Consider the following 72,089-nt stretch of genomic DNA (forward strand, 5'->3'; position numbering starts at 1 on the left):
ACACTACAACTGTGAACAAATGTAATTACATCTTTTAAAAGAATAAAACTAGGTGATTATTGTGCAATTTGTATACCAAAAAAAGTAACATGTTAAAAAAAGCGTGCAGGTTTACTTTTGGCGCACCACTCGAAATAATTGTTCAAAAATTAGAATTCTTTCACTAATTACCTTCTTATTGTTTTCTAAATGATTTATGCTGGCCGACATGAAAATATCTAGTTGGCATAGTTAAAATTCAAGGGGGTATCATAAGCAATTGTTCAAAAATTATAATTCTTTTACGATTTGCATATAAATACAGCGTCCGGATGCATGCATAAAAACTACAGCCCAGAAAGCACAAAACAACCTGCGCTAGGTCGCCACTAAAAAGAACGAATGCTATCTAACGGAGTTATAGCAGAGCAAAGGTGCAGGCCCGAGTGTTAGCGAGGTGGTGCGTCTGAAGGGAACAGGCGCGTCAGTGAAGGTAGGTATTCGCATAATCGAGGGTAGTGAAAACGAGTGGCTTTAGACAATGATACGAGTTTCAATAGCATTTGTCATGGTTTCATACTAGTAGCGTTCCACTTGTAAACAAAATACTACTTCTGTAAACTGTGCAGAAATTCATCGCCGGTGGAAAATAGTTTCTACATAGGGATCTTTCATATCAACTCATTTATTTTATCCATCGTAAAGCACTTGTCATAATTTTAGACTAGTAGTCCTACACGTCTATACATAAAATTCAGATGTGATGCGCGAAAAGTAAACCAGCGCAAAAAACTGAAACAATGAAAGTTAATTGTCATCAGTGTTATGTGGCTTTTGTGAAATTTTAGGGAACAGTTCTACAATGCTGGCACAATACAAAAATTCCAGGTGCAGTGCATGAGAGGAGCTCCCGGTGGGTATAAGTTTACTTTTTGGGCGATGTGGGCATTTTTTGTGGGTGTGCCTCATAACTGCCCTCATTTACATATTTGGACAAGCCATTTGATTTTCAGTTTTACAATCTGGTGGATCCAAGGATGTACAGACCATTTTTCAGCTGATACAGACTCCCTCATGTTCGTATCTTGCTGCTGAATTTTCGAAGTTACTAATTTCAATAGGGTATGGAACTGAGTAATCCATTTTGTAGTTTTTTTTTTTTTTTTTGTAGGAACGATGATTTGTAAGTAGTTCATTATTCACCATTGAAAATACTGTGCTTTCCTGTGCATTATTACGGCGAAGAATTCACTCCCTGGTCCACCAGCTCTTCTTTACTCTCTCTCTCTCTCGTTTTTTTAGGGGGAGGGGAGGGCTGATTTTGTGTCAACAACAGAGCAGATATCGCTCCTATGGCTATTTCATCCTCTTCAGATGAACTTATATCCTGAAATAGAAATACAATAATATTTACGATTTGCGTAACACGTTTTTCGTTTGTTTTAATACAGCGACCACGAGAGGCTCTGCTGGTAAAACCTACTTAGTTTTAAGGATCGTCTGAGACCCCTACATCACCTCAGGATAAAAGAAATTGTATAGAAGTTTGAGTAACACTGTTAAGTTGTAGCCTGGACTGAGGCCTTAGTTCAGATCCGTGTGAGACGGGCTTAACTCTTCCCTCGACTACCACAAACTATTACGCATATGTTGCGTTACACTGATACAAACAATTACAGGATGGAGCCCGGAATAATGCAATATCGCAAACAAATGGTATATTACTAAAGCTGAGCCCTTGACAGATTAAAATATGGATGAGAGTAAGGGCACCGATTTTTCTGTAAATTTGGGGGGTCATTTCAGATGCAAAAGGTATATATATGTGTGGATTTTAAGACAAATTGCACTCAAATTATGCCAAATATTGTATATTCTAAATACAATAGGGGGGCCCACATGAGCTTTGGTGGGGTCCGGGCCCCAGGCCCCCCAGGATTGGCGCCCTTGGATGAGAGTAACATTCCGAACAGTCTTCACAATATTCTGCATAGAGCAACACAATGGGGCGTGGGAATGCGAAAACCCTTTATAACTACTATTCCAATTATCACAAATTTTGCGTTGCGTAGGCACAACCATTACGCAATGATCCCGTGAATTTTCGTGAAGTAAACCTTGGGTATCTTTCAAGACCAACCTGCCCAAAATCCTCCGTACCGAAACGCAACGAACGTAGCCCCTAACTGCTACGCTGATTCTCGCAAAGCAAATCGCAAACTATGCGTTCCTTTGGCGCAAACCATTACGAAATGTGTCCACATGTTAAAAGTACAAACTTCAGAAACTTATAGCTTAAAAATTTAAACAAGTGTATTTCGTTTCACAATGAAATTATAGTATACTTCCAAAATATGGAAAGTCAATACTCAAACTTGAGATAGTGTATCTATAAGTACTGGTTGCATTAGATTAATAAGATCAAAGTTAGGACTTGCTTTTCGGACGATGAATTCATATTTTAAAAAAGAATATTCTCTGTGCCTTACTGTTATTGTTCTATGTCAATACAGATCGAAACCAGAAATCGATAATTTGAACCATTTTCGGATTGAATAGATGGTGAAGGGAGAAGATAAAACGTGCTCTTGGGAAGGTGAATCGATTGCAACAAAACTGCATCTCGATATTTCTTATCATTTGTGCTCTCCTGAAATCAGTATTGAGATCGGAAGTAGTAGTAAACTCCAACCACTTCCGGTTTTGTAGACTGTTGCTGGCTCTGGGGTATGTACTCTCGAGACTCTGAACTGATTGCAGAAAACTGCTTGTCGCTATTTACTACCCCTTCTGGTCTATGGCGATAATGTTGAAACTGGAAATGACTAATTTGAAACTCTTCTGGATTCAATACAATGGAGGAAATAAAATCTACCCACATTTGCAAGAAATTACATCTCGACATCTGGTAATGCCTTTGCTCTACGGAAATCAGTATTGTAACCAGAAGTAGTAGCAAATTTAAACCGCTTCCGGTTTTGGTAGAGTATTGCCGGTTATGATTGTATTTTTCTATGTAGACTTTTGACACCCTCAATCAATTTCGCAAAATCACATATCGATATCATTTTTTTAAAAATCGTGTTTGCTGCTTGGAAAATACCTAGATAGCATTGAAAACAGAAGTAGTAGTAAATTTAAACCACTTTCGGTTGTGGTAGAGAGTTATAGAACCTACTGTTGCGAAGCTGAATCGATTACAAAAAACTTCCTCTTGATATCTTAACTTTTCGCTCTATTGAAATCAGGGGGCCGCGGTGACTCAATGCTAGAGCATTCACCTCTGGTGCTTTGGATTCCGGGTTGAAACCCTGCTCCCGTGAATTTCTGGTGGACAAACACCGTGTGCGTGGGTTTTCTCGGTGTTCTCACGTTTCCTCCCACTTTCTTTATTCCACCATTTCATTCATTTCTCATACTCACCGTCTCCTTTAGCCTAACTGGCATACCCGTGGGACGTAAAACTCAAAGATTTCATTTCATTTTCTATTGAAATCAGTAGGCCTATTGAAATCGTAAGTAGTAGTAAATTTCAACCACATTTACTTTTGGTAGTGTGTTGTGGGTTGTGATGCGATGTTATCTTGAGATCTTAAATCGTTTGTTTAAAACCGCTTGTTGCTATCTAGCACCATTTTGATCCATGGCGATGAACGTTGAAACCGGAAATTGTTAATTTGAATCATTTTTGGTTTGACTAGAGGGTATACAGAGAAGATAGAACCTATTTCTGCGACGCTCTGAATTAATTGAAAGAAAAAAAACTGTATCTCGATATTTCATACCGTTATTGCTCTATGAAAATCAGTATTGAAATAGGAAGTAATAGTAAATTTCAAACACTTTCGGTTTTGGTGGAGTGTTGCAGATTGTGAGGATATTCTCCCTTAAGACACTAAATCAATTGCAGAAAACTGCCTGCCGCTATATATTACCATTATTTGTTATATTATATCAATATTTAAATGTTGTAAGTTATTAAATTCGATATTGGCACTTATTCAAAAATTGGTAATTTTATTTTCTGTATTGTTTCAACTGTAAGCTAAAAGTTGGTGCATTTCAAAGTGTTGACTAATACAATTTAATTTAACAATTTTGTTGATTTCATAGTCATCTAATTCATTCAGTTAAAATCTAATAGGGTTCATCAGTTAATTTTGTCAATTTTGCTTTCAAAGTGTACGTTTAAGTGTACGTATCAAAATGTGCATTTAAAGAGTAGTTCATGTGCTCAAGTGTTGGTTAATATACATTTAATCCATCAATTTTAATCATTTCGTAGTGATATGTATCAGTTGAAATTTGATATGGAATACATTAAATAATTTCGGCAATTTGCTTTCTGTATCGAATTATAGGTTTAAAGGTAGTACTCAAACTCAAGACGTGTTTATACATTTAATCTGCTAGTTTTACACATTTCAAAAGCTTTTGAATCTATCAAAATCTGATAGGGACGAATTCCTTAATTTGACATTTGACATGCAGTGTATCGTGATGTGCTGTAGATTTCACCTTCACCTATTGATAGGTGTTGTAATTAGTAGAGTGCAGACATAGTCTGTTTCACCCATATCCTTGGAATTGTAAGCGGAATACCATTGTGTTTTTGATTAGAAGGTGTGCTTTGACCTTTTCCGGTGGAAATTGAAAAATAAGAAGTGGAATAGTCATTCCCTCTTGTTAGCACTGGCGGATCCACGGAGGGGGCGACCGCCCCCTCAAAGATCTTTCTTTTTTTATATTTCCAGCATTTATCATTGGCAAATATAAATATTGCCTTTTCACGACCGATCCAATTTGTGTAACAAGCCTAGGAGAGTCTAATCAAAATATGTGGTATTAATAATACTTAATACAGACATATTTTAATTATGAATACTTTTGTTCCTAGTTACTTAGGCAGACACCTTAAACCCCAAAAGAGCGATTATATGATTAATTCGTTGGACGAACAGCTGTAGGAAGGAGGGTAAGACAGCTCACTCTTTGAATTAAAGACGTATATTTTAAAATTATGTCCTAGGAAAAGGATATGAAAATGAAATTCTGGTCCCGAACCTTCAATTACCTTTACCTGAATAAAGAGAAATGTAGGAAAAGAGCTGGGGGTGATTCACTAAAATGCCTTACGAGGTGTTTGAATTTTGTGATAGAGTTTTAGCTCAATTCAATTCTATATGAAAGATACAGATGGAAGAATGCTAAATATTGAGCCATAGTAACACGTATACGCATTTGCTATATTGGGCGAGCCCGTATTCCAAGCAAATTGGGGGTCTGGAGGCGAAGGCTAGTATAATATAATTTTATTGTTGTTATAGGAATAACTATAATTATACTATGTTTCTAAAAGCTACATTTAACAAATTACTTAATAGAGCCAATTTCTAACCTCCTGTTCTTAGTCTAGTCTATTGCTTTTTTTTTCTTTACATACTCAATTATACCACTGCAATAGCGGTGAACTTGGACAAAATACCCTATACGGTGCTCATGGTCCCCGGTTCGATTCCCGGTTGGAGTACATTTGAACAAAACAAGTGGTTCGGATTCTACTATAATCAGTAAGTGAACGTCTCCTTTAGCCGCCATGTCGTTACCGCTCAAGTAACAAACCAAAAACCCGTTGCATACACTTTTGTAACAGTGTCCTATATTTGTCTTCTCGCTCTCTTCTGTTTAAGTGAAAAATTCCTGAACGTACCAGCAATTGAATTCCTGATACATTCATCTTTAAATACATCAAATGAATACAGAAGTTTTTTCTTGAGAAATGAACAATTCTATGAATACATAATGCCAAGGTTTATCAGTAACTTCCAACATCTCGTGAATCCTGGGTTTTATACCGATCATAGAAAAGTTTTCCTCACCTTTGATACATCAGAAGATTTTGGTACGATTTATTGAGCCGCAATCCGAACACACATTTAAGAAAACCTCAACAATGTTGAAAAATTGAAGTCGTGGTGAAATATTGAGATTCACAAAACAAAACGCATCGAAAATCCAAGAACATTTTGCCCATCAGGAAATGTTCTTCGCATAACGCTATAGTTCAAAGATTATGTCCCTCTCAGAGAGGACAATGAAAAAATATAATGGATAGGAGTCGACGATCGGAACATATCCTTGCATTCTATTGGATAGTGAAATCGATAGATTTAAGTCAAGCTTCATGTTTTCCTGCGATCACTTTAGTGCAACAAAGGAAAGCTATATTTATCTACACAGAGGAGATATGGAGGGGGCTTAATGGCAGATAACAGATGACAAGATAACTTTTAACCGTGTGACCCTACTCTGTTACATTGACAACGATAAAATATTTTTTGCGTGACTGTAATTTTAACATATTTCAAATTCAACCCGTTATATATTAATTTACGGTGGTTTTGTTAGTGTGTGTGTTTGTGTTGAAGTTGAGTAAGAAACTAAAGAACGCGACTCTGTTGTCACTTTTGGTGAAGCGACCGAGACTGGAAGAGGCAGTATAAACATGTGAAAATCCTGCAATGAGAAATTCATGCAATTCGGGGAGGCACATGGAAACAGGGTGTATGTGTGGCTTTCAATTATTTCGAAATACATGCTTTGTTTATCATACTTTGGCTAAAATCATGGAATCGAATCAAATCGAAATAAGTAAGCGCTTTACAGGCTTATACCACAACTCACCATGACACCCCTCCCAAATATCAATATCAACAAAATATGAAGAAAGCTTGTTCCTTTTAGCACCGATGTTATATGAAAAGTACATCTGTAGTTTTAGGTGGAATCCGAATCACTGTAATGCGCCCAGAGAACAAACTATATTGCTACTAGTAGAAAGTGCCTACTCTTGAATAAATTTCTAATTGCTATTTTCATACTAATTTGAGGACCCTGAATCCAATTGAACTATTTTAACGCATATCCGTTCATGGAGTCACGAGAATGGAGTATGCATATCCATCCATTGATGTCATTTTTCTCGTCGCTTCATACACCAGTGTTGAAACATCCTTCCATTGGCCTCAGTGTCCTCAAATTAGTATAAAAAAGAGCAATTCGAAACGTATTCAACCATCGAACTTTTACCATTGCATAAATGGAAGTTCAAAAATTTCAGTTTTGAGGTTATTTGGCTAGTGACCCCAGAACGGATTTGTTTAAAAATAGATGCATTGGATTTAGCGATTTAAAAAAAAAAAAAATCAAGCGAGGGCACTTTTAACCAGTGCTATTGGCGTTAGTTAGTCCTTTCAAGGCTGTAACACCAGGACCTCATGAATAAAGAAAACGTAGTGAGTTATACATGTCTTATACCTCGTGATATCGATAAGGGCACGTACGTTGGACTATTTCGGGAGGGAGTCCAAATTTAAAATGAGAATAAATTATATTCAAATTTGTAAAATAACCACCAAAATTAGACGAAATTTACAGAAAAATCGAGATTTTGTGGAAGGAATCCGGACTCCCTGGGTCTATTCCCTGCGTAGTCCCTGCCTTGTGATGTGATACTTCAACATCTCTCCCTCTCTCTCTCTCTCTCTCTCTCTCTCTGTCATTTTTGTAAAGGAATATTTACGAAGTGCAAGAAAGAATTTTATAGAGTTTTAGACGGATCTTTAAGTAGACTGAGAAGAAGAATATAGAGAGTAATCTTATGCAAACAAATTGGTACTTAATTACTTAATTGGTACAGCGCAAGGGAGAATGCACTTGCGTTCTTTTGTTACTGCGGGAATGAATCTACGGGTTCATTAAGCCGTAAGAAAGAACATACTTTCATTTCTAAAAGCACACACACACACACACACAAATTCGGGTCCCAAATTGGAATCTGGGAATCAGGTTTACACCCCCTCCAACCCCGGATTGGTATGCGTCCCATACTTGCTAACTAAAATTTTAGTCACCTTGAAGTTGTCTCATCTTCCAGGAAGCGAACCGCCCCCTCCAAACGATCCTTCTGGATCCGCTAGTGCTTGTTAGAATATATGAGTGGTGTTAATTCCGTTGCCTATGTGGAATATACAGAGCTAATATGTTCTAGTGAAGTATAATATATATATTTTCCACCGAAAGATGAAATTATAAAAGAACAAAATGATATTATTAACAAAGTAATGATTAAAGTAATTCAAAGGTCAAGTCCATTATCTTGAAAAAATTACTAACTATTTCAAGATATCCAAATCATTGTGCGTCAAAATTTGTTTGATGATGAAAGGTCCATAACCATAGCTGTAGACTTTAAAAGACAGTTCATATACTCAATTTTATATATAGTTTGATAGTTTTTTCTGATTCCTGAGTTTTCTGTAGGTAAATTTTCAGTGGAGTAAATTTTATTCTTAATGAAGGTCAATTATTGTAATTTTGCATTCTGAATTTCGGCAAATATCAACGATCATTTTCGTACAAAGCAGAAAAAAAGTTGTAGTGTTTTGTACTTTGCTACAACATGTAACATTCCAAGGTGGCGAGGATACATATATGGAATACCAATGGGGTGATAAATGTGTAATAGTATTCCATAATTGTATCTATCACGATTTTCTCTTATTTTTTTCTTTTTATTTTGTATTATACAGACATGCCTTCATCTAAAAGGAAAGACTGTCATCGTAAACAATGGGCAAGCAGCCATCTTCCAGGTCAGAAGAGGCCAAATATTATTATGTTCCCAGATCTACTCTATTTAGGCTTGCAAATAAAAATCCGCACGTTGCACACTTCAGGAAGCTGCCAAAACAATACTTGGACGCAAAACTTTATTACCTACAGAGTTGGAAAATCAACTAAGTAAAATTAAGGTCTGTGACAAACATCTTGGCATTTCAGCTAAACGAATAAAACGCAATCTCTGGCGCGACGTTGCCAAGTGGTAAAGGGGTGTGGCTATGGCTAAGCAGACAAACTACAGCGCGATCAGGTGACAGGGGATAGACGTGGATGTGTGCAAAATAAACGTGGTAATACCGTTGGCCTCTCATTTGCTAGAAGCATTTAAAGGGAACTTGGAGCGCCGCCTTCAAATGCCAAGATGTTTGTCACGCCGTTTTTAGTGGAATATTTATTCCTAACGGAAAAAAGATATAACGGCTTCACGAAGACTGACGCTAAGAATATGGCAGAAGAGGTCTAAAATTAAATGCCTGATTCATCTGAGAAAATAATACCAGTTCGAAATCCTAGAAAGCAGCAGCAGAGCAAGAAAAACAAAAACAGCTGCAGTTTTGACATCTTCACCATATAAAAATGCTCTTCAGCAGCAGAAGAAAAGAAACCCAACAGACAACAAACAGTAAAAGAAAACTAAGATAATAAACAAGTATAGGACAAGAAAAAAGTATAAATGAGTCCACAGCTACCTCAAGATATCGTGAACGAAGTAACAAACGTTTAAAATGACACAAAGAGAGCTCTTCCAATTCATCAAAAGAATGTGATATCAATTTCGAAAACTCGTCTTTACTTTTCTCAGCCAGACGATGAAGTTATCCCAATAGTTCTGATGCAGAAGTCTCTTTTGTGGTGGAAAATTCTCACGAGATGATCATGGAGAGCAATGAGTGGTGTCTTATCTGTGAATTATGGTGCCACGTAGAATGTTTTGGATAGGAACGAGGATATTGTGATATTTGTGACTTTTGTAAATAGATTATTACAAGTATTCCATATTTAGACCCATTTACTTAAACAGAAAAAATCGCATGTTATCAGTAAATCAATTATATATATCTTCATCTTACTCATGTGACGATTGTAACTCCTTAGTGCTGTAGTAAACATTCTACTTTCCTTCTGAAGTATATTTTGCTGATATTTTCAGTTTTGGTGACGAGTAATTACTTAATTAGTAAATAAATGGTATTCCATATTTGTATCCTCTTCGCTCTCTCTCTCTCTCTCTCTCTCTCTCTATATATATATATATATATATATATATATATATATATATATATATATATATATATATATATATATATATATATATAATTAACTATCTTATCGAACTGTTTTGATTTTCTTAAAATTTGATAGAGGCACATTTACATAATTAGAAATTTTTTTGCCATATATAACGAATGATAGCCTTAAATATTTTTGATTGTTATGATTCAATGTTTCAACTTTACAAACGTCAAAGTATTTAGATCACTTGAAAATTGATAGGCGTACGTTAATTAATTTTGATAATTTTTACTTTCTATACTAAATGATGAATTTAAATGTAGTACATATACAGGGTGGTCCCGAAGTGTGCGTGCCCCCCTTTAGTTTCAACAGTATAGTGTGAGTTATGGTAGAATGTCTGTACACAGTTACCTTGAAGTCTTAAGAGTCTTAAAGAGTCCTAAACATCCGTATGATCACCGTCCATGTCGTAACACAGCTGAATTCTGCGCCAAGTTATCGCAGATGTTTTGCGGAGATACTCCTGAGTTACGAGGGTGAAGGCGTGTTCCACAGCTGCTCGTAATTCCTGTGTTATGTGATATCGAGTGTTTCTTACTTGTTGTTTTATGAAACCCCAGAGAGCATTGTCTGGTCTCGTCAGATGAGGACTTCTTGGAGGCCAGGAAAAGGGAGCTGGTGAAGATGCACAACCTCTTCCAAGCTAACTTCACTGCAAGTTACCATCCAGAAAACAAATAACATAGATTGCAATGTTGCCAGACAATGTCAAGCAATATTACAAAACGTATGTAGGTAAAATCGTCAGAAAATACCAATTAGAGGTACGCTCACTTCTGAGCCACCTTGTATATTCAAGTTTTGATTGAATTTTATTCAATTTGTCAGGTTTACCAAGTTCGATTTCATTTTTTAGCTCTTGAAACCTAATAGATGTTCATTCCCTGATTTGGCAGTTTAGCTGTCTGCATCGGATATTAGGTTTAATATGCAGTGCATATTCTGAAGGATTATTTGATATAAATGCAATTTGTCACTTTCACCAAGTTCAATTTCAGTTTGACCACTTGAAAGCTGACTGGGTACATTCCTTAATTTGAGTTTTGCTTCCTGCATTAAACATTCAAAATTAAAGTGATTCTTGTCCTAAAATGTTGTTTCATAAAAATACAATTTGCAATATTTTACTCTATAACTATGTTCTGGTTGTTAGTTTTAAAGAAAGAAATATGCGGATGTGACGTAATAACGTTTTCTGTTATAACAGAATGGAAATAATGATGTAATATGTGTTATTTCTTCAAACGTGCATAAAACATTTATTGATTATTCCAGTCAAAATTTCAAATGCATTCGCAATTAAAGTACTTAAAAATATTTTAGAAGAGTCTACTTTAAAAACGATTTACTTTGGATTATTCCAGTCAAATTTAACATAAGGCATTATATTTTGTGGAATACACACAAAGCCAAAGTAATTTTTATAACACAGAAACGAATAATAAGATGGCGGCCGCTAAACCAAAAGATCACTGCAAATCAATATTTAAAAAACTTCGTATATTTCCAGTATCATGTTTGTATATCTTAAATTTACTGATATTTGTAAATAAAATAAAAAAAAACCTGGAGGGTATCCTTACGCGAGTAGAACAACAACATAAATTTAATTATGATACAAGAAACAAACGAAACCTTTCCATTGTAGAACATACAACTGTATTGTATGAGAAAGGGTATAAATATGCGGGTATCATGCTGTACAATAAACTTCCCAAAAATATAAAGATTCAGGACTCATTATTATTGTTCAGGTAGAGGAATACATGAATAGCTAACTGAAAAAAAACCTACATGATCTACTGTAAATCAGTGTCATTATTTGTTTTTAGCATTTGTTATATGTTCAAGGATTTCTAAATACACTGCAAGTAATAATTACTTGATCTAACTTATTTTTAATAATATTATGCAAAATGCAATGTATAATAAGATGTAAGGCTTAATTATTAACCTAGTGTGTGTAATTTTCATTATTATTGTTCTTTTTACTTTTGTGTTTATATATAAATGACGTGTCCACTTCATATGCATTGTAATACAATGCTAAATGTATGAAAAAAGGACGAAATAAATACAATACAATGTATTCAAAACCGATGCCAAATAACTAAATTTGAACTTAAATACCATTTTGAAGTAAAACTTTCAGTGGTCTAATATATCCCTGGCCAAAATGTTGAATAGCAAATGCAATCACAATGTTTAATTACTAAATTTCAAGTTACACACTATTCTGAAGTTGTTTCTGGTGGATCTATCTGCTCGTGTCAATTTTTTAAGATGAACCAACACACTCCCAAATTTTGAGCATAAGAACATCTCAAAATTGACTAACTTTCAAATACACAAGAGTACCTCAGGATTTCGTCTAAGATGATTAAAATCAAGAATAGTATTTCTCAAATTCATATTACATAACCTTGGTTCCTAAATTTTGGGAGGGGGGCATGGTACGTGTGGAGGACTCATACCAAGATGAATTCCAGAGGTTAATTAGGGGCACGAGTTTTTCGCACTAAGAATTTGAAAATTTCGTGTTTCAGTTTTCATATTTCGCGTTTTGTCGCATTTTCCAAATAAAGTTTCGCATTTGGTAACTTTTCTGGAAAAAAATTTCCTGGTATTATTACAATTGTTCCTTTTATTCATAGATCATATAAAAATAAACCATTAATTACTTAAAACCAAAATACACTAAATATTTCAGTTGACAATGTCAATTTCATTTATAGAAAATTGTTTTTTTTTTTTTAAATCAAACTAAGGAAAATCAGTAACTAAACTTACTATGGGTAGGAAAGTTTTCTGTCTTCTGAAAACACATAGGCTCAAGTTACATTTAAGCATTAAACATAAGCATGTTACATGTTTCCACATTTTTCTCATTCATTATTGTACGTTTGTCACTTATCATTAGTCCATACTTTAAAAAATCATAATTGACATTGCTTGTTGCAAGCCACACACATGTAAGTGCATTTAAAACAAACTTCAATCATCACTTCGGAACTCCCCATCTAGCTGCGAGGTGATAGCTAACGGGCAACATGTTCCCTATAGTTGAGTCCTAATCATCCACATGCCACGTTCTACCGTTCTATCAGCGAAAAACTATCGTTTTTAAAATAATGAAAACGCATTTTTTAAATTTCGCGTTATATCGCGTATTGTTAGAAATTTCGCGCAAAACTGTCAGTTTCACGTTTTATCGCGCAACAGAAATCAATGAAAATACAGAAAGAATATAAAACGTCAAGACTGAAAATTTCTTAATTCTGACGCATTTCGTTTTATCGAGCATTGCGGAAAACTCCTGCCTCTACTTATTAGACTTCACCTAAGATATTTGGAACCAGGAAAAGAACCTTCTAAAATCATATCTATCAAATTCGATTCCTAAATTTTGTGAGGGGAACGTTGCACCAGTTGTGAGGGGAACAGATGTTAAATACATCTATCGATCTTTGCATAACATCACCCAAAGTACCATGAAACACATTTTTACATAGTGAAAAACATCCTTTGTTCGTATTATGAAACGTAATGATAAACATATTCTTTCAGAAAATTTCAGGTGTATTGCCTTAGCATGGTCATTGGTAGTACTTCATAAGAGTTAGAATTATAAGACTTTATCTAAAACGATTTCAACCAAGAAAAGTAGCTGCTAAAGTCACATTTTCCTTATTTGGGTCCTAAATTTTGGAAGGATTATCTTTTTTATATATCCAAAGACCTTTATTTTCATAACATCCAAGATACCACAAGTTATTACATATTTTTAACTATATGCTCTCACAAGATTAAAATGTATAGTCCCCCCCCAAAAAAAATAGAAGGGTGAATCATGACATCCACTTCCTGATTTATTATTTTTGAGAATTGTTTTACCAAGCCAAGGTTACAAGATGATACGTGGACCAGGTACATATGATGGTCACCTATATTTCTATTACGTCATGGGACTTATATTTTTACAACATTCAATGTACTACCAACTGATACAGTTGCCATATTAGTAGGCGAATTATCTCTTCTCTTACATGATACTTCTCTCAACTCTCGTTTTAACGAACTAAAAGGGGACAATTATTGTCCAATGTTGCCGATTGTACGTATTTTCAGACATTGTTTGTAAATGCTAATATCCACAATTACGTTATGAAACAAAGAGGAAGAATAGATTATTGTACTTTTAACCAAGTACACTATTCACTCAGATAGTGTAATATACCTGGTACCAGCGCCGTAAAAATTTCTTTCGGGGGGAAGCGTTAATATGCGTATTTGGGCCCCCTAGAAAAATTCTAATCCTTGAGCCCCGCTTCCTTCTTTCTCTTACTCTGTATGGAGCCACTGGAGCCTGTGGGCCCTTGCGCATGGCAAGATCTGGGAACTTTCCATATATGACAAATTAATTAAGGGGACAATATTGACAAATCTCAAAGCCATATGAATAAAAATTATTTCTAGAGCCACAACAGTAGACATTTTTTTACTGAAATGGGCCCACCACTTATTTTTTGTTTTATTTACCTTTTGTGTGCTGTTTTGTTTATGTAATGTAGTGAATCTGTTTGATGTTTCATTTATAATTTCATCTTCATATCTTATATGGAGTAAGAAAATTTTGTTAAAATGGGCCCCCCTCAAACGGTGGGAAGCTTCCCTGGGAGGGCAGTTGCCCCTCCTGCCCTCCACAATTTACGGCCCTGCTTGGTACACTATAAATAAACAGTATTATAAGTAAATTCAACATTTGTAGTTTAAAAGGAGGACCTTCAGACTAAATTAGCTGCTACAGGTTTTGTCTGTTGCTTCCGAAGTCCGTAAAATCGAGCGATGAGTGTATTATTGACAGTTGTGTGTGTGTATGTCAATAATATAAAAGGGGATGAGATGGATATTTGAAATTTACAGAAGTATGTACCCTAGCTCTACACATCTATCAATTTTTATTTTATTTATTTATTTTTTTTGTCAATTTCCAAAATTTAATGTGGGCTAATACGCTCGCACCGACATTCAGATGGATGAGCCATGGCCCTAGAGTGGAGCAATACTTACGGATCCTAACCAACCGCAAGATGAGCTCAACTGCGCAGATAATTCCGGCACCCCTATTCCAGGGATATTGCTCTTCGGAACTCCCTAAGACAAACATATTATTTTCTCTTGACAGGTATTATATCAATTTTAATATAATTATACATCTATCATATATTTTGATAGATAAAATTCTGGGACAAAATAGTAAATTAGTGTTTTGAAAAAAAAGATTGTAAATGAGTAAAAAGCAATTGTAATGTGAAAGAATTTGTAAATTTCTAATCCATAAAAATATATTTATTGATTATACATCTGTAAGTAATGTTGGAGACTGATAAAAGGAACCAACTTGAAATACAAAGTTTACTTTTTCTGATTTTGAAATATTACATACGAAGGAGTATAAAAGAGTTCGTGAATCACCTAGAATAAACCCACTCTGGAGAACTTTGACATCATGATGGTATTAGTCCTTCTCTACGCAGTCATCGTGCCTGGTGACACATTTCTGCCAGCGGTTCTTCACTTTCCGTAAGCCCGTTTTGTAAATGTCTGCAGTTTGGCTTTGAAACCATACATCAACCTCAGAAATGACATCATTACTACTACCAAAATGGCGTCCTCTGAGTGGACGCTTCATTTCTGGGAAGACAAAGAAGTCATTTGATGTTAGATCCGGGGAGTGTGGGGATGGGGCAATATTTCATATCCTAATTTCACTGACTTCATCATGGACGGAATGAGTTTGTGCATTCTCTGCCAACAGCAGCACCACTTTTGTTACCAATACACGACATTTCTTCTTTAGGTCCTCTCGTAACTTAGGACATGGGAATAATAGGTACTAGTAATAGTTTGTCCCTGTGGCAGATAATCTATCATGGTGACCCTTTCACAATCCCAGAAAACGGAGAGCATCACCTTGGCAGCAAACTTCTGCTCTCGTTCCTTTTTAGAGAGGGGAGAAGGGGCATTGCCATTGTTTGCTCATTTCCTATCTTTCTGAGTCATAAAGATACACTCAACTTTCATCCATGGTCTCTACTCTGCCAAAAAGTCTTCTTTAACCACCTCCCAGCGATGCAACATCTCTTTTGCAGGGTCCTCGTGATTTCTCTTTTGGGAAGGTGTGAGTAGTGTTGGCACCTGCCTTACGACACTTTCTGGGAATGCAGCTGGTTGTAAATGATATTCCAGGCAGACCCATAACTCATGCTTATTGCACACATAGTACTTTCCATGGTTATCCTCCTGTCTTCCGCTACTATCTTCTAAACTTTTGCCGTCAAGACGGTATCATCAATGAAAGATGGTCTTCCAAATCTAGAGATGTCCGCGTTCGTTATGTATCCAGTTTGGAATTGCCGTTTCCGCTTGGGTACCATCTCATAGGATGCGATAACATCCCCATAGATTACTTTCATTTCTTCGCAGATGTGCTTTGTTGATTTCCCCTGGAGATGGAGAAACTTAAAGGCACTCCGTGCCTCAAACTTGTCAATCATCGCACCTTCAGTGATTTGCCTGCAAATAGAGAAAGAATTGTTCGAAGGAGTCCAGAATTTGCTTGGTTAAATTACAAGGACCTAACTATAAAAACATGTCCAAGGGGGGTTCGTAATCCGTCACATTCTAGGTGATTGCACGAACGTTTTAATACCTCTTCGTACAATATTCTAAAAACGATAAGTTAAATTTTTGAACTTATCCTGATGCATGATTTCAAAGTTAGACCGAATTAACTTACTGATAGTTAAGGTTGAAATATGAACGGGAGCGTGTTGCAGTTCATTGTCTTTTCATTATTGTATTTCAAGATATGAGTCCTTGCATTTTATTAGTTTTAAGAAAATAATTTCCAAGCGAATATTAGAAAATTGGTTAAAGAAAGCCCATACGTATTGAATATAGTCAGTAGCGTAGCGTGATATTCCGAAAGGGGGATGCCAAAGTTAGTCATTTGTGCGATATAGTACTACTGCAAGCAGCAATACATAGCTATTCCGAATGAAAATATAGGGTTATACAAAATTTAGGAGGAAGCCCCCCTAATCGGAGGTCTAGTGGGGCATAGAGAAGCGAATGCGTGGATTACGTTAGAATTTAAAAACCAATTGTCTCAGCTCCTTCTTGCTACTACCGTTGTGACGAGAAAACTAAGCTCCACTTTTGTATGAACATTGTTTCCAGTATCGTTCCCTTCATTTCTTTCTCGTGGGCGGCTTTTTTCTCCACATACCACACGTCAATCTCGTTCTTTCAAAAAAAAAAAAAAAAAAAAAAGTATCGCCCCTAAAAATTTGTCATCTTGGGTCCGGAACTCAGACGCCCGTTCGTGAATATGGACCTGAGTGTATATATCATTTGAAGATGTAATTACAAAGCACTTAAACCAACTCTGGGGGCCTGGGGCCCAGATACTGGAGTGAAGGGCGCAAATCTGTCTTCAACGTTCGTGGGATGGGTAAGACTGTTCCCATAATCCTTTCCTTTTTTAACGATGTTCAAAATATTTATGAAGTTGAAAAAAATGCTGTGGAGGATTAGGGAAGCAGAGTTGTCTGTAACATCGGCAGGAGGGTACATTTTAAGGCTTATTGTGGGGGAAGGGGAGAAGAGACTCATATTACAGTAGATGAATCAGATTTCTGAGGTAAACCTGTTCTACTCGTATATTATATACCAAATGATGTAGATGAAATAGTGGTACATATCATTATTACAACTCAGTGCCGTGAGCACATTCTGAAATTTGAATATATGCATAATAATAATTGACATGTTTCTACTTACGCATCCACAATGATCCACATAAAAATTTTAGGACATTTGTTTTGTAACAATACAAATAATGACTTCCCCAAAACTATGAAAGAAAATCAATCAGGCCTATATTTGGCGCAACAATACTGTTATCTGAGCAAAATTATGATTACCACAATAGCATTATAGGAATTGTTACAGGAATTAAACAAATAGTTGAAAATAGACTACTAATAATTAGAGATGCAAGGGCTTGGAAAAAAACCGGCTTCTTTGGAAAAAAACTCGGTTTTTTCGGCTTTGCTTTTTTGCTTGGGAAATTTTGGGCTTTTTTCAAAATACTGCTTTAAATTGATAAAACAGACTTTGTATCGCTTCTCTATAACACAAAAAATCATTTAATTAGTGGTTGATGCTGATAATAATATAAAACATCGAAAATAAACTATGAATTTCGAAAAAAATATTTCAAACAATTTTTCTTCAACATATTTACATTATAAATTCCACAGGATTAACCAATGTATATAATAAGAATTTTTTAACCTCCTATATACAAAAGTAAGCAGAGTTGGCAAGAACCGTGGTTGTTTTTGAAAATGCCAAAAACCCGTTTTTTGGGGGATGTTTAAACTAGGCTTTTTTGGTTTAAACCAGGCTTTTTTGACTTAGATTTTTTGCTTTATGTATTTATATTACATATTCACAGAAATAAGTTTGTTTCGCCTGATGTTATTATGCAACAGCGGGGTTATGCCGGAAGAACTCCCATAAGCTTAAAGAAGTGCGGTCAGTAAATTTCTTAAGTTGAGAATCTCCCGCCCTAGCCATTGGGAAAATCCCGTCATTACTTGAAATGTAAGACAATAACGGGAAAATCCTGTTATTGCTTTGCATGTAAAATTTAAAGGTCAACGTACCATAATCAGTACGCTAAAACTGAGGTATTAAATTACAAATTTAGTACCGGTACGTAGATATCATTGAAAGTCCAATCCAAGCTAATGTTGGAAGCTACGTAGGCAATCGATAAATTTTGCCAATTTCTATCAATATATTTAAGCAATATTGGCTTCTTTATAAAACAACACGCATTTAGGCATGCAGAAATATACAATTTGGTTTGTTTCGTATATTTAGGCTTAACATCCTTACGAAATACCGAGGTTATCAAGGAGAAGACTTTCGCTTAAACTGACATCCGAACCGCTACTTGGGTTACGCATGAAAGAAGGTTTGTGGTTCGACCGAGAATTGAACATGGGACACCTTGATTAAAAGGTGAAAGGGAAATGAAACTATTGCAGGTGGTTTGATATCTGGAAACGTTACCATGAAATTCACACGATTCGCATTTTTCATTCTTTTTATTTTTGTGGTTTAAACCAGTTATTAAAAAAAAAGTTGGTGTAAAGCAGCCAACCCTAAAAGTAAACACTTCTTTTTAAATACACAAATAACTAGCAAACTAGTATGTAGTATTTTTACTTCAAAATATCCCATACCCTCTTTTTGAAACAAAATAAAATTAAAATAAAACATAAGAGAAATACTTAGATTTATATGATACACTTAAAGGCTGCACTTCTAGAACTTTTGGTTCTGTATATTCTTGAAATTCTACAGTTAAGTTTTATAGAACCACCATCACAGTTTACCCAATCCTCAAGTTTTCTGAATTTTTAACAAGAGGGATTCAACATATCATTACGGAACTCCCCCCCGCCCAAAAAAAAAAAAGACTACGGAATATATTTAAGTTAAGCTAAATACAACTGCACAACAAACATGACTGAGTGATTAGCTTTTGCGGTTCTATCGGGAAGTCCGGGATTCAACCAGCATTCAACCATTCTGACAAAGCTTTTCTTCATTCCATCTGTGAATGTAGAAATAGTGCGTGTACTGTGAGTTGGGCGACTTCCTTTTTTATTGTTTTTAAATCGTTATTATTACTAATTACCAGCAGTGACGGTTTTGCGAAGGTTAGGGGGCGGTCTTTCGGAATGAAGCCCGTTCCCCAAAGTTACGGAATGTCTGCAACAAACGAAATATCTATTACTTATGCCTTTTTAAGCTCCCGTCAAATAAAAATTACGAATGTTTAAAAAAACTAAACATTAGTAAGAAACCCTTCCCAAAATACTTTTCTAAATCCGCCACTGATTCTCAGTATAAAATGATTTTTAAAGTTGTATCCGGAAGATTATTGCTAAACATATAAACGAAACGAAATATTAGTTATGCCTGTACTCATAAACTTCAAGCACTTCCCAAATAAAATTAGGACTTTTTAGGAAAAGAAAACAATCAGAAAAAAACCTCCTAAAGTACTTTTCTAAATCCGCTACTGATTATTTGTATAAATTGGTATTCAAGGTTGTGTCCGGAAAATTATTGCTAAATCACTTCACAGCTACAGTATAACAGAAATGTGGAAGTACGGTCTGACGGATATATTGAAAAACGTAAGCTTTGACGGATAAATAGAAAAACGGGCAAGTTTAACTTTTACGCTAGAAGCTAGAGTACTAAAAGCTCTTAGAAATGAAACACGGATGACAAACTAGAGAAGAAAAAAGATGTCGATAACTCAAAAGTTAAAATAAAGTTAAATAGCCTCTAAAATTACCCTCAAATACTACATTCTTCATGTTAGCTTTAATTCGTAGAACATGTGCTCCATCCATCTTGATGGTGAATTTCAGAGCGAAATATCACATTCAGGTCATGGAATTCTTATCTAACTATATAATATACTATAAGAAAGCTATTTAGATAGAAAAATCATGAAGTTGAAAAAAGCCAAAATTTCCAAAATTGTCGTTTTTTTCCCAAAAAAGCCGGCTTTTATGTGAAAAAAAACATCGATTCAAAAAAGCCGGCTTTTTTGCATCTCTACTAATAATTAATGACAATTAAATATTAAAGAATACGATTCTTTTTTAAAAATGAAACAAGTCAAAGGACATCAGTTTCGTTTGTGGCAGTCGGATAGAAATCATCATCACAATCTCAAATCGGATTATTGGGGGGGGGGGTGGACAAGATTGTAGGGAACATGTTCCCCTTATGTCCCCGAGATTTGTGCCAGTGACTGAAGGGCCCTGGCACAATCTTTGCGAGTGACGGGGAGTGGTGGCTCTCTTGTCCTACCAGATCGGTGACCGTAATTCTATAGGATGCTTTATATTTATGCCTGTGTCTTTGAGCTCCTTTACGATGAAGATTACAATTACGATGCATTTAGTTGTGATTAAGGCATAACTATTTTAATACTATTATTTACATAACCGGCATGCTTCAAAAATGCGTTGAACTAACCATTTCCGTTTTGTTCTATTTCCTTTATATTAGGGCTCGTACGTTCTGTTCAGAAACTATAGCTTAGTTCAAAATATATACAGTTGGAAATACTTGAATATGCCAGCGTATATCTAAAGCAAATGTTGGGTTGCAAGGGATGAGGAGGAGTGAGAAGGGAAGTATTGCGCATGCGCATTCAACAGAAAGCAGAGGAAAACCCCGATGCTTTCAGTAGGCCTGGAAGCCCGAGGAAAATAGCATACGACAGGAGGAAAGACAGAAAATGTGCATCTGAGCGACGCGCATGCGTAGGTTCCTCTTGTCAAAGTAAGTCGAGAGAGCGCGCCAGAAGATAGCAGTGGAAATAATTGTGATAATTACAAGCAAACAATTTATATATAATGAAATACGTACTTTTCCTTATTAACAGGGGATGCCGGGCATACCGGCGTTCTCTTACGCTACGCCGCTGAATATAGTTGGTAGAATTATATAACCGTAAATGTTTATCTATGTGGAATACAAATCTTTATTATTCTTTATGGTTATTATACATTATTTTAGTCAATAATAATAATATTAACAGCTTAATCCTTACAGGCATTTCAAAACCATTTTTACAGAGATATTGCCATCTTTCTTAAGCCAACTTTTATTACAACCTTTTGACCATCAAATATAATAAATAATTTTGCATATATAAACAATGCATTTCCCTCGGAATATTAACTTAAAATATTTAGTTATTTAAAGATTGTTGTACATCAATTTACACAAATAAGCTTCTGCAATAAGCTATTTATGATCATTAAATGAAGTTGCTCTGCTGTAATTGTATATTGCTACAGGATGAAAAATGAAACGTAGAAATCAAACTTGCTACTAATATGATTTTTATTCTAAGACACATAAAATGTTTAATCCTTATAAGCAAACATGACATTGTGTTTTAGTAAAATCTAAGTATTTACAAACTTCTATTTATTAACACAACATAAGAAGTTTTTTTTAAAAAAAGAAGTCGTTTAATCACATTAACATATCAATTAAACTTGCAAATCAGTAACACATTTATAGTATTGAACGAGAAGGTACTAATTTTGGTACTACTCGTCAAGAAGTACCGGTACCAGTTTGCTCAATAAAATATTTTTTGTATGTTTTATCTTGGTATTTCATATGTATTAAGGAGATAATAAGTCTCTACAGTAGCAGAATTGTCTTAAAACAGGATCAGAAACGCAGTGTGATTGGTTACCGTAACGATTAACTCTATTTATTTCTCCAGTTACCTGATACGACGAAGTGCCCGCATGTTTGAGCAGAAGGCTCTCCAATAACCCCTGACTAGGTGCAACTCTTATAGTGATCAGTAAGTAAATACCTAAAACCTCATTTGAATTCATTTCACTTTCTTGGGTTTGCAAATAAGCGTTTACAATCTCGTGTAACGTTAGAGGAACACATGCATTATTCGTAGACTGTAACAATGCGTTAATATGGTCCATCAAATTATTGGCTGCAGATTTCACTTCCTCGTTATCTATAGAAACAGAGACTGACTGAGTACATATACAATCAACAGTGGGAATACCTATCTCATAGCAGGAGCGAGGTTGAGGGATTGGACGGAAGGGTGACTTTCCGGCCCATCCCCATCTATCTACTTTTGAAGTTGTTCCAAAATTTTGTGTAACAATATCCATCAATAACTCGTGCATATCAAACCAACTCAAAAGGACATTTTCATTTCTTTTAAGGCCAGATAATAAATGAGGATAAAGCACATGCATCAATTTTGGTAATTTAATGCTTAAAAAAGGCATTTTATCCTCTATAGCACCAATCAACGATTCTCTAATATCGTCCAATCGATTTCCTGTATCTCCCATTGCAATCATAATGACATTTTCTAAGCTTCCACTGTCATGCATACGCATAAATAGATCTCTTATATCATCATCGACTACTTTAATAGAATTGATAAAGTCATGACTGAGATCATTCTGGAAAACAAACGCAAAGTATTTATTGTTACGCATTTTTTTGGTAAATTGTTCTATATAATTATACAGGTATATGTGAGTAGGTGTATTACTAAGGCATCGTTCATCTCTAGATCTAAAATGTTCCAGATTTCTCAAAGCCATAAAATATGGTCGCAGATAGTAGTCTGTGGGTTGTACACTAAAACCTTTCGCTAAATAATTAAAAATTGCAAATGTTATTGTATCTTCCATATACATAGTTATATAACCTTTCTGACTGAAGTTTTTCCAAATAATTGACATATTGTCAAAGAATACGTTACTTCGATCGCTACTGTTCAACAAATACGGAATATGCTTATGGCCCGGAACTGAGTTCATTCCAGTTAAAAATGGCACCATATTAGGATGAGTATTATGCCCACTTTTCACTAGACCTTTGAGCACTGTAACATTTAGTGTATTGACTAAATAGTCATACGTTTTAGGAAGCTGTCGAATAAAATTAAGCCGTGACATAGCTTCGAAAACAATAATCAAAACACTTGGTTGAACTACGTCAACAAACCTATTAGAAAATATTTTATCACTTGAAAGAGGACGAACGTATGCATGAACTATTTCGTGGATAAGACGGTTCTTCTTAGTGAAACATTGTGCTCTTACAAATTCTGATAATACTCTCTCTGGATTCTTGAAAACTATCGGTTCCGAGTAGATTACTGCGTCATCATCACCATCAACTCTCTTCACTTCCGAATATACGCAATTTATATCAGTTAGTTCATACCCAGTTTCTCTTAGTGCAGTTTTATTAATATAAATATAACCATCACTGTCCAAGTACGTCAGAAATGGTTGAAGTTTCCCACAGTGTATGGGCTCCCAAGGCGTAATATATTTTAAAATGCTTTTATCAAATGGGTCATAATTAGGTATTTCACAACTTTTAATATGTACTTGGTTGTCCTCGTCGACTGAAAAATAATGCTTCAAATTTATTGTCTCTTTCACCTTTTTCTCTTTGCCTATGAAGAACATAACTGTCACAAGACATATCAGTGCCAGAATAAGTATAAATCTTTTCAATAGCTTGAGTTTAATCGTATCCATCTTTACATTCTGGATGTAACCTAGATAAGTAAAAAAAAAATATACGAAATCAATTTTAACATAAGCAATAAAACTAAATTAGTAAAGTACAGATGTGATAGTAGGTTATACGATTTGTTGTTCTATTTGAAAAAAATTAAAATGCACTGCGTTGTATTATTTAAGTTAAAGCGGATAATTTATATTCAACAGAATACTAGAAACTTTATTTTGTAAAATAAACATATTTAATACTTTTTTCTTTTACAGAAAATAATATATATTTACATGAGAGCTAATATTTAATGATGAGTAGAGCATGCCAGCTTATCTCAAGTTAACATCATATACAATACTGATGTATATACTGATAGAAAGTTTGACAATAAAGTTCCAGGACTCATATTGGTACTCTGTAACTATTAGTGACAGAAAATTTTTATGTGAGATTAATGCTATGATATTTCTTCTTTAGCAGAACATGCGGAGATTTGGTAAAAAGAGCATTTGTGCCATTCTAATCATCGATCATCGAAAACACCGTGGTTCTCTTTTGCTATGGATTTTGAAGTGCAACAAAGGATAAACCTTAAGTTTTCCTGTGCAATTTTGAAAATCAGCAACAAAGACTTATGAGATGAGAAGAACTATTTACTATGAATATCCAATTTCGTGATAAACATGAAGCCGTTTCTGGTTATCCCAAAAGTGAAAGTCCATTAAGCAATCTTTTAGAGGATAATGTGGAGCGAATTCGAGACATGCATCAGTCAGAACATCTGGAGGAGGGAGAATGCGCTGCATATAATCACGAAACGATCCAACTGATCCTGAAAGAGGATATGAGGAAAAGATGATTTATGCAACGTTTGATTCATTGTCTGACTGAAGCGCAAAATAACTCAGAGAATCGAGTGCTGCTCAGAGTTGACTTAGTCCGTGTAGTCGGACCCTTCTTTGCTGGTTGACATCATCAGAACCGACAAAATCCTGTGCTGTCAATATTATAAATCCTTAAAAAGGCACAGCATAGAGTGCAAGGGAAAAAATTACTACGATATGGAGCTTCGCTTTCAGAAATTAAGTATCAAGTCGATGCTAATAATATTTCTTGACACCCAAGACGTCATTCATAAGGAATGAGTTCCTGAGAATACAATAGTCAGTGACTCCTTCTTTAGCGACATTCTTGATTCCTTAATGAAGCGACTTCATCTTGTGATACCATATTTGTGAGAATGCGATAGCTAACTCCTACTAGATGCCAATGCTCGTCTTCACTCAGTAGTAATTGGAGGATAGATCTTAGAGAAGTGTAGGATCCCCAAGCTCACCCATTCTAACTTATTCCCCGATCTTGCTCCATCAGACTTCTTTCTGTTCCCAAACTCAAAATCTCGCTGAAGGGAAAGTACATTACCATTGTTTAGGATATCTAGACATCCGCGACGGCAGAAATCAGCCGCATTCAGAGAATGACATCAAAACCAGTTTTAGAAGAAGAAAATCTGTTCATTGAAAAAGTGAGACTACTTACTGGTTAGAATAATTCTTACAGCAGCTTACTTCAATAACTTCCACTCGTTCCGTACCAGCATCAATTTTGGAATTTCAATGTCAAACTTTGATTTAAAAACTATGATAATTGTCAAACTTAAATGCTGAATTATCCGTATTAAACTCAAATTCTTTTTCATTTAATATAGATCCATTTGAGCTAACAAATAGCAAAGTAAAAATATGCCGGTAAGTCAATAAGTAAGTATATTTTTGTTCTAATCGTCTGTAAGTTGGCTGCACGGCTTCCTGCGCTTGCAAGGCAATAGATGGTAGCATTTGTTAAGTTTCAGCGTTGTCACGTTCGCTTTGCGCTGCTGCGAAGTAAAGATAGCTGCGCCACAGTAGGTTTATACCACAGGAAAACATCCTTTAATAGTGTGGGTGTGTGTGATATGAAATTGTATCAAGAGATGAAAGCCATAGAAAACGTATAGCACAATTCGGGGCAATGTTTTACAAGGGAAAAGTGTTTACCAGTAGTTTTAAAACATAAAAAACGGTGTGCTCTTTCCTCGTCCTTCACGCTTGTTTGACTTATTTTCAACTTTTCAATCCACTGGTAAACACTTTCTATAGTCAAACATTGCCTCCGCATTGTACTGAAAGTCTTCTATAGATTTCGGCTCCTAGTGTACCTTTAGATCACAAAAATCGGATTACGAAACGCTATTTTTCTGTGGTGCAAACGGAAAGTTGCACACCCATGTTTACTTTGCAACATCGCAAAGCAGACTTAAGTGATAACGCTAAAATATGCCACAAGCAAAGATAATGATGCTATTTATCTGCTTGGGAGCCAAGGAAGCAGTACATCCAACCTACAGACGATTGGAAAGAAGTATACATACATACTTACTACATAAATGCATAAACTGCACCAGTAGTATATGAGTCCGTGTATCCTACTTCATAGTGTCGAACAAGGAAGGTAGACCTCTTGAAGCTAACAATGAAGTAAAGGATACTTTGCGCTCTATATTCCAAGTAGGTGATGAATGTCATTCGACATCTCCATGCTCATGCTGGACCCATGGGACATCATATTTGAAATATGCGCCGTTATTTACTTCCATCTACACAACTCTCCTTTCATTACTATAAATCAAGCTGAAGATCTCATGACATTTGTCGCAGTCTCATTCTCAGTGTTCCTTTCATTATCGATAATTGGTACCACAACGCTAGGAGGAGCTTATCAAGTACGCTGGGCTTTTTAACTGTAGAGAACATTTGAGGGGCTTATTTCCATAATTTATAATTTTACAGTAGAAGTGAATGAACGAGTTTGATACATTCGTTTTCGGTAGAAGCAATTAACTTTACATTGTCATTTCTTTCAAAAACCTTCCCATTTGCATGACTTCTGTTCCATATACGACAGAATTAATCCCAATGATTCATAAACAGTTGAAAAGTTAATTTTGAACAAAAATCTAAATGAAAGTGTTTTCGATTTAAAATAAGCTCCTCATTTTGAGTGTCTTGGCCTACACATCTGAGCATGTTGAATACAAGAAGGAGTCGCCCAGTTCTGTCACGTTGCTCTCAATTTTTATGATCTACAAGATCACATAATAATCGCCAAAATATGTTGAAGCTGACGGAAAAGAGGGTTTTCTCTCTCTCTCTCTCTGTCTCTTGCGAACAATTACGTGTTGAAACTAGATCACTATGATGAACATCAATAGCACATACAACTGCCCACCCTGTAGGCCACTGCTGACGCAACGTAACAACACGCACATGGTGAATGGTGCTGTGGTTCTGTTTTGTTCTTGACACTTTTACTTTGATCTGTGGCTTTTACTGCACACTCCACTAAAGTATCTTCTGCCCGTTGCGTTGTCTCTACCTTAATTGTACGTATATACATATAGCTTTAGTTATCAAAGCCTTTATGTACTCAAAAGTGCGTCAGCGAAAGTCCCTACCGATTTTCAACCAAGGTAGAGATTCCTCATTGTGTGTGCACTAGATCAGGAATACAACACTTCTTTTGAATGTGAATAAATTATCAAGTGAAAATTGTCTGCAATAATGATAACATATAAGATAGTTCATTTTTAGAATCCAAAGGGATTTTTTTCTATTCACTTCTGAAACTAATACAAAAATCAATAACGATAAATTGCATTTTATTGGTATTGAATCACACGTTCACGTCCACATACTGTTATTTTTCTAGGTAATCGCTGGTCTTTATGATGCACTTCTCCCATCGTTTGACAAGGATCTGTGTTCAAACAAGTTCGAGGCTATTTGCGAAGCCAAGAATGCATGCTTCCATCTAGGGTTACCCAAGAGACGAGATAAATTTCTCTTGACTACATACAAGAGAGGGAGCACTTCCAAAAGAAATACACATTTTTGAGACATCACTTTCACACACTTCCATGAGAAGAAATAGCCTCAACTCTTGTCTTGTATTAAAGACTATCTCCAACAGTGCTCAGGCTTCAGTGTACGTTCATCAACAAGGCTCTGAATTTGCTGAAGGTAACTTTTTAAAATATGTGGAGAGTCCGATGCATATGCTGTATGAATTTCATTCGTGACACTTAGGTTTAATAATGCATACTTCTACGGTCGTTTTTTCTAATTTTGGACACTAAAAATTTTAAAAATCCATATTTGTAACTAACTAATCTTATAGGATAAGGGATTCGATTGCTTCGATCGCTTCGAAGGTTTTCGTCAAGGGAACAAATTTTATCCATTAAATTACATCCTGCATTAGCTTCAGGACTACAACTCTCTCTTTCTCTCTCTCTCTCTCTCTCTCTCTCTCTCTCTCTCTCTCTCTATATATATATATATATATATATATATATATATATATATATATATATATATTTACAGATGTTGATTAGAAAAATGGAAACACCAGAACGAAAGCGTTATGGTCCCTGATGAGCGGTTTGGCCCGTGCAACACGACCCCGTAAGTTCATGTCATGTAATTCGCGGCGGACTGTGATTGTCGAAACAGGGTGGGGGAGGTGCTGATTGAGTTCTTCCGTCACTTGCTCCGCAGTGGCACGACGGTTCTGCGTGACAATGCGCTTTAATACCCGGCGTGACCTGTCACTCATGATTTTCTTCCGCCCACTGTTCCGCTTCCCCGATGTGTTTTCCCGTGTGTTGTGTAGGCCGTCATCACCTTCGACACTGTCCCACGCGACACACCTAACACAGTAGCCATTGCCGTCACACTCACTCCACATAACCGCGCACCAACAATTTGCCCTCTTTGAAAATCTGAGAGGTCTCCCATTTTACACTACCTCCGTCTGCTGCAGCCACTGGACACTGCTGTTCCCTGCGCCTGACGTAGTATGGAGACCGACCTAACCCACCACCACCAGCGGTCCGGCGCTACGGGCGCCACGACACCACTGCCAACCCATACATCTGACATGTTGCCAAGTACAGGTGTTTCCATTTTTCTGATTACCATCTGTATATATATCGTAGATGTTATCCATACGAGAATATATTTCACGGAATACGTAGGGTTCTCATCATGAAGCCTAAGGATCAGAGATCTGGTAGAATTCGCCAAGAAGATTTTCTCTAATTTCTATTTAAGAATTTATATTCATTTTCCGCTAACAATTTACAGGATATCTATTTAGTTTCTTCATCTTCCTTGCATATGATGATCTAGGAAAGTGCAATCTAATGAAAAGTGAATAACCATGGTATGCGGTCGTCAGCGTAGAAGGACATCGTACAAAGAGGTACTAGAAGATTTCACTCATGTCCAAAAAACCTCCAAAACTAGACAAGCTATTAAGAACATTATCAACATAGTCAAGAGATTTTGCAGCGTGCATGGTAAACAGCGATCTAAAAGGAAATCTGTTTCACAGGATAATATAGATTACGCTGTGGTCCGCACTCCAGGTGCATCAACAACAAAATTCAGCAGGGAGATTGTCCCTTGCAATGTATTATTTTGAGCACCGATGGATAAAAGCGACATTTTGACCTAATTCATAAGCTTTTCTCAAGACAAGATTTTGATCTCACTAATTCATAGTAAAACAATGTTAAGAGCAGGAATGGTTCCATATTTTCCACAAGACACGAATACCAGTCTTGATGAAGACGCGTTTCCTTAAGAAATTTTCAAAACATGATTATTAAAACGAATTGTCTTAAGACGGAAACATTATCAAAGTTTGTTTTACTCAAGGCAAGATCTTGAGTGGGCATCGCCCTTAGCGGTTAACCGTAGATTGTATTTCATTAAAAACATATTGAATATTTGTACACTCCGCATAAAAAATGCGACAACTAACGCCGTGCAGTTAGGCCACCCAATATACAACTTCTTAGCCCATAATTGTGTCATTTAAGGAGACCCCGTCTCCTCCTTTTTTCTCTCCCATACTAAAATTAGCTAACAACATGAGCGCAGTTCTAATTTAAACCTACACAAGTATTAGTTTCGATAAAATGAAATAACAAAACAGAGACGAAACAAGATTCATAGGTTGATATAGGGAGAAACTGAAACACACACAATGAAAAATTGACACCAATGAATGTCTATTACACAGAGATTCAGAAACGAGGCAGACACACAGAGAAAGAGAGAGAGAGAGAGAGAGAGAGAGATAAGAGGAGAGAAGAAGAAAAAGAAAAGGAAGAACAGATATAACTGTGGAATTCAAACGTAGTAAGAAAACAACCTAACATTATAAAGTTCCGTTTCCAGAAATCCAACAGTAATATAGAAATAACGTTTGTTTTACATATTTTTCAGAACTATTGGAATATATAGAGGATGCTTTAAACATATGTTATGTCACATTCATAATGGATAGCATACTCAGTTTCAAGGAGAACTGTAGATCTCCGAGACACATCTAAGATAATGTCAAACGTTTAACGCACATGCTTTGTTTCCGCGACGTTCGATTGCAAATTCGGTAGTGTTCATTGGACGTACTAATCCAAAATACATTCTAATATACCCAGTAGATAGCGTTGGTCATATCCTCCATTTCAGACTACTAATGCACACTGAACAAAGAAAAAACCGAAACGAAAAGAAAAAATAAACAAAATTGAAGAGTGCTATTTTATTGCTAAATTTCTATTAGAAATACCCTATATTAAAATTCCAAACTGTTTCGTAATGAAAAGTTACAAATGTTCGAAAGGAAAAGTTTGTTCCTCATAGATGTAGCATGTTTCAAATTTCAACGCGAATAAAACACATTGAATTATAAGATGGGAACTAATTTTGTGTCGAAGTAGAACAAATAATATTTTGTTTTCAAATAACCAAAGACGTTACCATTTTCTAGTCTTTTCCGAAGATTTACCTGTTACGAACATACAGCATTGATTTAAACTCTTCTTGATATAACGTAATTTGCACAGATAGAATGAACACGCTAAGAGCTCAAAGGGATCATCGTGTCAGTCGGCTGATGTTCGGTACGTTATAGACCACAACTGGGTCGAGGATTCAAATCCGTAGTGACCCAGTAATCACCCAGAGACTCGGTTACCCAGAGGATAAAAAAGAGATTTTACTTATTCCTTTGCGTTTAAACACTATTTCTGTCAGAGATGACCAGGATTGGGGATGTTATCCCCAGAGCAGGAAAAAACACGACGCCGAAGTTCCCAGTTAATTAGATTCTCCAGACCAGGTACATCGGGCTCTTGCTCTGTTTTAACTTTGGAACATGAAGTGCGTATGTATGTGAGAGAGGGAGAGAGGGGAGAAGTGAAAGGTGCAAAAACAGGATAGGGAAACGTTAAGAAAGAGAGAGAGGAGAGGAATATAAATATGAAACACTTATCTTTGCAGTGTGTGATGTAGAACGCACACACTGTTTACTCGAAATATCGCCAGTGATGCCTTGTAAGTTCTCCATCAGAAGATGAATCTCTGTTTGCAGCCATTATTTTATGCGAAAAAATCATACTACCTGGTGGTGATCGAACCAAGATTTTCCATTCGGAAGTCAAGCACGTTACCACTACATCACCGATTGCTGTAGCCAAACTTTGTTTGACAAATGATGTAATTTTTCTTTCTGAGAACGATAACACGAAAAGTGTATACTGCAAATCAGTGACGTCTTTGGAATGTCCTGGTAATTCCCTTGCCCTTTCCAACCAACATTCGTAAATTGTCTCTATCATGATACAGGTGCTTACTTCCACATTCTTATCTATTGCTTGTCCAGTACTATAAGTCGATTCTTCACAATCACTTTGTAGAAAAATAATTTTGGCGTGAACAGGATTTAAACCTATGTTACTGTATTATTCATAAGGCTATTACGTTACCCCTGAACTATCATACCACCTGAAATTACAAGCCAAATATTACTTTAGCCATGATCTTTAGAACGAACCTGCTTCTTCCTGCAACGTTATTTGCACCAAACTGCACAACGAAATTAATTTATTCGACGGCGTAGAGAGAAATTAGTGCCCACTAAGAAAGAAAAAAACAATGGAGGAAAAATAGAGAAATAAAAATTTTGTAGTAGTTTCGACGTGCAAGTTCAAAAGTACGCAAATAATAATAATAATATCCTATATTATAAATTGAAAGTAACTATGTTGTGGCTCCTAATCTCTTTAACCACTCGATCGATTTCGATCACATTTTCAACATTGATAAGTTTCGGGCCTGGGAAGCTTTTCTTCATTTCATTTTAACGGTAAAACCTAGGGATGGAGGAGGGTTGGTATATAAAAATTAATAAACCGTAATAACTCTTGAACCACTAGACCGATCTCTATTAAACTTTCAACATAGCTAAGCTTCGGATCTGGGACGACTTTTATCATTTCAGTTTGACGGTGCAATGTAGGGGCCGGAGAGAGGGAGATGTTTAAAAAAATGAAAATGAAAGTGACTGTCTTTGTAACTTCATCACATTTGAACCACCCGACTCGATTAAATTTTCAACATAGTTGAGGTTCGGGCCTAAGATGGTATTCATCAATTTACTTTGTCGATATAACTTAGGGTTGAGGAGAGGGAGTGAAACAAAGGATCAATCTCGATCAAATTTTTTACATAGGTGAGTTTCGAGCCTGAGATTATTTTTATCATTTCACTTTCACGGGAGAGCTGGAGGAGGAGAATGGGATATATATATATATATATATATATATATATATATATATATATATATATATATATATATAAAACTTAATGACTCTTGAACCACCAAACCAATCTCGATCAAATTTTCAATTTAGATGAAGTCCGAACCTGAGATGGTTTCTGTCATATCACTTTGACGGTGTAACTTAGGAGATGGGAGGTGAAGCGACATTTAAAAAAGAACGAAAAATGTCCGGTATTAGTGGCGAATCTATAATTTTTGGAGCCGCTGAGATTAACAGTGACACATGTGATGCTGTTTAAATGCAAATTGAGCCCCCTAAACTTGGAGGAGGGGAGACATATAAATATGATTGAAATAACCAATATTAGTGTCGAATTCAGTTTTCCGGCTCGCTGGCATGAACAATGACACTGCAGGTGCCGTGCCCCACAACATAGGGTGGGAAAGGGATATATAAAACTCATCGAAAATGACCGATATCAAAGAGCGCTTTAGTAATACTAAAGAGTGACTGAGTAACAGAACATATTACTATTTTTCTCAATTTAACGCAACGAAGCAAATAATTGATGCTAATAATAATAATAATTATAATAGTAATAATAATATACATCTATACTGTAAATTGAACAATTATTATTATTATTAATATTATTCTCATTATTATTCACATACTTTTGAACTTGCACAGCGAAATTACTCCAAAATATGTTATTTCTCTATTTTTCCTCGATTGTATGTTTTTCCTTTATTATTAATGTGCACTAATTTCTCTACGCCGTCGAATAAATGAATTTCGTTATGCATTTTGGTTCGTTCTAAAGATTAGTGCTAAAGTAATATTTGGCTTGTAATTTCAGGTGGCAAGATAGTGTATGTTTAACATAATGGCCTTATGAATAATACAGCTATCTAACATAGGTTTAAATCCCGTTCACACCAAAATTATTTTTTTTTTACAAAATTATTGTGAAGAATCGATTTGTCATACTGGAAAAGCAAGACATAAGAATGTGGAAAAAGCACCTGTATCATGATAGAAACAATTTACAAATGTTAGTTGGGAAAGTGCAAGGGAATTACCAGGACATTCCAAAGACATCATTGATCTGCAGTATACATTTTCGTGTTATCGTTCTCAAAAAGAGAAACATTTGTTAAACAAAGTTTGGCTAAAGCAATCCGTGGTGTAGTGGTAACGTGCTTGACTTCCAAATGGAAAATCTTGGTTCGATTCCCCATCAGGTAGTATGATTTTTCGCATAAAATAATGGCTGCAAACAGAGATTCATCTTCTGATGGAGAACTTACAAGGCATCACTGGCGATATTTCGAGTAAACAGTGTGTGCGTTCTACATCATACACTGCAATGATAAGTATGTTTCATATTTATATTCCTCTCCTCTCTCTCTTTCTTAACGTTTCCCTATCCTGTTTTTGCACCTTTCACTTCTCTCCTCTCTCCCTCTCACACGCATGCGTACATCATGTTCCAAAGTTAAAACAGAGCAAGAGCCCGATATACCTGGTCTGGAGAATCTAATTAACTGGGAACTTCGGCGTCGTGTTTTTCGTGCTTTGAGGATAAACTCCAGTCCTGGTCATCTCTGACAGAAATAGTGTTTAAAGGGAAGGGAATAAGTAAAATCTCCTTTTTATCCTCTGGATAACCAAGTCTCAGTGGGATTACCGGGCCACTACGGATTTGAATCCTCGACCCAGTTGTGGTCTATAACGTACCGAACATCAGCCGACTGACACGATGATCCCTTTGAGCTCTTAGCTTGTTCATTCTATCTGTGCAAATTACGTTATATCAGGGAGAGATTAAATCAATGCTGTATGTCCGTAACAGATAAATCTTCGGAAAAGGCAGAAAATTGTAACCTCTTTGGTTATTTGAAAACAAAATATTATTTATACTAGTTCGACACAAAATTATTTCCCATCTTATAAGTCAATGTGTTTTATTCACGTTTAAATTTGAAACATGCTACATCTATGAGGAACATAAACTTTTCCTTTCGAACATTGTAACTTTTCATTACGATTTAGTTTGGACTTTTAATATAGGGTATTTCTGATAGAAATTCAGCAATAAAATAGCACTCTTCAATTTTGTTTATTTCTTTTTCTTCACTTTGTTTTTTTCCAGTATGCTTAGTAGCCTGAAATGGGGATATGACCAACGCTATCTACTGGGTATATTAGAATGTATTTTGGATTAGTACGTCCAATGAATACTACCGAATTTGCAATCGAACGACGCGGAAACAAAGCATGTGTGTTAAACGTTTGACATTATCCTAGATGTGCCTCGGAGATCTACAGTTCTCCTTGAAACTGAGTATGCTATCCATTATGAATGTGACATAACAAATGTTTAAATCATCTTCTATATTCGAATAGTTCTGGAAAATATGTAAAACAAACGTTATTTCTATATTACTGTTGGATTTCTGGAAACGGAACTTTATAATGTTAGGTCGTTTTCTTACTACGTTTGAATTCCAGTTATATCTGTTCTTCCTTTTCTTTTTCTTCTCTCCTCTTATCTCTCTCTCTCTTTCTCTGTGTGTCTGCCTCGTTTCTGAATCTCTGTGTAATAGACATTCATTGGTTTCAATTTTTCATTGTGTTTCAGTTTCTCCCTATATCAACCTATGAATCTTGTTTCGTCTCTGTTTTGTTATTTCATTTTATCGAAACTAATACTTGTGTAGGTTTAAATTAGAACTGCGCTCATGTTGTTAGCTAATTTTAGTATGAGAGAAAAAAGGAGGAGACGGGGTCTCTTTACCTGACACAATTATTGGATAATAAGGTGTATATTGGGTGGCCTAGCTGCACCGCGTTTGCTGTCGCAACTTTTTGATGCTGAGAGTACGAAATACTTTTCAACCTGTACGTTTTTTAAATTATTACTTAGAAGCAACATTACCATTACTGAGGAGGGAGGCAAAGTTCCGTGTAGTGGGTCATGCCCCTAGGCCTTTCTGTAGCTACGCCATTACTGCAGTTATTGTGCATCCGAGATAAATTATGAAGAGATCTAAAATCAATTAATAACCACAATCATGGCCGCCCGCACCGAGGGGCAAGTGGAATGGGCACTTGCCTAAACTGGATTTTTGAAGGATGTTCAACTCTTGGAAATACATGTCAAGTTAAATTAAATTTAAACATCATACATTTAAAAAAGGCAATCAACTTCATCATTTTAGAGTGAATAATAATGGAGAAAAAGAAATGTTAATTGTAGACTAGATAAACTAACAATAGAGCATAATGTGCCAGTGTTTCAAACCTACTGTTTTGTTAACTAACCTAGAAGTATAGTATATGCTGCCATAATTCAGAATAGTACATATTGCAAATGTAGAGCGGAAGTGAACGAAGCCAAAATTGAATGTTAACCAAATATGGTTAAATTTTACTTTATAGATGCAATTTGATGTCCCTTAAATGGGACAATATCACAATATAATAGCCATCCATTACACGGGACACGACAACTCTTACTAACTTGGAACGTTTTCGACGTTGCCTCCGACCACATGGATTCTACCTGGTACCTTCGGTGCACGATATCACTACTAGTGGGGTCGAAATACGTATCTTTTTGTATGACAATCTAATACAGGTAAGAGGTAGTTTCATAGGCGTTTTGTAATTTTTGACGTCCCTCGATTACCCACTGGATAACCCACATTGCTTTTCCTGGACATCATTTGGACGCCCGTGGAATGTAGATATGTTACATTTAAAGCGAAACGAAATCTAAATAATCAAAACTAACTAAAGCTACAGTTATAAAAGGCAAGCGAACGCATCGTATAGTTAAAATAAGAAAACTTTAATAAGCCCCGCCCCCAATCCCCCATTTAGTAGTGAAAGGTTTTTGTTATAGCTGAATTATCAACGCAGCAAAATGTTGCTTATAATAGTGGTTGGAAAATGGAAAGAAGAAGAAGCGGAGGAGGAGGAGTGATAACGGGCGCGAGAAAAGTTATATCCAGTGATAACGTAAAAGTTCGTTGTTTTCGTTACTTCTGAAGAGTACGGAGCTTGCAACACTTAACAGTATTTGTTTGCCGTAAAACAATACAGAGACATACGTCCGTATTTAGTGAAGAACAAATAAAGTATGAAAATAAAAATATTTCTAAGTAACAATTACAAATGAAGGAGGGCAATGAAATAGACGTGATTGAGGGTAAGATATATTAAAATAACAATTAATTAATAATACAATGTTGAGAACAAGTTCGTGTGGCTGTCATTCGCGACCGTCATCAGCGGAACATTAGCCAGTCGTAATATGTAACTTCGTCTGGTTATTTTCAATCTGGATGACATAGACAAGGAAATTTACTTCCGAGGAGAGGGATGGACAATTATTTACAATTTGTAATCAAGCCCCGTAATCAATTCATTTCACTATTTTTATATGCAAATGTGTGGAAAAGAATAGCAAAATAATTTATTTATATAATTTTCGTTTCGTTGATTGTAAGCCTTTCTCTTGTTTAGAATTAGTTCTGTGTTCATATTGAAAATGCTTTATAGCATAGTTATATTTCAGATAATGCTGGGTAGGCACTGGCGTAAATCCCGGGGTTGAGGGGGACATGTCCTCTATCAATGGGCGACTGTACTTAGTAATGGTCAGTGAGAATATTCCCGGTGGGAACGAAAATAAAAAATGGGAATATTCCCGGTTTTTCCCTGGCATATAAATTCCCGGGAAGGAATTTATTTCCATTTCTTTATTTTTCAAATTATAAGAACAATATGACTAATTATTGTATTTTCATTTAATATCATTAACTTCTAGGCTTTAAATAATTTGGAGATTTAAAAAATTGAAATTCGTTGACTGTACTTTATTTAATTAATTATGTTTTTTTTTGTAATTTCCATTTTCATTTGCACTAGAAAGTAGCAAAGTACTAATTTGATTACTTCCCAGATGCGTACATGTCAAAATCCTTCCCAGATGCGTAAAAGTGCCATGGACGATGACATGACATATTTTGATATTGATAAGAGTTTTCCCACTTCCGTTCATCTTTAATAACCGACACTGTTTCTGTGCATTTTTAATAAAGTTTGAACAGAGGAGGATATGGAATTGCATGCTCAAGGAAATACAAAAAGATGCATACATGCTTTCCATACTGTTGTAAGATTTTTTCCGAGTTAACTCTTCACGTTGAATTCAAATTCGACCATCGTATCCCCGAAATGTGTGTGATATGAATTCACAAATCACATCAAAGGGATACACAGGTCGGACTTTATAAAAAGTCTTCGCCGAACTAATATCTGGATCAGGAACGGTCTGGCATCTCTGGGAACCCTCGGCTGCAGGAAGCTAGAGATGCCCCTTTTAAAAAAAATTCCACTTGCGTATGTTACTAAATTCTATTATTATTGGCCCATTTAAGTAGCTACCTACCGCATTGTTTTATAGGAGCTTTATTTTAATAGCAAACCTCTACAGCATGCTTACATCTTTTAATACATAAATTCTACCATTGTATTCTTTAAAAACAAATTTTCAATACCTTGATCATTGATATAAGGTAAGTAACCAATAAATACTACCAGGAATACTTTACAGTTTTCATACTTTATTACATGAAACTTACAATACGTAGATTACTTCAAACTTCAAAATAGTCACTTTGCATAGGCGTATGAAAATCTACATAAAAATCCTATAAAATCAAATAAATATACACAAATTATGTACGTATTGTACTTATATTCACTCATAAAAAGAAAATGTCGAACTATCAACCCGTAAAATTAAGTTTAAATACATAATATTGTATTCTGTTGATGATGAAGATTATTGTGAATACATTTACTAACAGAGAAAAGAAGTTTCCTTCTACGTAGATCAGGTCTATAGGCTTAATGTCTAAATGCTTCATTAAACTAATAACTTTTTCCTAAACTTCTCATTCGTTATTGATGCTTCATCTATAATCAAATTTTTATCTAAATTTACGAATTATTTAATCAAATTTTTATCTGTCTCGTTCTGCATTTATAAAAAAAGTACAGACAATAAATCTTGGTTTAGCGCACAAATTCTGTTCAAATCTATTCTTAATAATTTTCAGTTTTGAAAAGGTCCTTCCGCAGGTTAGCTGCGTACAAAGCAGAGTTAATATAAACTTGTAAGCTGTATATAGATTTGTACAAATTCCAGATTGTGATAGCACGAAAACAATGTTAAAGGTACATGCTATGCATCTAGAACATTTCTCCTTCACTAAGCAGTTGACATAGTACTCTTCGCCTTCTTCTGACTGACCGTCATTCGTTTTCATTTAAGTTATTCACATCAATTTCATCACTCTGATCCCACTGAGTCTAGCACGTGTAAGATCAACTAAGGTTAGGTGACAAATGGTGCGTAAGACTTCTGTTGGAAATTCGTCAATGTCTGCTATTTCAGGGATTTTTTATGGAGTCATGAACAATCTTTCAAAATATCTGTTTGGATTAAATCTTTTTTCGATACTTTAAGTAGCACAATCGATAATACGGAAATAGATTTGTTTAAATTTCTGAATTGGAGTAACTTCTAAAACTTTATCTTTTGCTTTTTCACTAGGCATTTTTTTCTTCGAAATTCTCTTCTCATCGAAGTCCAGTGAAACTTCTACATCATCCACATCCTCTAAAATGATATTCATGGCAATTGTACACTATTTTGATTTGTCAAGTGAGAAATTCAAAGTGCTCTAAACTAATTTTAGCAGTGATTTGTTGTAAAAAAAAAAATTACACCAATTTCCAAGCTGTACAACAATCCATTTCTTTAAGTATTTTGAAACGGGAGTTGTATCAGAAAAATATCGAGCATGACAAAAGGCATGAGAACATATTCGAATTTGGACTATTGCTTTATCATATTTATGGCCGGAACTTTGATTTGCAATCCAAGCTTCTATCAATATTTTATTTAAAACATTCAACAAATGGGTCAACTTTTCTGAGTTGGTATCACTTATCAAAAACTGTACGTCAATAATTGATAGAAGTGCCGTATGCTCACTCCACCATCTTGTGGCACCAATTTTTTGGAGTCTGCATAGTTTAGTGCTGGCACTGTTTCTTTTTAGTCTCTTTCTCCCAGACAGTCATTCTCTTGTAACAAGAACTTAAGAAAGCAGCCGATTCCTCTACTAAACCAAATAAATTTTCTGCTTGGAGCAAATTTACTGTAGTATTAGCTACAGCCAAATTTAGTACGTGTCCCATGCAGTGTAAATTAAATACGGATTCTCCCTTTTGAAATGCGCTTGAAGACCGTTGTAACAACCGTTCCTATTACTCGCCCCATCCAAAGAACACGCAATAATATTCTAAATTTTAATGCCACATTCAACTAGCTTTGATTTTATACATTCGTACAAAGCAAGTCCACTTGAATCATCAACAACTGCTAAATTTAAGTTTTTAATATACCTTTCCCTGGACTTCGTAGTGGACACAGATTGCCAACTGGTCCATAAAAGCTATACCTTGTAGCTATACTATCCACCATCAAGTTATAAACACCACTGTCTTGAAGGTCTTTCAAAATAATATTTCGTCCAAATTTATTATCTTGATTAACTTTTTGATGAACCTTTTTGATTCAAAAAAGTCAAAGAGAGAGCCTCGTACAGTTTGTTCTTTTGTCGACTTTCCTTTTTTATTTTATTTTCAGTTTGTGCGCTTTGGTGTCTTCAATACACTTTGTAACATGATTTTGCAAAATCACATAACTTGCAACTAACATGACCAATTCAAGGAAATTCCCATGGTCTTTGATAGAATCTAATGAATGCGCCCCTTCTGACTCGCCCACTCTGTAAACAATTCCTTATCTTCCTAAAAATAACACTATGTCGATTAAACGCTGTATAACCAATCTTTTGGTCTGAATTTCTGCTTCTCTATTTTTATCTGATTGGAAGCTAATAATGTTGAAATATCATGTCCGGTTTGGCTTTCGAAAGCTGCCATCGCCACAAGGATGCGAAATCAGTGCAACGGCACCCGAAGTTTTTAATGTCGGCTTTCTAGACCGGAGTCCGCTACCTCTTAATACAGGTAGCTCTCCAATTGTCCTTACGATGCTGGCCAACACTGAAATTTTTGAGTGTCCCCATCGGGAATCGAACTCGAGACCATGAGCATCGTAGGCACGTGCGCTAACCATTTAGCTAAACACAATACTAATAAGCAAAAATATTTTTAATTTCCAACGTCACTAGTATTTTGAGAATTCAAAGGGAGGCCCCAAAACAGAAAAAAACCTATACCAAAATTGCTAGTAATCTAAAATTTCACAATAATTCTTTCTCACATATAAGGAAATAATAATATAAATATTAAGTACGGGATAATAAACGGGTTGAGCGCAGCCACGGTGCGTTCCAATCCTTGCACTGTCGATATTATTTAGTGAATACCACCAAGTTATACAAGTTTCATATTTTAGGTCTAAATTTCAGCAGCCCACCAGGTTTACATTCTTTCAGAATTTCAACCAAATTTGTATACTGCACGGTAAGTTTATATTAATGCTTATTGCAAACATGAGTTAGTGCGAATGAGGCATAGCCCTAAAGCTTTGAAGTGATCTTCACATATCCTATGCTTGAATGCGATGGACTAGTATCTAAATGTATGTAAACGTTTTTAATACCAACCAAAAATTTATGGTTTTGTTCTTGGGAGCCCCACAGCTCCGGGGCCCTCGGTGATTGCCGACCTGGCCAGACCGCCCCTGATCTGGATCTTATATGGTGCATGTGCAGTAGGCTGTTTATCGTTGTTACCACCACCTATAAGTAATGCTTATCAATATATATAAGATATCAATATATATTGATAAGCATTACTTATAGGTGGTGGTATATATATATACGATTTACAGTTTATGAGAACTTATGAATATATAAAGTGCAACCAAATATCATCTAACATGTTTTGAAACATTAAAACTACCCAAAACGTTTTTTTCAAGCTGCATATATACTTTTTTCTTTTACCTTGCAAGCTGAGATACTTTCTGTCGCAAGCGTGGTCACTTCTCCTGGCTTCTAGCTTGAGAAAACAGACTAATTCGATGACATGAGGATTTTACTTGCTTAGTAGAGTATTTAGTCTATTATCCCAATCTTCTGCGGGATTATTTGTTCTATGGCGTTTTTCATGACAGTTCCACATGCTTATTGGGACTGTAGAATTTTCTAGCCACTGGTCAATGAAATAGCCATAGAACTGCTTAAGCTTAGGGGATGTCTTCTTGAATAGACAGTCAACCACTGTCGATCATTTCTAACGGAAGAAAAGCTAATGACGCAAACATTCGAATCTGAAGTCATTGTTTTTGTAGTCTGTAACTAAGACCAAATCCTGTATCTTACACCAAGGACACTGGTTAAAGTGAAAATTACACCCACTTACGGAAGCTGAAGGGAAATTGTCCTAAAAGAATTTATTACTGCTTTTTTGAAATCTACCATTACAACTTCAGGATTCCAATTCAGGACTTCAACCTTTCATATATATGCTTTCTCTTGCTCGGGAGAAGGCTAAAAACTACTGGAATCACATTAGTTTCCTCTATTAAACTTCCAATATCTGCATGAATTACAAAACTTTGGGAGTAAAGTTTGTTGTAGCTCTTAAATGTGCCGTCAATGAAGGTCGTGCTGGCCTGCAAAATGAAACTATTCAGGGACTCTTGTTCGCTGTGGCTGTTACTCGAAACGAAACCTTTAGATTCCATATCCCCCTCTGCTCAGAAACTAACAAAAATTCAGAGAAATAGTACCAGCTATTGAACCTGTACGCAAATGGGAATTCTTATCTCGCTTTTAAATCATGACATTTCATTGCATCTGGCACTTGTACGCAACCGGGAAGGATTTTGACATGTACGCAAATGGGAAGGATTTTGACACGTACGCAAATGGGAATGTACGCAAGTGGGAGGACACCACTAATTTATAAATGATCAAACGGAACCAGTTTGTAAATTAATCTACAAATTCTGTAGAGTACTATCAGTACACCCCGAACCACCGTCAGTAATAGATGTCGGTCTGTCTGCTGTCTTTGATTCGAATTTTGCTCTCTGAGAAAGAATGAGATATTGAATAAAGAAATATCTGCAGTCGTAAATACATATAATTTTAAAATGTAATATTTACATATCAAAATTAGGGTTGCTTCTCACGATGTTTAATTAGTACCGGTGTTTACGGACCTGTGTTAATTAGAATTTGTGTACTTCTTTTACGTGTGTATTCATGTACCAGTGGCGTAGGAAAGGGGGGGCCGGAGGGGCCGCCCCCCCAAAGAGGTCCGACAATGTACTTTGGTGCTTTGATGTTTGTAATTGTTTATATATTTTTATGTTTATATATTTTTTGTTTGTAATTTTTCTATATGTACCTATAACAGCACTTGCCCCCCCCCCAAACACACTTCCTGGCTACGCTACTGTCATGTACCAAGTGCTGTTGGCGAATTTTTGTAACACTTAGCGGTGCAAATCTGTCTTCAACATTGGGGGGGGGGGGGCAAGTAAAACCGCTTCGATTTTTTTAAGCGATGCTCAAAATATTTGTAAAGTTGAAAAACAATCCTGTGGAGGATCAGGGAGCAGACATGTCTTCATTGGGAAGCGAGCAGATTTGAGGCTTATTCTGGAGGACATAAATTTCATCTCACTTTTCTTTGTGACAATCGGACACAGATCATTACACCCCCCCTAAAAAAACACATTTCAAATCGGATTATTGGGGGGACAGTGCCCCCAGTTCCAAGATTGGAAGGGACATGTCCTCCTCATCCCCCGGGTATTTGCGCTAGTGGTAACATTATGTACATTTTTCGAAATAGTCTATATTCCTAAATTAGGGATTTAATAGTACACAATAAGAACATAGTAACAAAGCTCAGTGTAACTAAAATCAATTTCTGTATTTAGGCCTATGTCATCCCATCCACTGGCAATCCTACAAATTTTTCGAGAGATTACATATGTTTCGACAGTTGCCCAGACTAATTTGTTTATAACATTTAAAAATATGATAATAATATTAGTAGTAGGGTCAAGTTTAGAGAATCCACTTACTGTTAGATATAAATTTGAACTGTTTAGCGGTGTAAAAATATGTGCACTTTCTATACCAAATGTTTTTCCTACATATTTACTCGCATAGCATAAAATAATACAGGGGTGCCCACAAGGGGGGGCTATGACGCAAACTGCGTCATTGAAATATTTGGGGGGGGGGTAAAAATCTATATAAATATGTTTGATGGGGGGTAAAATTAATCGAAAAGAAGATTTTTTTCATGGAAGAACACCTACGGATAGACAATTGGGGGGAGGTGCGTCATGGACATAAGGGGGGGTGGGCACCACTGAATAATATAATACCGTTCAGAATAAAGAATCCTCTGGAGAGAACAGTAATAAGTATACAGTAATAAAAACGAATTTTAGTTTGAAATTACAGTAATAGAATGCAATTTTCTTTGTGTTTGTACATAAATTCCCGGAATATTCCTATTTTTGGGAATCTTCCCAGGAATATTCCCGAAAAATATTTTCCCGGGAATTTACCCATCACTAACTGTCTGATTTGAAATGTGATTTTCATCTACATTGTAGATGAGGATCATTGTGGATGCCTAATTAGTATACCAATTATAAATATGCATTTCAAGATGTGTTCACGGCACTGATTTGCAATACTGATATCTACCATTACTTCATCTACATCGCCTGATATAAATATCACCTCAGAAGTCAGATACATATACCGTAGTATGAGTCTCATCTCCCCCTGAATAAGCCTCAAATTTGCCCGCCTTCCAATGATGAAGACAACTCTGTTTCCCTTATCCTCCCCAGCATTGTTTTTCAACTTCATAATATCTTAAACATAGCTTTAAAAGAATAAGATTATGGGAACAGTCTTACCCGTCCCCCCAAATGTTGAAGAGAGATTTGCGCCGCTGTGGATAGGTATTGGTAATTTATCTCGTTAAAATTCTACATTGATACAAGACGTTATTTTTTTTTAAACAATGTCAGATGTATCCATTATTATCCGTGGAGGGTAAACATTTCATTAGACTGCGTAACCACGTATTTCTTCGATTGTTTATAGGTTTTGAATCCATAAAAATGTGCACATTTTTGTACGGATCCGTACATAAATTCATTGTATAGACTTCATTTTCAGTAAATCTACTCTCTGTAGCTTAAACAATCATTTTTAGGATGCACAGGATGCACACTTGGTTTCCTAGGTGGATATTCAGTTTAATGAATTTCAATATACGCGTAGCACAAAAAAAAAAAAAGTATTAACCAACTGTGCTAGGTCTCCACTAAAAAGCACAATGTTATCTAACGAGTCAGAGCAGAAGAGCCAGGTGTGTCATTTAGGTGGGCAGGGAGGGGCAATTTCCCCCCACTGAGTTGAGATTTCTATAGATTCCATCAATAAAATAGTAGTAAATCAGTGAAATATGCGAAATTTTACATATATCAATGTGCCTTGCCCTCCCAAGCAAAATCTGAAATGGCGCTCCTGAGAAGAGCAACAGAGAGGCCTGTGCGGGGTGCGTCCGTAGGGAGAAGGCGCGTCAGCAATGGTGAGTATACATAAATAAGGATAGCGCAAAACACTATATATGGCATAAAACACTTTATCTTCCGTGTTGCATTATGTATTTGTACGTTATTATGGACGTTACAGGTAATACCTTAACGCTGTTTCATTGTTTGTATATTGGTGTTCTAAAATAACACGACTCTTTACTTACGTAAATTTTACAATATGAATTCCTTAAGTCTCGGACACTTCTATGGTTGCACATTATGAGTTAGCACACTTCCTTCAAATACTTCACTTTACTTTACCTCACTGCACGTTGTATTTGTGGTTAATGACTGACTACCTTATGGACTAATCCGCGCTTAACAGGTTATACTTTGAATTTAGGGCGGGGAGCATTTTTTGAGTTAGAATTTCTTGCTTTCTTGGTATAGTTTCTGTATTTTTTGTTGGTTCAGGTCAGATTAGGCCCCCCAAATCTAAAACTATACCGAATAATGTATTTCTAAGTAGATATACATCTCACAGGTAAGAATGCAACATATTTCGATTATTCATATACTGATCTATTAAAATGTTATTGCAAATGTGTTCTATAAATTTTTCAAATATATAGATATGTACAGTAAATCGGCACTAAGTTGAGAGGATCAAGGTAGCGACCAACAACTATGTATAAGAGAGCTTTGCTCTCATTTTTTATTACTATTTTAATTTTAATCAATTTTACTCTAGATCAATTATAGTTTGACACAATTATAGATATTTAGCACATTTTAATTATGTTTGGTGCCGCTTATCATCCTTAAATACATAATAAATAGTGAAAAACTAGTCTATTTTTAACCGGATATTCATTCATCCTGGATAAGCCATTTTGTACAATCAAATTTACATTTTAACAATTTTTAGCGATAAAGTCGACTTGGCTTATAGCTGGGATTTCTATATTATTCCTCACAAGATGAGAGAATACAAAACAAACGGCACCCATAAAAAATACACTATAATCCTAATTCGGTAAAAAGTTAAATTAATATGAGGTAATAAATTCTTAACCTGAAATCTCAAGTATGGAATAGGTTTACAGTTTCATAAGCAATTCAGTTCTACGAAAACAACTTACCAGTAAAGGTCATTTTCCAAGATTATAATCCTTTCATACACACTTTTCTTATTTGCAACACGACTCACATCCTATTGCTTTCCTATTTTTACGCATCTTCTTCTTCTTTGCATATGGACTACAGATCATATACGGACTAAATATTACTTCTTTTCTGATTGCACATCTAATATGAATTACCTGGCGTGAAATTATATTATCATCTTGCCAATAATAACATGCAGTTGAATGGAGTTTACCACCTTTTATTTATTTATTATGAAAGGGGAATAGGTAATTATATATTATTTTCTAGTACTGGTTTACTTTTGGTGCATCACTAGAAAGAATAATTGAAAAATTATACTTTTTCACTGATTTTCTTCTTATTGTCCCTTAAAAGTTTTCTGCTGGGCGACATGAAACTAACTAACTTGGCATAGATAAAATTCAAGGGAGCCATCAGAAGTAATTGTTCAAAATTTACAATTTTACGATTTGCGTATAAATATGCCAGTTGCGGATTTACGTATAAACTAAAGAACCTATAGCTTAGGGCTCATTATGTAGGGGGGGAGGGAAATTCCATTTCCAAAATATAATATAAAAAATGAAATAAAACCTACATATAGCAACAGTGTTTAGAGTTGTGGAGACTCCTATATTTTAAGTATTGGGAACCGTCCTATTAGCCCGCTTTTCAATATATCTCTAGTTTGCTCAATTCTGTATGTTGAGCGCCTACGTTCCGCATACTTATTGGGTCTATAAATTAATATATTTAATACAAAAATAGCAACGATTGGTCATTGACAAAGGACAGCTGTTCATATATAGGACCAATGTTTCTTTCAGAAACAATGTTCCGGGGGGTATACTTAGTATTCCGGGGGCACTGCTGACACTATTCTATTTATTATTACATTATAGACGTATTATTTTGGTCTCTTCCGGGGAGTGGGTACTCTCAGAGCTCCGGGGGGCAGTGCCCCCCAAAAACAGGTCTGGAAGAAACACGATCCAATATATAGGATCTCCTTACATTCAATTGCTTAGGATTTCATCAAACATAACTCCTGCTCTGGATATCGTCCCTTTGTTTGCAAAGTCTCGTTTCAAAAAAAAAAAAAAATTTTTTTGAGTTAAGACCAGCTCTGAATTTCCCTTTAGGAGCTCTATAATCAGGGGCGGTTCTAGACATTTCTTAAGTGTAAGCAAACAGTATTTAGGCGCTACCACCTAAATGATAATAAAAGAGTAGAAAGTTGTAACGGATAAAAATTTTTCAAATAATTGTTACAATCGTAAATTTCTTTAATATCTGTAATCTCACTTTGAATATTAACGAAAAATGGGCGAAATTGGCTGTGGATGAATACTTCGATAATTGTAATTCGGATTCGATATTTGTAATATGAATGAGCTGACCCAATTTTGTGTAATGCGCCACTAAAATATACCTGTACCTAGCGCATTACTAGATGTTCGTGAACTACAATTTGGATTTTAATCCGTATCCCAGAATATTAAATTTGGATTACAATTGGTTTTTGATCTGCATCTCAAGATGTTAAAATTGAAATTACAGAAAATTAATAAATTTTTTCGAAACGAAAAAAAAAAAAGATATATACGTGTATTAACTAAAAGATTTAAAAGTTGGTGTGTATTATTGAAAAATATAAATTTAATTCTTCTGTACACGGAATTTGAGGATTAAAACAACTACACCAGGTAACCTAGAAATAATTAAGGCATTTATTCCGAAGTTGGGCGTCCGCTTTCGCCACGCTTTTTCGCTGTTATCTCCTTTGCACACTTTCTGCAATTTGTTATTAGGTTCATTAATCCGTGCTCTTCACGAACTTTTAAAAGATTTTGCTCGTTATCAACGTATTGCTTCACAAATGTTAAAACTGAAGGATTATTGCCCTTGTACATTCGCCATGTTTATAACATAAATGCTCGTTTCTTTCCCACAATGCAATTGTTCGGTTACCTTGCGCCAAGTAGTTCCCTCCGCTCGCCGTATAGTCCCATGTTTATAAGCGCTTATATATAACAAATAAATAGATTTTTCGAGACTCGTATATATTATCAAGCACTCAAATGATCTAACTATCCATATCTTTACTGTAAATTTTGCTGGAAACGGACGCCCAACTTTGGAACTTAACCCATAATTAATTATAAATTTTGTGGAAAGGGAGAGAAAATAATAAAGAATGGAGTGCTAGAATAAATTTATTCGGGGGAGACTCCCTCTCCCTATCATCATCGTCCACCTAAACTTCTAGAAGAGAAATGAAATAATTAATAATATAAACTGAAGCAATAAAATTCAAAATTGATGGTGGTGTATTCTTATTGAATTTGGCCTATTCTACTTCTAACTGATTATGATAAATTAACCTAACGATAGATCTACAAATGATAATTCTATGATACCGTTTAAATGTTTTACAATGGGATTCGACGAACTCAAGGCTGTATATTCATAATGTTTTCTGATAATATAATATATAGAATTTTGAAAAGTATGATCCTACAGGAAGCATGATCTGAGAATCGTAATAAGATATATATGTTGCATGTTCAGTACGTGTGTCATTAATTGCAGAGATGTTAATAGTAGATCATTGTGGTGGGAGTTTAGTTAACCTGCGATAAAGTGAGTATTATTAAATGTATAGAAGAAACGAAGACAGATAAATATGGTAAATAAGAAATATAATTATGGATAGGATTCAGAATAATGAAAATATAATGGTAATTGGTATATTATTTGTTTCACCACCCAATGAAATACTGTTGAGGATTAAAAAAAAAAGGAATCTGCGCCTAGGATCAGAAAATCAAGGAAACAAGCAAACCTATATATATATATATATATATGATCTACGTATATATACATAATTATATAAACAGAGTTCGTATACGAAGAAGAACCCATCGTTATATGTTGTTGTTAGATTATTATAAAATATGAAATATCTAGTAAAATTATAAACTGATAATAAAATAAATGTTACCATTGAAATTATTTTAATTCTCTGGATTATTTTAATAAATTAATGTCGTAGATATTTTCGTATAATGTTACAAGATTTTCTCTTTAATACTTTTCGTCATGATACTAATTTTCTGGTGTTGCTCTCCACATTGTCCTGAATCTTAATTTTCTTCTGATCTTTCCCGTTTCTAAGCATAAATGGGTGGCGACTCCATTGCGCAGGGCCAAGACTCCTTACTGAGTTCATGTAAGTCAAAATTTAATGGTTTTTCCATCATGTAAATAAGCGTTTAATGTAAATTTTATTACAGTTTGCAATTTAGAACTGTTGCTTGATGTGGATGTATTACCAATGAATTTAAGGTACCTGATGACATCTTTAAGCATCGATGCGCAACATGCATACCACTTAAGTAGCAGATTACTATAAAAGAAAACACTACAATAATATTTTCGTTTCTTATGATCGATATAATAACCTTTTATTCAGATTTCAAATATTTAGGTTTAGTAACGCCATAAGGAGATATTACAGTTATATTTTAGTGACTTTCAGCGACAGGGTTGGAAGTTAATACATTACATCTGTTGAACTCAAATAGAAGTTACAAAAGGTAGTATCACACAAGCGTGATAACTTCTATCCAGGAGTATTACATTTGTTTTAATCCATTCGCTTCTAGGCAAGTTACTCTATCCACTATAGACAAGAAATGGATTCTACTATTTTAGAAATAGATGGATATCATGAGATCTCCGCAATAGGTATATTAAAAATCCCACACAAGCTTATAACAAACCAGAAATTATAAGTGGATCGCTGGCAAGAGGATGTGATAAAATAGGGGTCGTGATAGGAATTAGGTTGAGAAGCACTGCCTTAACCGATACTTAATTTGCCTTAGATCCAGTGGAGAAGTTCAAAATCAGGTCTCCCCCGCAAAATTCGTTTCAGGGCCTCTTAGGACTATAACACACGAACTACCAAGGGAAACATTTTGACCCCCCCCCCCGTCATTCATCATCCTTTAATTTGAACATTAATTAAAATATGCCAAACATGTGTCACCACTTTTCTTCTCTCTAACCAGTGTGATTATATCCTAAATACCATATTTCAATTATTTTTGGTTTTCTTTAAAAATGGTGATTTACCTAGAACTACCACAGGGGTCATTTTGACACCTACGTGTTTACTTTGAAAATGAAATATTTCCGTCTTATGCAGAGTGGTTTTGACGTATGATTAGCGTCATACTAAAGGCCTGACTACTACAGAAAACTTACGTTAGTCGAACTCTTTAGTATGGCACTAATAACGCTTCATAACGACTCTGCATAAGGTCTTTTGAGTTTTACGTTCCACGCTTATGTCGGCTAGGTTAAAGGAGACGGTGATGATGAGAAATGAATGGAATGGTGCAATGAACAAAGTGGGAGAAAACATGTGAATCTCGAGAAAATCCTCGCAGACGGTGTTTGTCCACCACAAAGTTCACTTCCTATTTATTTTACCCTGGATAAAAATTCCTTTTTTGATTCTTGTTTATACTTTTTATCAAGGTATATTATTTACAACCATTGATTTGTGGTAGTTGTTTAGAAGAACGTGTTTCACTGTTTGCAGGTAGTAAACGACGTGCACAGCAGAGTTTCCAGCACAGTTACAGGATATTGACAGTAGTGCTATAACATTCCTCTTTTCAGGAACAAGAGATTAATGAATACATGTCAGGCAAATCCTGGATTGGATTACCAATTATAACAAATCGTTTCGATTCATTGTGTTTTAACGCTCTAGCCAATTTTAAACAACACCATCTTAGGGTATTAAAAAAAAGTCAAGGTTATATTAGACTTAATGTTCAGGTTGCATTAGCTTTAGCAAAATAGAAGGAAGACACAACAACAAAGTTACTATTTATCATCAGAAGATTTCCAAATTCTTGTTTTGTGGCCAAGCAAGAAATAAGAGTCAACATTGTTTAGTTTAATTAGTATATTAAAAAAAATGAGTAATTAGAACTGTATAAGTTCAAGTTTATAGATTGTATTTGAAATCATAAAGTTAAATTTTCATGACTAGTTTATTCGTGCCATTTGTTAACAACTACATTATAACAGATTAAAAAAAAATTGTCATTAAACATTTGCCTCCATCGTGGTATCTCAAAGATACTTTATCAACATTTTATATGGAATTATGTTGTCATAGTGGTTTAACATATTCAGATTATCAAACATGATTCTCAACGTTGATACATATAAGAAATTCTTAATACTAAAACAAAATCTGGCGATCCGTCCTCTCTACTTCTATATTTATAAATAAACGTTTTAATCGGACGTTCATTCTTTATGGTATCCCTGTCATATATCAAATGAAATACAAACATAGGCCATATCATTACTACTACAACGTCATTCTTTTAACTTAAAGTGAATAAGTAGCATCATTACCTTACATTAGCCTATTCATCATTATCATAATACATATAACGAAAAGGGCACTGCTATCAATGGAAAAATGAAATATCTACAAATGTATAGCGAGTGAAAGAAAAGAGAAGAAAAAAAATCACATCTATTCGACAGGTACAAATATTAGAACGCCTTTCAAACTATTACAACTTAACTTATTATAGTTTCTGTTCATAACTAGTTAAGCTCGGAGAGGGATGGATACGCATAAGAAATCATATTCTAATTGGGCGAAGCAAGTTGAGACATATTCCAACGTTATTTGTTTTCAATGAGGCAAAATACATGTTTAGTAAGTAGGCACGTAACTATAATCATGGCACGTTCAAAGTAAACATCTACCTACTAAAAAAAATATCGCACGAAATGGTAATTTTAGAAATAATGATATTAAATCCAGAAGTATGTACAAAAATAAAGTTTTATCGGATGAGCACAGACCGATATCAACATCGAAGAACACACGTTATTTTTTTTTAATTTTCCCTAACTTACAAGACTAAATATACGGTGCAAAACAATGTGACACGACATATGAAAGAGAATTTTAAATTACGAATATATTACGAGACACTATGAAAGAGCACATAACTGAATAATAAAACGCGATCAAAGTACAAATTTTCCCGATTTCACACATATTGCGCATGCAGAAATGTATTACAAATCAATATCGAAGAGTACACGATAAAATATGGAAAGCACACATACAAAATATATTACGAAATAGTATCAAAGGGACACACGGCGAAATATGGAAAACACGTTCAAAGTACAATTATTACCGGCTCTACACGTACAATATACTTTTCCCTAACCTACACAAATGTATTTTAAAAAGACACAGTGATATCTATATTTATATATATGAAGACACTCTCAAAGAAATTTCATCATCATTAACACTTACCAATGACATACGTTACGGAGCATTTAACATTCTAACATAACCGTCAAGTGATCACGAGCGCGTCCAAAGTAAAGTCACCCCGGCAAAACAAATATATCACACGACAAAACAAAAGACACATATTAGATTTGACATCACGGACAAAATTAATTTCTCTAACCTAACCGAAGCACGGACAAAATTAAATTTTCTAACCTAACCGACGTAAATATTATGGTTCACACATTCAAATTTTAAATATATCACACGACAAAACAAAAGACACATATTAGGTTTGACATCACGGACAAAATTAATTTCTCTAACCTAACCGAAGCACGGACAAAATTAAATTTCCTAACCTAACCGACGTAAATATTATGGTTCACACATTCAAATTTTACCTAACCTAAACCTACAGCAAATATTTCACAAAAACAAAACATCATCATGAGACATGTGTTTAACTAAGCCTACCTAACCTAAACATTCAGAAATCTCAAAGTACATTACTATGCTAAAAGGTGCGTACAAAGTAAAGTTTTACCGTATCAACACATAAAATTTTCAAGTTCACGTATCAAGTACATAAAATTTAATACTTCGAGCATACATGCTTATGGCATGCAATTATAAGTACATGAGTGGACAATGACAATGAGCTTAAAGACGCGTAACGCTTTTCGATTTAATTACACATAGTAATCTCGAGGAACTTCATGACTGAACAAGAAAAACAAAGAGAAGATATTACCATTTAGGAAGGTTCCACAGGTTATGCAAGTCCAACCTTTCAGTTCACAAGGTGGGTTTCGTCTACCCGCTTCTTAAACTTCAAAATTGATGCCACCGGATCACCAGTTCGATACCCTACAGTCGTAGGAGACTGTCCGTGTAGCCCGTCGTCGTCAACTTTGAAAACCTACATCCCATGCCATCACTATACCTCACCAGTGATGGCGGAGATGGTATTTGGCGGCCTTGGGCCTAAAGGTATTTAGAATTAATTTCGAAGTCAGGCTCCTCGGTTGCTTTCTTCACTTTCAATTGCTTAGGTTGACCAAAAGGTTAAAATTCAGACAAGGTTAATTTCCCAAAATCTACTTTAGTTATCAAATTTCCAAATTTAGAGGAGCCTAACTCAGACCGCCTTCTGTATCCTTTACCTCATGGTGGTAAACTACGTAATTTCTCTCACAATACCAGACCTTTATAAACGTGTTTTCGATATAAGATATTTGATTACGAATGAAATAATATTTATAGTCATTATACATCCATACCGATACTTAGCTTTCGGAGCAAACTAATTTAGATATTAAATTTAATATTCTGATCCTATACACTTTATATATGATAAAATTTTGTGACTCACCTACATAAGCCAGGCATTCTTGTTTCGTTTCCTCGGTAATTTGTCGACTCTAACACACCCCAGGTCGCCATCTTCTTTGATAGCGACCCAAATGCCCTCTTGCGAGAATAGCCTGAATGATCGTTCTGCTCTTGACAAAAGAACGGCGCAAGGCAGCGAAAACAGGTTGCACGGGCCATCAGAAGAATGAATCAAGGCAACAGAAACCGGTTGCAACGGCCATCGCATCAAAGTTGGATTTCCAGATCAAAGTTAAGTACATCAGTCGATAAGGTGAATTTCAAATTAAGTTTACATATATTAAACTCGTTTTAAAAGCAACACATATAATAGTAATGAAGTTACTGATATAATTTGATATAAATCTATGATAACTAAATTTTTAGGAAATGTTCAAATCTTCGTGTAAAATTTCTAGGTGTGTTTACATGTTTATATCATATTAGAATTCGAGTACATTTATACTTCTGTGCCAGTTCTTTTACTAACAATAAGAAACGAATTAACATTAAATTAGTGTAAACTTACACATAACAAAACTGTTCACGATAATAATATGCGGGAACCACTTCAACGTCAACCGGTAAGCATTACAATACGGACCCAATGTAAACAACCGGTAATCGGTCTGTTACATTTTTCCCGGCGGCTTTAAGAAAAAAATTCTCTTTTTTTATTTTATTTGTTTTTATGACTGTTTAAAATCTTTTAATAACTCTTCTCTCTTTTCCGAAGAACAATTGAACAATTTTACGTTCGATAAATTTTGAGTCGGCACTTCTCTCCCCTCCAAATCTTTTAAAGAAACAGAGTTGTGATGTACTCGAGTCACAACAAAAGGCCCTGCGAATACAGGCATGTACTTATGTGTGACCTTCTTAAATGCATCTGATTGAAAACGAGTTTTAACCATCACTAAGTCCATTTCCTTAATTTCAATCACATTATTTTGCGACTTTCGTTTCCGTTTTGATAACCAACGGGGTTCTACCTGAATATGCCGTTTAGAATTTTCTGTTGTTTTCAATTCAGAAGGCCATGGGAATTTTTCCCTGAATCTATCAGCAGCCGAGAAAGAAATGAATACCTCAGCAGGCGTACATCCAATGGTACTATTGTAAGAATAGTTTAGTAAGTCTTGTGCCGTCTTAAGCACTGTTTTCCACTTAGTGTGGTTATGGCTGCATAATAATCGAATAATTCGATTGAGTTCTCGATGCGAACGTTCAATGATGCCATTCCCAGAAGGGTTGTATGGCGAGACCAAAATATGCTGAATTTGGTGATCATTACAGTAAGTCTTCCACGTGTTCGAGAGGAACTGTGGGCCCTGGTCGGATATAATAAAATTCGGATAAGGGAAGAGGTAGAAATATTCCTTTTTTAGCGTCCGAACAATCTCAGCAGCTGTGGCAGTTCTCAACGGTAGATAACACAGAAACCGTGAATAGACATCAACAATTGAGAAGATATAGTAAAATCCATAGCTACATGGCAATTTTCCCACGAGATCGATGCATAATTTGATATGTGGCTTATCTGCCTCAATATGTAGATCCTCACGAGCAATAATTCTATTGGAGAACTTCGTTCGGGCACACGATTCACAATTATTGATGAAATTTTGGAACGTACGTTTTTGTCCTTTCCAGAAAAACAATTCCTGAACTAATTTCAAACATTTACTAACACCAAAATGCCCCGTTTCATGAACCTTCCTAATCGTTCTCTCAATCAATAACTCTGGGATTACTAGCAGCCAACGTTTCGTTTTTGAATTTTTAATATAGACCAAATTATTTACTAGACGAATTCGAGAATCGGCACTGTCTGACATTTTCGCTTTTAATTCGTTACAGTACTTATCACCCGCTTGCATTTGCATTAACTCATTTACAGTGAACCACGTACTCTCATCATAGCAAACAAAATTAGCAAAATTAACAGAATTAACATAGTATTCTTCAGGTTCGGCAGGGAGTTCCGGAGTATTGCGACTCAATATGTCAGCTATTTTATTGTCCACTCCCTTAATGTGCTCGAACCGAAGATCAAACCTCTGTAACTTTAACAAAATTTTTGTGGTTCGGGGATCTAAATTCTGTAACGTAAAAGCGTATGTCACTGCGCTGTTGTCACAATGGACTGTAACTTTTCTACCTAAAATATAATACGAAAAATGTTCGCACAGAAACAATACTGCCAGCAACTCCAGTTGGAAGATCGAATAGGAAACTTCATATAACTTTAATTTTCTACTTGCATATCCGATAACGAGAAGTTCTCCAGTATCATCATACTGAGCCAGATAGCCGGCCAAGTTTTCTAGCGACGCATCTGAAAATAAGTGAAACGGTTGGTCGAAATTAGGTTGACTGAGCGCTGGAGGCTCACTCAACAATTCCCTCAATTGTTGGAATCTATTCAGCAATTCCTCAGTTAGACAATATTTCTTGTCTTTCCTTAACAAATCGAAAAATGGCGCTGTTAGAGCGGCGAACTGAGGAATGAATTTTCTTCGCCAAGAAAGAATGCCTAAGAAGGACCTAAGTTTCTTCTTGGTTTTCGATATCGGAAAGTACTTTATCGCTTCGTTGTGTTTGGGATTTGGCTTTAATTCCTTCCCATTCACAATGAGTCCCAAAAATAAAATTTCAGACTTGACGAACTGACAATTCTTGAAATTTAGCGCAAAATTTCCAAAGGTTAGAATTTCAAAAAGTTGTTCTAAATGAATAAAATGCTCATCAAAAGTAGAACTAAAGCACATTAAATCGTCAAGATACACTACAACAAATTTCCTAGTATCTAATCCAAAATATGAGTTCATCACATTTTGGAAGATACTAGGACTCGACTTTAAACCCATTGGTAGGACACATAATACATATTGTCGACCTAAATATATAAAACTTGTGGATGCGAAGGAATCAGGATGCAGTCGAATACCATAATATCCCATCGTAGCGTCCATGGAGCTAAAAATTTTAGCTCCAGAGATGCGAGTAAGAATTTCATTGATGGGTTCTACCTGTATTTTAGGACTTACGACCTTTAAGTTCAGTAATCTGAGGTCAATTACAGGCCTTACACCCCCAGAAGACTTTCTAACGCAATGTATCGGATTGCGGTAACTGCTAGGATGTTCTTTAGCTATCCCCAACCTTATCCATTTATTCAACTCCTCCTCAAACTCCTTTTGCATAGCCTGAGGGATTGGATAGATCTTTCCGACCACAGGTTCTTGGTCTGTTAATTCTATTTTATAAGGTTCGCAAGGAATAGGTTTGAGATATTCGCAAAATAAGTGCTTGAATTTAAGGAGCAAATTTTCTAATTTTAATTTTATATCATCATCTAAATCATCGCGATCTTTAATGTATTCTTTGATTTCCAATTCAGAAATCTCACCGTAATCTCTACATTGTTCATTAGACGAAAGAAGAATTTTGTTAGGTTCACGTAATTCTGAATTAGTATCTAAATGAACAAGGAGCACCTTTGGATAGGAGATATCCAAAGTTACTTCTTCCTCACTATTATTTTTCAAGATTAACTTTCTGTTATGACTATCCAAAGTGACTCTAAACTTAGCAAAGAATGGCGAGCCCAATAACAGTCCAGCCTTCATGTCCTTCACGACAAAGACTGGGACATTAAAAAGATTATCTTGTATATTTAAGGTTAATTCAAGCAATCCCTTCACAGGAAAATTATCTTTACTTGCAAACGCAGTCAAGTGCACACTGGGCACTGGTTTTAGCTTTGCCGAACGAAAAGAATTTTGAATGTTTTGCCAAATATCATAATTGAGGAGGTTCAGCTCCGCCCCAGTATCCAGGATATACTTAATTTGTATTTCCCCCACCTTACACTCTATAGAAGGGGAAGGAAATATCTCGAAATCTTGTTTGGACATATTCCCTTCTTCTTCCTTTAACACAAAATAGGTCAGTAATTTCAAAGGAGACTCATTTTCAATCGACACATTTTCTTTCTCAAAAGAATAAAGTTTACTAACATTTTGATTCGGGGAGAGAAGTTGGTTGGAGCAGCCGTCGTCTCCCCTTAGTGACGACTGCTCAACATGTTTTCCGAAACAACTACCGGACTTGTTGATTCCCCAGTCACCGAAGGGTACGGTGGACGTAAAGCGGAAGTGACTGTAGTCACAACAGGTAAGCTTTGGGGAAACGAAGAAGTTACCATAGTAACCGAAGGACCTGGCATCATAACCGGTTTCATATTACTAAAGTTATACATGCCCGGTACCGTATATGGTACTGGTACTGGTACACCCCATACATCGGAACCGGCCTGAATACCGTTCATGGGTCTGAAGTTATTTCTATTCTTGTCCCATCCTTGTTTTTGGTTTCTATTTCTTTTCCAGTTATTACGGTATGATCTCCCGTTAAAATTTTGAGGTTTATTTCCGAATTGAAAATTAGAGTTATTTTCTCTTTCCCCACCTTCATTGCGAATCGGCTCGGTCTGTACCGCATTGTCGGTTCGATTAGAGCTATTAGGTAAAAAGAATGTTTTCCTAACCTGTGGTTTCCTAGGTTGAAATTTTTGATTGCCCTGATTTCCTAACGAGGGAGTTGGACTACACTCTAACTCAGCTATTCTTAACATCAGTTCCTGCACTGTGCTAACTGAGCCTAGTTTCAAAATCTTTGCTTCTTCCTCAGGAAGGCAGTCCAGGATCAGATCCTCCAGCTCTTGATCCGAAGGTGAAGTTACAATCGAATTGTATTTTTCCACAATGTGCCTCACAAAACCCAACAAGGAAGCATGCTTTGACTTATCATACCGTAACGAGTAGAGATGGCGCTTTTGTGCCCTCTCTAGTCGTTCTGATATGTATTGAAGCTTGAAAAGTCGCACGAAGTCAGAGAAAGACTTGATTTGAGAGGCGACACTACGATACCAAATTTTAGCTGACTTCTCTAGAACTCGTCCCACTATATATACACGATCTCTATCCGTGAGAACGTACATACTCATCGTTTGTAAAAGATCATCTAGGAAAATTTGTGCTACCCCTTGCGTCAATTGACCGTCAAAATTTTGGGAAGTGATGAATTTCTTTGAGATATGTGCCAGCCCCCCTTTTATAAGAAGGACTAGTTTCCCAAGGCTTAATCTGTTGATTTAGCTCCAAACTCATTGGACTGTCCTGATCGTTAATGATTAAATCTCTAGGAGTACACTGATTTTCACTAATACCCGTACGGACCGATTTCTTTGTCTTTTCATCCTTTTTAGACGATTAGCTCTGCGAGATTCTTTGCGGCATTTTTTCAGAGTCCGACGAAGAAGATGAAGAATAATTCATGTCATTCTCGGTTTCATTTGCTAAAATGTCATGAAGTTTGAACACCGGAGTTCTCGGAAGTGTCTTATCATCCTGAACTGATCTACGACTCTCGAAGGAGTTTCAACTAAATTTGGATTACCACGACTCTCGATCAGATGTCTCAAAGTTTCGGCATTTCGTTCACTTCGATCACGACTGTGACGATACGCATCAATTACATCTTTTTCCATTACTTGGATCATATTTACTGCCCTTTCATTAGCTTCCCGCAGTTGTCTATGTTCCTCAACTTGCCTCTCTTTTACATTTTGGAAATCACTATTTAATCTTACATTTACTTTACTAATGTCACATTTCAAAGTTTCGATATCTTTAGCCAAAGTTTCAACCTTACAATCTACAATTTCGGCAGTTTCTTTACAAATTTTACTTGTATTTTCTAAGTCTGACCTAACCTTGGTAATTTCAACATTTAAATTATCTACTTCTTTACTACAAAACTCCCTAACATTTTCTACAGTTTGACCTAAATTTTGATTACTTCTTCCAATTCAGTTCTTAACTGTGACACATCACGTTTCAATTCGCGTTTGACAGCGGACAAGTCCTCCTGCACCGTGGACAAAGACTCTTTAATTGTAACAATATCACTACCTAACTTGTTTATGTCAGATTTTAAGTCATTTTGACCAGCGTCCATTTTGCCGCTCATAACAGACATTTCTGTACGCAAATCTTTTATTATTCCAATCAGAGTTTTAAGTAATGGTCCCCCACCAATTTCGATTTCGGGTACACCCTTCTTTTTCGGATTTCGCACCATAGGTGGCTCAGGTTCTGTATCCAACGCACTATCCAATTTACAGTCGAAACAAACCCATTTATTATTAGTAGTACGTAGCACTTCCTGTTCCTCATCAGGAATATTCAAACAACGGATATGGAACCATTGATCACATGTTTCACAGCGTATGGATACACTGTCACTAGAATTGTACTTATTGTCACAACATTTAAAATGTTCGGTAGAACCATCTACACTAAGACTTTCGTCACTCATTTTTCATTAATTGGGTCACGCGTCTAATAGCTCATCATCATCATATCCACTCATTACTTCACATACTTATCTCAGTTTGGCACACAAAACAATAATTATAAACTGTAGTACGTTAATACATATCCTTAGCTGAAGGTCGCCACTTATAACAAACCTTCAGCCTAGCTCTTATAATTAACACACATTATCAAATAAACAAATATCCTAAAGCTGAGGTCGCCAATTATAACATTCCTCTTTTCAGGAACAAGAGATTAATGAATACATGTCAGGCAAATCCTGGATTGGATTACCAATTATAACAAATCGTTTCGATTCATTGTGTTTTAACGCTGTAGCTAATTTTAAACAACACCATCTTAGGGTATTAAAAAAATCAAGGTTATATTAGACTTAATGTTCAGGTTGCATTAGCTTTAGCAAAAGAGAAGGAAGACACAACAACAAAGTTATTATTTATCATCAGAAGATTTCCAAATTCTTGTTTTGTGGCCAAGCAAGAAATAAGAGTCAACATTGTTTAGTTTAATTAGTATATAAAAAAAATGAGTAATTAGAACTGTATAAGTTCAAGTTTATAGATTGTATTTGAAATCATAAAGTTAAATTTTCATGACTAGTTTATTCGTGCCATTTGTTAACAACTACATTATAACAGATTAAAAAAAATTGTCATTAAACATTTGCCTCCATCGTGGTATCTCAAAGATACTTTATCAACATTTTATATGGAATTATGTTATCATAGTGGTTTAACATATTCAGATTATCAAACATGATTCTCAACGTTGATACATATAAGAAATTCTTAATACTAAAACAAAATCTGGCGATCCGTCCTCTCTACTTCTATATTTATAAATAAACGTTTTAATCGGACGTTCATTCTTTATGGTATCCCTGTCATATATCAAATGAAATACAAACATAGGCCATATCATTACTAGTACAACGTCATTCTTTTAACTTAAAGTGAATAAGTAGCATCATTACCTTACATTAGCCTATTCATCATTATCATAATACATATAACGAAAAGGGCACTGCTATCAATGGAAAAATGAAATATCTACAAATGTATAGCGAGTGAAAGAAAAGAGAAGAAAAAAAATCACATCTATTCGACAGGTACAAATATTAGAACGCCTTTCAAACTATTACAACTTAACTTATTATAGTTTCTGTTCATAACTAGTTAAGCTCGGAGAGGGATGGATACGCATAAGAAATCATATTCTAATTGGGCGAAGCAAGTTGAGACATATTCCAACGTTATTTGTTTTCAATGAGGCAAAATACATGTTTAGTAAGTAGGCACGTAACTATAATCATGGCACGTTCAAAGTAAACATCTACCTACTAAAAAAAATATCGCACGAAATGGTAATTTTAGAAATAATGATATTACATCCAGAAGTATGTACAAAAATAAAGTTTTATCGGATGAGCACAGACCGATATCAACATCGAAGAACACACGTTATTTTTTTTTAATTTTCCCTACTTACAAGACTAAATATACGGTGCAAAACAATGTGACACGACATATGAAAGAGAATTTTAAATTACGAATATATTACGAGACACTATGAAAGAGCACATAACTGAATAATAAAACGCGATCAAAGTACAAATTTTCCCGATTTCACACATATTGCGCATGCAGAAATGTATTACAAATCAATATCGAAGAGTACACGATAAAATATGGAAAGCACACATACAAAATATATTACGAAATAGTATCAAAGGGACACACGGCGAAATATGGAAAACACGTTCAAAGTACAATTATTACCGGCTCTACACGTACAATATACTTTTCCCTAACCTACACAAATGTATTTTAAAAAGACACAGTGATATCTATATTTATATATATGAAGACACTCTCAAAGAAATTTCATCATCATTAACACTTACCAATGACATACGTTACGGAGCATTTAACATTCTAACATAACCGTCAAGTGATCACGAGCGCGTCCAAAGTAAAGTCACCCCGGCAAAACAAATATATCACACGACAAAACAAAAGACACATATTAGATTTGACATCACGGACAAAATTAATTTCTCTAACCTAACCGAAGCACGGACAAAATTAAATTTTCTAACCTAACCGACGTAAATATTATGGTTCACACATTCAAATTTTAAATATATCACACGACAAAACAAAAGACACATATTAGGTTTGACATCACGGACAAAATTAATTTCTCTAACCTAACCGAAGCACGGACAAAATTAAATTTCCTAACCTAACCGACGTAAATATTATGGTTCACACATTCAAATTTTACCTAACCTAAACCTACAGCAAATATTTCACAAAAACAAAACATCATCATGGGACATGTGTTTAACTAAGCCTACCTAACCTAAACATTCAGAAATCTCAAAGTACATTACTATGCTAAAAGGTGCGTACAAAGTAAAGTTTTACCGTATCAACACATAAAATTTTCAAGTTCACGTATCAAGTACATAAGATTTAATACTTCGAGCATACATGCTTATGGCATGCAATTATAAGTACATGAGTGGACAATGACAATGAGCTTAAAGACGCGTAACGCTTTTCGATTTAATTACACATAGTAATCTCGAGGAACTTCATGACTGAACAAGAAAAACAAAGAGAAGATATTACCATTTAGGAAGGTTCCACAGGTTATGCAAGTCCAACCTTTCAGTTCACAAGGTGGGTTTCGTCTACCCGCTTCTTAAACTTCAAAATTGATACCACCGGATCACCAGTTCGATACCCTACAGTCGTAGGAGACTGTCCGTGTAGCCCGTCGTCGTCAACTTTGAAAACCTACATCCCATGCCATCACTATACCTCACCAGTGATGGCGGAGATGGTATTTGGCGGCCTTGGGCCTAAAGGTATTTAGAATTAATTTCGAAGTCAGGCTCCTCGGTTGCTTTCTTCACTTTCAATTGCTTAGGTTGACCAAAAGGTTAAAATTCAGACAAGGTTAATTTCCCAAAATCTACTTTAGTTATCAAATTTCCAAATTTAGAGGAGCCTAACTCAGACCGCCTTCTGTATCCTTTACCTCATGGTGGTAAACTACGTAATTTCTCTCACAATACCAGACCTTTATAAACGTGTTTTCGATATAAGATATTTGATTACGAATGAAATAATATTTATAGTCATTATACATCCATACCGATACTTAGCTTTCGGAGCAAACTAATTTAGATATTAAATTTAATATTCTGATCCTATACACTTTATATATGATAAAATTTTGTGACTCACCTACATAAGCCAGGCATTCTTGTTTCGTTTCCTCGGTAATTTGTCGACTCTAACACACCCCAGGTCGCCATCTTCTTTGATAGCGACCCAAATGCCCTCTTGCGAGAATAGCCTGAATGATCGTTCTGCTCTTGACAAAAGAACGGCGCAAGGCAGCGAAAACAGGTTGCACGGGCCATCAGAAGAATGAATCAAGGCAACAGAAACCGGTTGCAAGGGCCATCGCATCAAAGTTGGATTTCCAGATCAAAGTTAAGTACATCAGTCAGATAAGGTGAATTTCAAATTAAGTTTACATATATTAAACTCGTTTTAAAAGCAACACATATAATAGTAATGAAGTTACTGATATAATTTGATATAAATCTATGATAACTAAATTTTTAGGAAATGTTCAAATCTTCGTGTAAAATTTCTAGGTGTGTTTACATGTTTATATCATATTAGAATTCGAGTACATTTATACTTCTGTGCCAGTTCTTTTACTAACAATAAGAAACGAATTAACATTAAATTAGTGTAAACTTACACATAACAAAACTGTTCACGATAATAATATGCGGGAACCACTTCAACGTCAACCGGTAAGCATTACAATACGGACCCAATGTAAACAACCGGTAATCGGTCTGTTACATTTTTCCCGGCGGCTTTAAGAAAAAAATTCTCTTTTTTTATTTTATTTGTTTTTATGACTGTTTAAAATCTTTTAATAACTCTTCTCTCTTTTCCGAAGAACAATTGAACAATTTTACGTTCGATAAATTTTGAGTCGGCACTTCTCTCCCCTCCAAATCTTTTAAAGAAACAGAGTTGTGATGTACTCGAGTCACAACAAAAGGCCCTGCGAATACAGGCATGTACTTATGTGTGACCTTCTTAAATGCATCTGATTGAAAACGAGTTTTAACCATCACTAAGTCCATTTCCTTAATTTCAATCACATTATTTTGCGACTTTCGTTTCCGTTTTGATAACCAACGGGGTTCTACCTGAATATGCCGTTTAGAATTTTCTGTTGTTTTCAATTCAGAAGGCCATGGGAATTTTTCCCTGAATCTATCAGCAGCCGAGAAAGAAATGAATACCTCAGCAGGCGTACATCCAATGGTACTATTGTAAGAATAGTTTAGTAAGTCTTGTGCCGTCTTAAGCACTGTTTTCCACTTAGTGTGGTTATGGCTGCATAATAATCGAATAATTCGATTGAGTTCTCGATGCGAACGTTCAATGATGCCATTCCCAGAAGGGTTGTATGGCGAGACCAAAATATGCTGAATTTGGTGATCATTACAGTAAGTCTTCCACGTGTTCGAGAGGAACTGTGGGCCCTGGTCGGATATAATAAAATTCGGATAAGGGAAGAGGTAGAAATATTCCTTTTTTAGCGTCCGAACAATCTCAGCAGCTGTGGCAGTTCTCAACGGTAGATAACACAGAAACCGTGAATAGACATCAACAATTGAGAAGATATAGTAAAATCCATAGCTACATGGCAATTTTCCCACGAGATCGATGCATAATTTGATATGTGGCTTATCTGCCTCAATATGTAGATCCTCACGAGCAATAATTCTATTGGAGAACTTCGTTCGGGCACACGATTCACAATTATTGATGAAATTTTGGAACGTACGTTTTTGTCCTTTCCAGAAAAACAATTCCTGAACTAATTTCAAACATTTACTAACACCAAAATGCCCCGTTTCATGAACCTTCCTAATCGTTCTCTCAATCAATAACTCTGGGATTACTAGCAGCCAACGTTTCGTTTTTGAATTTTTAATATAGACCAAATTATTTACTAGACGAATTCGAGAATCGGCACTGTCTGACATTTTCGCTTTTAATTCGTTACAGTACTTATCACCCGCTTGCATTTGCATTAACTCATTTACAGTGAACCACGTACTCTCATCATAGCAAACAAAATTAGCAAAATTAACAGAATTAACATAGTATTCTTCAGGTTCGGCAGGGAGTTCCGGAGTATTGCGACTCAATATGTCAGCTATTTTATTGTCCACTCCCTTAATGTGCTCGAACCGAAGATCAAACCTCTGTAACTTTAACAAAATTTTTGTGGTTCGGGGATCTAAATTCTGTAACGTAAAAGCGTATGTCACTGCGCTGTTGTCACAATGGACTGTAACTTTTCTACCTAAAATATAATACGAAAAATGTTCGCACAGAAACAATACTGCCAGCAACTCCAGTTGGAAGATCGAATAGGAAACTTCATATAACTTTAATTTTCTACTTGCATATCCGATAACGAGAAGTTCTCCAGTATCATCATACTGAGCCAGATAGCCGGCCAAGTTTTCTAGCGACGCATCTGAAAATAAGTGAAACGGTTGGTCGAAATTAGGTTGACTGAGCGCTGGAGGCTCACTCAACAATTCCCTCAATTGTTGGAATCTATTCAGCAATTCCTCAGTTAGACAATATTTCTTGTCTTTCCTTAACAAATCGAAAAATGGCGCTGTTAGAGCGGCGAACTGAGGAATGAATTTTCTTCGCCAAGAAAGAATGCCTAAGAAGGACCTAAGTTTCTTCTTGGTTTTCGATATCGGAAAGTACTTTATCGCTTCGTTGTGTTTGGGATTTGGCTTTAATTCCTTCCCATTCACAATGAGTCCCAAAAATAAAATTTCAGACTTGACGAACTGACATTTCTTGAAATTTAGCGCAAAATTTCCAAAGGTTAGAATTTCAAAAAGTTGTTCTAAATGAATAAAATGCTCATCAAAAGTAGAACTAAAGCACATTAAATCGTCAAGATACACTACAACAAATTTCCTAGTATCTAATCCAAAATATGAGTTCATCACATTTTGGAAGATACTAGGACTCGACTTTAAACCCATTGGTAGGACACATAATACATATTGTCGACCTAAATATATAAAACTTGTGGATGCGAAGGAATCAGGATGCAGTCGAATACCATAATATCCCATCGTAGCGTCCATGGAGCTAAAAATTTTAGCTCCAGAGATGCGAGTAAGAATTTCATTGATGGGTTCTACCTGTATTTTAGGACTTACGACCTTTAAGTTCAGTAATCTGAGGTCAATTACAGGCCTTACACCCCCAGAAGACTTTCTAACGCAATGTATCGGATTGCGGTAACTGCTAGGATGTTCTTTAGCTATCCCCAACCTTATCCATTTATTCAACTCCTCCTCAAACTCCTTTTGCATAGCCTGAGGGATTGGATAGATCTTTCCGACCACAGGTTCTTGGTCTGTTAATTCTATTTTATAAGGTTCGCAAGGAATAGGTTTGAGATATTCGCAAAATAAGTGCTTGAATTTAAGGAGCAAATTTTCTAATTTTAATTTTATATCATCATCTAAATCATCGCGATCTTTAATGTATTCTTTGATTTCCAATTCAGAAATCTCACCGTAATCTCTACATTGTTCATTAGACGAAAGAAGAATTTTGTTAGGTTCACGTAATTCTGAATTAGTATCTAAATGAACAAGGAGCACCTTTGGATAGGAGATATCCAAAGTTACTTCTTCCTCACTATTATTTTTCAAGATTAACTTTCTGTTATGACTATCCAAAGTGACTCTAAACTTAGCAAAGAATGGCGAGCCCAATAACAGTCCAGCCTTCATGTCCTTCACGACAAAGACTGGGACATTAAAAAGATTATCTTGTATATTTAAGGTTAATTCAAGCAATCCCTTCACAGGAAAATTATCTTTACTTGCAAACGCAGTCAAGTGCACACTGGGCACTGGTTTTAGCTTTGCCGAACGAAAAGAATTTTGAATGTTTTGCCAAATATCATAATTGAGGAGGTTCAGCTCCGCCCCAGTATCCAGGATATACTTAATTTGTATTTCCCCCACCTTACACTCTATAGAAGGGGAAGGAAATATCTCGAAATCTTGTTTGGACATATTCCCTTCTTCTTCCTTTAACACAAAATAGGTCAGTAATTTCAAAGGAGACTCATTTTCAATCGACACATTTTCTTTCTCAAAAGAATAAAGTTTACTAACATTTTGATTCGGGGAGAGAAGTTGGTTGGAGCAGCCGTCGTCTCCCCTTAGTGACGACTGCTCAACATGTTTTCCGAAACAACTACCGGACTTGTTGATTCCCCAGTCACCGAAGGGTACGGTGGACGTAAAGCGGAAGTGACTGTAGTCACAACAGGTAAGCTTTGGGGAAACGAAGAAGTTACCATAGTAACCGAAGGACCTGGCATCATAACCGGTTTCATATTACTAAAGTTATACATGCCCGGTACCGTATATGGTACTGGTACTGGTACACCCCCATACATCGGAACCGGCTGAATACCGTTCATGGGTCTGAAGTTATTTCTATTCTTGTCCCATCCTTGTTTTTGGTTTCTATTTCTTTTCCAGTTATTACGGTATGATCTCCCGTTAAAATTTTGAGGTTTATTTCCGAATTGAAAATTAGAGTTATTTTCTCTTTCCCCACCTTCATTGCGAATCGGCTCGGTCTGTACCGCATTGTCGGTTCGATTAGAGCTATTAGGTAAAAAGAATGTTTTCCTAACCTGTGGTTTCCTAGGTTGAAATTTTTGATTGCCCTGATTTCCTAACGAGGGAGTTGGACTACACTCTAACTCAGCTATTCTTAACATCAGTTCCTGCACTGTGCTAACTGAGCCTAGTTTCAAAATCTTTGCTTCTTCCTCAGGAAGGCAGTCCAGGATCAGATCCTTCAGCTCTTGATCCGAAGGTGAAGTTACAATCGAATTGTATTTTTCCACAATGTGCCTCACAAAACCCAACAAGGAAGCATGCTTTGACTTATCATACCGTAACGAGTAGAGATGGCGCTTTTGTGCCCTCTCTAGTCGTTCTGATATGTATTGAAGCTTGAAAAGTCGCACGAAGTCAGAGAAAGACTTGATTTGAGAGGCGACACTACGATACCAAATTTTAGCTGACTTCTCTAGAACTCGTCCCACTATATATACACGATCTCTATCCGTGAGAACGTACATACTCATCGTTTGTAAAAGATCATCTAGGAAAATTTGTGCTACCCCTTGCGTCAATTGACCGTCAAATTTTGGGAAGTGATGAATTTCTTTGAGATATGTGCCAGCCCCCCTTTTATAAGAAGGACTAGTTTCCCAAGGCTTAATCTGTTGATTTAGCTCCAAACTCATTGGACTGTCCTGATCGTTAATGATTAAATCTCTAGGAGTACACTGATTTTCACTAATACCCGTACGGACCGATTTCTTTGTCTTTTTCATCCTTTTTAGACGATTAGCTCTGCGAGATTCTTTGCGGCATTTTTCAGAGTCCGACGAAGAAGATGAAGAATAATTCATGTCATTCTCGGTTTCATTTGCTAAAATGTCATGAAGTTTGAACACCGGAGTTCTCGGAAGTGTCTTATCATCCTGAACTGATCTACGACTCTCGAAAGGAGTTTCAACTAAATTTGGATTACCACGACTCTCGATCAGATGTCTCAAAGTTTCGGCATTTCGTTCACTTCGATCACGACTGTGACGATACGCATCAATTACATCTTTTTCCATTACTTGGATCATATTTACTGCCCTTTCATTAGCTTCCCGCAGTTGTCTATGTTCCTCAACTTGCCTCTCTTTTACATTTTGGAAATCACTATTTAATCTTACATTTACTTTACTAATGTCACATTTCAAAGTTTCGATATCTTTAGCCAAAGTTTCAACCTTACAATCTACAATTTCGGCAGTTTCTTTACAAATTTTACTTGTATTTTCTAAGTCTGACCTAACCTTGGTAATTTCAACATTTAAATTATCTACTTCTTTACTACAAAACTCCCTAACATTTTCTACAGTTTGACCTAAATTTTGATTACTTTCTTCCAATTCAGTTCTTAACTGTGACACATCACGTTTCAATTCGCGTTTGACAGCGGACAAGTCCTCCTGCACCGTGGACAAAGACTCTTTAATTGTAACAATATCACTACCTAACTTGTTTATGTCAGATTTTAAGTCATTTTGACCAGCGTCCATTTTGCCGCTCATAACAGACATTTCTGTACGCAAATCTTTTATTATTCCAATCAGAGTTTTAAGTAATGGTCCCCCACCAATTTCGATTTCGGGTACACCCTTCTTTTTCGGATTTCGCACCATAGGTGGCTCAGGTTCTGTATCCAACGCACTATCCAATTTACAGTCGAAACAAACCCATTTATTATTAGTAGTACGTAGCACTTCCTGTTCCTCATCAGGAATATTCAAACAACGGATATGGAACCATTGATCACATGTTTCACAGCGTATGGATACACTGTCACTAGAATTGTACTTATTGTCACAACATTTAAAATGTTCGGTAGAACCATCTACACTAAGACTTTCGTCACTCATTTTTCATTAATTGGGTCACGCGTCTAATAGCTCATCATCATCATATCCACTCATTACTTCACATACTTATCTCAGTTTGGCACACAAAACAATAATTATAAACTGTAGTACGTTAATACATATCCTTAGCTGAAGGTCGCCACTTATAACAAACCTTCAGCCTAGCTCTTATAATTAACACACATTATCAAATAAACAAATATCCTAAAGCTGAGGTCGCCAATTATAACATTCCTCTTTTCAGGAACAAGAGATTAATGAATACATGTCAGGCAAATCCTGGATTGGATTACCAATTATAACAAATCGTTTCGATTCATTGTGTTTTAACGCTGTAGCTAATTTTAAACAACACCATCTTAGGGTATTAAAAAAATCAAGGTTATATTAGACTTAATGTTCAGGTTGCATTAGCTTTAGCAAAAGAGAAGGAAGACACAACAACAAAGTTATTATTTATCATCAGAAGATTTCCAAATTCTTGTTTTGTGGCCAAGCAAGAAATAAGAGTCAACATTGTTTAGTTTAATTAGTATATAAAAAAAATGAGTAATTAGAACTGTATAAGTTCAAGTTTATAGATTGTATTTGAAATCATAAAGTTAAATTTTCATGACTAGTTTATTCGTGCCATTTGTTAACAACTACATTATAACAGATTAAAAAAAATTGTCATTAAACATTTGCCTCCATCGTGGTATCTCAAAGATACTTTATCAACATTTTATATGGAATTATGTTATCATAGTGGTTTAACATATTCAGATTATCAAACATGATTCTCAACGTTGATACATATAAGAAATTCTTAATACTAAAACAAAATCTGGCGATCCGTCCTCTCTACTTCTATATTTATAAATAAACGTTTTAATCGGACGTTCATTCTTTATGGTATCCCTGTCATATATCAAATGAAATACAAACATAGGCCATATCATTACTAGTACAACGTCATTCTTTTAACTTAAAGTGAATAAGTAGCATCATTACCTTACATTAGCCTATTCATCATTATCATAATACATATAACGAAAAGGGCACTGCTATCAATGGAAAAATGAAATATCTACAAATGTATAGCGAGTGAAAGAAAAGAGAAGAAAAAAAATCACATCTATTCGACAGGTACAAATATTAGAACGCCTTTCAAACTATTACAACTTAACTTATTATAGTTTCTGTTCATAACTAGTTAAGCTCGGAGAGGGATGGATACGCATAAGAAATCATATTCTAATTGGGCGAAGCAAGTTGAGACATATTCCAACGTTATTTGTTTTCAATGAGGCAAAATACATGTTTAGTAAGTAGGCACGTAACTATAATCATGGCACGTTCAAAGTAAACATCTACCTACTAAAAAAAATATCGCACGAAATGGTAATTTTAGAAATAATGATATTACATCCAGAAGTATGTACAAAAATAAAGTTTTATCGGATGAGCACAGACCGATATCAACATCGAAGAACACACGTTATTTTTTTTTAATTTTCCCTACTTACAAGACTAAATATACGGTGCAAAACAATGTGACACGACATATGAAAGAGAATTTTAAATTACGAATATATTACGAGACACTATGAAAGAGCACATAACTGAATAATAAAACGCGATCAAAGTACAAATTTTCCCGATTTCACACATATTGCGCATGCAGAAATGTATTACAAATCAATATCGAAGAGT

General features: G+C 35.6%; 1 protein-coding gene across 1 annotated transcript; it reads right to left on the reverse strand.

Moving 5' to 3' along the window:
- Window positions 1-21,613: 21,613 nt before the first annotated feature.
- Window positions 21,614-46,749, reverse strand: LOC145662190 (uncharacterized). The gene is made up of 2 exons (XM_081727523.1): window positions 46,613-46,749; window positions 21,614-24,199 (listed from the first exon to the last, which is right to left on the reverse strand). The coding sequence occupies exons 1-2, from the start codon at window positions 46,623-46,625 to the stop codon at window positions 22,263-22,265; spliced, it is 1,950 nt and encodes a 649-aa protein (XP_081583649.1). The 5' UTR covers window positions 46,626-46,749; the 3' UTR covers window positions 21,614-22,262.
- Between the last annotated feature and the right edge of the window lie 25,340 nt (window positions 46,750-72,089).

This window comes from Thermobia domestica, chromosome 10 (assembly GCF_964235325.1).
Source record: "Thermobia domestica chromosome 10, izTheDome1.hap1.1, whole genome shotgun sequence".
In the NCBI taxonomy this organism is placed as follows: domain Eukaryota; kingdom Metazoa; phylum Arthropoda; class Insecta; order Zygentoma; family Lepismatidae; genus Thermobia; species Thermobia domestica.